Genomic DNA, 71427 nt, shown 5'->3' with positions numbered 1-71427 from the left:
GAATTCCTGGAACTGAGGAATAGATAGTAAAGATTAAACTTTGTACACATCAGTTGACTTTTGAAAAATAAGTGAAAGGGCTTCTTTTTGTTCACCTAATACTCTTTTTTGTATCTGACTTTGTTTAAAGAAGGGACAACACGCAGGCATGGTGGTACGCCTGTGATCCCAGAGGCTTGGGAGGCTGAGGCAGAAGGATGTCAAGTTTGAAGCCAGCCTCAGCAATTTAGCAATTCCCTAAGCAACTTATCAAGACCCTGTCTCAAAATAAAGTAAAAATCAAGGGCTGGGATGTGGCTCAGTGGTAAAGCACCTCTGGGTTTAATCCCTGGTATGAAAAAAGAAAGAAAGAATAGACGAAACAAGATGAACTAAAGACAATTGTCATCCAAATTTTCTTAGTATCTTATTTTCTTGTTCATGTTCCCTAATCCATGTTGGTAGTCATTCTCCCAAGAATACATGTCTACTAATTAAAGTACTAAGATCAAATCCTCTTTATTAAACAATAAATTAATTAATGTGAATGAATACTAAAAAGAACAAAATGTCAACTATAACATGCTCTGGAAGAACAATTTTAAATAATCTTTTATCTTAGATACTGTTGAACAGTGAGACTATCAAGCAGAAATAGTCACTTTCCAAAAAAGGAATAAATAACTAAAGGCCCAATTACAAGAAAAAGATTTTGGCAAATTAAAATCATAGTTAAAAATTCATTTCAAAGGAAAGATTATTTGGGGTGATTAGAAACTTTTACTAGTACATAACTATAGACAGACAGACCATAAACTTATAGAATATGAATATATATACATATCAACTAAAATCTCTCCAGCAGCAGCAAATTAGAACATTATCCCCATGTCAAAATTTCTCTTCTAAATCTAACATATAATGGATGCACAATAAATGTCGACTAAATTAATGGGTGTGTTCAGTAATGGGTTTAATCAGATTAAAAATAACTGAGCCCATCAAACATAGCTCCCTTGTCTAACAAAGCTATAAATTTTAGAACTAGTCAATTATTGATGGATTTGATCTTTGGGGAGGTAAGTGATTTCTAAAGATGTAAAATAAACAATTAAGGTGATAACCAAAATAAGGCACAGACTAGTCCTTGACACATATAAAACTAAAAATAGATTTTAATTGCTTCAGAAGCATCAGGTATCCAAGTAACTTCACTGGTGAATTCTCAAAATATTTAAAGAATTAACAACAATCCTTAACAAACTCTATGAAATAAACTTCAAAAAATTAAAAAGGAGCCAGACATGGTGGCACATGCCTATAATCCTAGTGGCTCGGGAGCTTAAACAGGAGTACTGCGAGTTCAAAGCCAGCTTCAGCAAAAGCAAGGTGCTAAGCAACCCAGTGAAAACCTGTCTCTAAATAAAATACAAAATACAGCTGGTGATGTGACTTGGTGGTTGAGTGCCCATGAGTTCAATCCCTGGTACCAAAAAAACAAATAAAATCAAAAAGGAGAGAACATTTTCCAATTCATTCTGAGTACAGTATTACCTAATACCAAACTAGACAAAGACATTACAAGAAAACTACAGATCAATATCCTTATTATGCAAGGCATGGTGGTGCATGCTTGTAATCCCAGCAGCTTGGGAGGCTGAGGCAGGAGGATCACAAGTTCAAAGCCAGCCTCAGCAACTTAATGAGACCCTGTCTCAAAATAAAAACTAAAAAGGGCTGGGGATGTGACTCAGGGTTCAATCCCTGGTACCAACAATAGTTAAATAAATAAAAATAAAACTTTTAAATCCTTTATTAGGATAGGAACAAAAAGTCCTCAGTAAAATACCAGGGAACATAATCTATAAACATAAAAAATTATTCATTGTGCCAGGTATGGTGGCACATGCCTGTAACTCTAGCAGTTCAGGAGGCTGAGGAGAATCGTAAGTCAAAATTATTCATTGTGCCAGGTATGGTGGCACATGCCTGTAACACATGTTACACATGTAAACTCTAGCAGTTCAGGAGGCTGAGGAGAATCGTAAGTCAAAGCCAGCCTCAGCAAGTTAATGAGGCCCTAAGCAACTTTGTGAAGACCCTGTCTCTAAATATATATATATATATATATATATATATATATATATATATATATATATATATATATAAAACTGGAGATGTGGTCAGTGGTTAAGCGTCCCTGGGTTCAATTCCTGGTACAAAAAAAAAAAAATTCACTGTGATCAAATGGGATTTATCCTATGAGCACAAGATTGGTTCAACACATGAAAATCTATCAACGTAATATGCCACACTGATAGGAGGGGGAAAAGACCATATATAGAGAAAAATGATTTAATAAGATCTAACACTATTTGATGATAACAACACTTAACACACTAGAAATAGTGGAAAATTTCCTCATACTGATAAAGAGTATGTCTGGAAAAATAAAAAGCATAGATAACATTACACTTAACGCTGAAAGACTAAAACTTATCCCCAAGGACGAGATTAAGACAAAGCTGTCCACTCATTACTTCTACTTAACATTGTACAGGAGGCTGTAACCGGAGAAATTAGACAAGAGAAAGAAATAAAAACATTAGGTTAGATGATATATATAATCTTGTGAATAAAAAGGTCATAAAGGACTCATAAACTATTAGATCCAACAAAATATATGCAAGTTTTATATGCTGAAACCATAAAACTCTGATTTTAAAAATTTAAACCAAAATAAATGTGGGATATACCATATTCATAAACTGAAAGACTCAATATTGTTTACATACAATATCTCCCCATTTAATCTACAGATTTAATACAAACCCTTTCAAAATCCCAGCAGAATTTTTTGGTAGAAATTGACAAGTGGATTCTAAAATTTATATAGGAAGGCAAAGAAACTGCAATAACCAAATTAATTTTTTAAAAGAACAAAGTTGGAAACTTACCATCCAATTTTGAGACTTACATAAAGCTGAAATATTCAAAACTTCATGGCATTGAATAAAATATGGACACATAAATCAATGAAACAAAGTATAGAGTCCAGAAATAGATAGATAGATGATAGATAGATAGATAGATAGATAGATAGATAGATACTGTCAATTGATTTTTAACATGGTTGCAATGGAAATTCAATGGAGAAAAAAATAATCTTTTCAACAAACTATGGGAATGGGAATCATTCTATAGTCACGTGCAAAGACATAAACCTCAATGTACACAAACAATGCCAAATGGATAGCACATTCTTGAATTTCTTAGAAAGTTTATACACAGGACAGCAATCTTATTCCTAAGTATTTACCAAACTTCAGCAACCAAGTGTATACACACACACACACACACACACACACACACACACGCGGCTATATGCAAATGTTTATATGATATACTGCCTTACCTTGGATCCATAACAATGGAGTTGGCCATTTATGGACAAAGATCTCTGAAATCATGAGCTCCAAATAAAGTTTTCATCCTCTTAAGTTGTTTTGGTCAGGTACTTTGGTCATAGAGATGCAAAAACTGACTAATACAAAAAATGGTACCAAGAAGTGGGGTTGTTGCTGTGACCAAACTGACCATGTGTTTCAAAAGTCTTTGCAACTGGTTTGCCAAAGATATTTGAAAAAGTTCAGATATGTAGGCAGAAAAAGCTTTAGAATGTTGTCTACTTTTTTGCCCATGTCCTGAGACTTTGTGTAAGGCTGAATTAAAAAGTGATAGAGTAATTAATCTGGCCAAGGAAACTGCATGGCAGCAGAGCCTTCAGTCATTGGCATGGATATTGCTAACAGGTTTAAGCCAGTTTACTGTGACAACAGGAGCAGAAAGCAGAGCTAAAGGATTCTAAAAATTTGCATTTTGTCAAGAAAAGTGTTTGTAAAACTGGGGCCAAGGAAGGTGTGCTTGTTAAAGAGATTATAGTCATAAAAAAGATGCTAAGTACATTGCACAGAGACAATACAAATGGAAGAACAAATTGACTTTTAATAGTTTACCTCAGAAATTTGCAAAACCACACTCACAGGCTCAAGGGTATAGACGGGAAAATTCCTTTGAGAAAAGATCACAGAGGGTGGTGGGTGCACTGCTTGCACAAGGGGGCATAAGAAATTGTTTCACATAACTCAACTACCCAAGGCACTCAGAGACTCTGCATCCCTGATCCCAGGGACCCTAGGTTGTATGAGCTGGCAAAGATCTTAGTATCATCCATGCCAAGTGCTGGTTCTCAGGAATGCAGGATGCTTGAATTAAGGGGTCATAATAGCTTCCATCAAGATTTCAAAGGAAGGCCTAGGAGGTCAGGTAAAGTATAGTAGGGTCGTCTTTCCTGTGGGCTGCCCCTGAGAGGGCAATATGTGAAGCTTTGAAGGTAAAGCCAAAGATAGAACTAGAAAATGGCTCCAGTCCCTTATTTAAGGCAGAGTACATCAAAGTCAGGGATAAGGTTTCAGGGGGAGAGTCTTGCTTCATGATATCTTGCAGTCAACAGGTTGATTGGAATCTTGGCAAGCCACATCCATCTCTGAGAGGCTGTGTGGCTAAGTGGCTCCAGCAGGTCACCCCATCTCCAGTACAGTGCTGAACCTGGCAGAGCTAGGTAGGATATCATGTGTACTGGGCAGTCTCAAACAGGCAGGAGTGCCGCTGGGATTTCCCAGATACCAGACTCTCCTACCAAATGGCTTCCATGCAGATTTGAGTCATGCACATTTCACAGGTGGCTTCTGGCAGTAACTTACTTTTGATTTTTCAAAGGGCTTACAGCAAAAAGTTTGCTTTGGGTCTCAGAGAAAACTTTGGACTTGGACTTTTGGCCAATGCTGGAAATGTAAGACTACTGCACTCTAGGAGATGGACATGAGTTTTGGGGGGCCAGAAGCAGAATATTATAGTGTGTCATAGTTTATATATGAGATGTTTATTATAGTTTATATATGAGATGTCCCCAAAAAGGTACTACATTAATACAGGAATGTTCAGAGATGAATGAGTGGATTGTGACAGCTGTAACCTAGTCAGTCCATCCTAGTTTGAATGGGATGACTGGATGTTAATTCCGGCAGGTGGTGCATAACTAGAGAAGGTAGGCACTCAAGTTCTTCCCTGGAAGGATTCATCTGCCCTCTGTCCCCTTCCTCTTCCCTTCTCTCTGCTTCCTGGATGCCATGAATGGAGCAGTGCTACTCCACCATGCCCTTCTGCCATGTTGTTCTGCCTTATCTATGGCCCAGAGCAATGGAGTTGGCCATCTGTGGACTGAGATCTCTGAAACCATGAATCCAAATACACTTTTCCTCCTCTAACTTCTTTTGGTCAGGTATTTTGGTCACAATGATACAAAATCCACTAGAATAATGACATTCTGACAAAGGAAAAACTATGTGAACAGGAAACAGCCCAATGGTTGCCAGGATGTAGAAGCTAGGGAAGAACTGACTTCAAAAGGATACAAGGGAATTTTGTGAACAATGGAATTATTCTATATCTTCATTGTGTTGATAGTCGTGACTAAATGAATTGTCAAAACTCACAGCACTGGACTGGGACTGTGGCTCAGTGGTAGAGAGCTTGCCTAGCACTTGTGAGGCACTGGGTTCGATCCTCAGCACCACATAAAAATAAATAAAGGTATTGTGTTCATCTACAACTAAATATATATATATATATATATAATTTAAAAAACACTGCGAACTAAAATTTTCACAGTGCAAATTACACCTCAACTGTTTAAGTATATGTATGGCTTTCATATTCCACCATTAACACCTTAAAATACCAGGTTAAAACATTTCTTGGGGGTGGATATAATCAAAATATGTTATTTTCAAGTATAAATATGCTACAATGAAACCTTTTATATGATTAAAATGCACTAAAAAAAACATTTCTACACAGTACTTACATGTGTTGCCATTATCAGCCTGTGTCAGAAGATATTTCTAATTTCTTAGGACAGACTATGGGTTTTTCTGAACCAAGGACTGAAAACTGAGAGAAAAATATTATCAAGCCCACTTTGAAACATTTCTCCTGCTGTGGAGAAAAAAAAAATGTCTGTAAATTGCAAATCACTGTCCTTCTTCATTTCCCTTCACATACAAATTGAGCAGTAAAACCCTTTCTTGTTTTAATTCCAGCAATAGTTCATTTGCTTCTGAAAGAATTCATCATAATCAATCTGAATTATTTTCATGTTTGCTAACAGATTGCAGGATTTGACCAATAGTCATATGGATAATCTGAAATATTTGTTTGTTGATGTTAGTCTAAACATAATCCATTGTGTTCAATAGCAAATTCTTTATGCCTGAAATAAAAATCAGAACCATCTGTTTTAATAGAAACTCTCCTTAGAGAGGATCAAAATTTCATGTCTTAAATGGCATCAAATAAAAACCAACCTGAAGAAATAATCACCAAATGACTGAAGATACAAAATACCTACATGTGAGCCAAACCATGAAGCAGAATAAAATATAAATCTATCACGTACTTATCTCAGAGAATTGCTGAGCATTCAAGCTTTTGCTCTTCTTTTTGCCTAAGTACTAAGTGGGTGGAAATGTTTTCCTTTCATTTACTGGAAACAAAAGTGATGCTGCATCAGCAGATAGGATGCAAAATAAAACATTTTATAAAAACAAGATGATGCCTATTTAAATGTGATCAAAGCAAAATGACAAAGAGGCTTCATTAGAGAATGAATTTTGCAATCAAAAGTTGTATTCAGAAAGATTTAAATGGGGGGATGTCCTGGTGGTGTAGCTCAGTAGTAGTTTCCTACCACATGGAAAGCCCTGGGTTCAAACCCAGCCCCTTGGGAAAAAAAAAAGTGGAAGGAAAAGACCTAAGATCTACTAAAGACAGAGAGAGAACAGGGTCCATGCCAGGATGTAAAGGACCAAGCTGCAAGGGAGAGAGGAGGGCATTGAATATTAAAGAAAGGAGGAAAGATGTCAGCTCAGTCAATCTCTGGATGGAAAAAAAATTATTAAACAGAAAAGAATTAGTGAATTGTAAACAAAAGCAGAAATGTGTTATATTCATAGTTCTAATTTTGGAAACTACTGCTCCGCAAAATACATATTTGCATTGACAGATGATAAATGAAAATTTTTAGTGGAGGGAATTCCCTCCCAATTTGTCATCATGCTAAGAGAAAACATTTCACTAAAAATTTCAAATGTGTGAGCTAGGTATGATGGTGCACTCCTGTAATCCCAGCTATTGGGAGGCTGAGGCAGGAAGATCACAAGTTCAAAGCCAGCATGGGCAACTTAGCAAGACCCTATCTCAAAATAAAAAATAAAAAGATCTGAGGATAGAGTTCAGTGATAGAGAATTCCTGAGTTCAATCCCCAATACTGGAAAAAAATTCAAATTTATGTCCATTTACCCAGGAAGAAGCTAACATTGATAGAATTCTATAGTTATAAGAACCAAAAGAAAAAACAGAAGAGAGCAAAGTGCAGTCCAACTAGGGATTTTTAATCCACAGACATAACCATATCCTTTAACTGCTCTAAATTAATCCCATCTCCAAGCATGTGATGATAATATAATGTCCAGAGAACTGAGAGGTTGTATGAATGAGATGGATAAATCCTTACTGGGGATGTTAGAGAGATTGAGTAGATCAAGAGAGGTGCCGGAAGACTCCAGAGGCATGTTGACATTGTTGTCAGGTTGAAAAGGTGAGGAAGACCTATTCTGGAAACCACAGACAAAAGGTAGTTGGCATTAGTGGGGATTCTGCATGCCTGCAAAGAGACAGTGCGGCAAGTTACTAGGAACACATCACAACAGGGTGACTAGTTTCATGATTTAAACTACAGAGATGAGACCACTAGGTCCGGGATGAATGGCAAATAGTGTTGCTGGACTATAGCAAGACATGTGCCCAGCCCTCCTGATATTCTTCCCCTGACCACTGGCTCAACAAGTATCTATGGACCCCCTGAGATGTGCAGGCCTGGTCCCCTACCTGCTCCTGTGAGGCTGATGCTGTGGTTACATTCTCACCCACAGCCCTTACATTCAAGACAGAAGCACAAGCTGTCAGCAGCATCATGAGTAGATTATAAACTAAATGAACAATCTCTTATATGTGTTGTCAGTCGAACATCCCAGATATGAAAGGAGGTCTCAGGGATCTGATCACAGCCCTGTGTCAAAGTTTGTGGCCATTTCCCTCAAGCAACATAGATGAGAACCCTGGTCACAGTGTTGTATGTGACATAAAATGCACAGGGATAACCAAACGATTGATTAAATTAGTATCCAACAGCCCTTAAAAGCCTGTAGCAGTGGGCATATCTAACATGATACAATTTTTGAAAGAATATATTGAAGGTTCTTTATCTGTTTCAAAAACAGAAAATCACTAGGATCAACAAATAACTTCACTTGTGTGATTCATCTGAAACCAGTACATGGTGCATGTGGCTTTTCAGAAGCCTAAGTCAACTCCATATGAATGGAGAGTGTGAGTCTCCATCTTATCTGAAGATGAATTCAAGATGAAGACAAGGTACAACTGCTGTCCTCGGCACTGGGGGCCATAACTGGGGACAGTGTCCATTTCCAGCTCGCTTGAGAAAGATGCCAGCTAACTAGCTTCTGTTAAGAGGGCTGAGCTATGTGAAGAACTGTGGAAATGGAAGATTCCCTGGGACAGGACAAAGTTCCTCAGATATTCCAAGTCTATCCCATGGAGAAACTATTAGACTTGTTCTGGGTTGGTCCCAAGGAGGAAATTAGGGAGAATGGATGGGAAAAGCTAGAGAAAGGTTTCAGGTGTAGGAAGACCCAACAGGGCTGCCTTAAGAATCAGAGTGAATTGGCAGTCCCTGGGCACATTTCTGCAGAAGCTCCAAAACCACAGAAGTATTTTAGACAGGGGTTGTGGCCAGTTCACAGTCAATAACCCGAAACTCCCATTCAGTGTTGCTTGTTTTGCTCTTTCGACAGACACATCTGTTGAGTCAGCTTTCCACTGCTGGGACAAACACCTGAGAAAACTCAGAGGAGGGAAGATCTTGGGAGTCGCAGTTTCAGGGGTTTTGGTCCACGGTCAGCCAGCTCCATTGCTTTGGGCCTCAGGTGAGGCAGGACATCACGGTGCAGGGAGTGGCAGAGGAGAGCTGCTCGGTTTATGGCAGAGAGGAAAAGGAGGGGGGCAGAGAGACGATACAGACTCCAAGGGTCGCCCGCAAGAACCCACTCCTAGTTTCCACCATCTCCCAGCAGTCCATTCCACTATGACTCACTCAGTGGATGAATCCACCAACCAGGCCAGGGCCCTGGTGATCCCATCACTCCCCAACAGCCCTACCGCTGACCACTGCTGTACGGGGACCAAGATTTCTACATTTGAGTTCTCAGAGGACATTCCAGACCCAAATCATAACAAAATTCTTGGTTAGATGATATTAAAAGCAAAGAAAAACATGTCTTGGCTTTTATCTTGCTATCAAAATTGGGTGTTGGGTACAACCAGTTCTAAAAGCTAGCATTAAATTTTCGGATAAAACAGAAAGGAAAATGAAGGAATGGAAGGGAACAATTGGAAATGTAGCTGATCCACAACAGGCCAGAGGATGGGAGACGACTGAGGGGAAAGCTTCGCTCAGGAAGAAGGGTGTTCCGCCAAAGCTGCCCTCCTTACTCCTCCACGTGGAGTCCCTGGGTCTCTCCCTACCCGCCTTCTGTCAAGTCTATAATTTTTTGGTTCTTTGAGCTGCTGACCTAAATCTCACAAATTGTGTATTTCTCTTATCATTTCATAACAAAGATATAACAGGAAAAAGGAGGAGAAAGACTTAAAGGTTAAAAAAAAAATCACAAACAAGCAACACAGACCCATACAAGTGTTAGAAGTCAATTCTCCATTACTGTGTAAGTTCAACTCCACATAACGAATTTTCCTTGTGCGCCTCAGCTTTCTGATTTCCAGAGTACTACTGACCACATGAGACTTTAGCAGAGTTCAGCCCCACATTATTGCTAAATAGCTGTCACTTTCATATGGGCTTTAAAAAGTTGTATCTCATAAGTGAATCAAAGTTAATTTTGTATCTCATAAGTGAATCAAAGTTAATTTTGTATTTTGATGTGCAACTTTAAAAATTACCTGGAAAGTTATATACATATACTATATATATATGCATATATTTATGTAAAAAAATTATTTTAAAATATACAGTGAAGGGGAAGTCTTACTCTCACCTCAGATCCCAGTCCTCATCCAGCACCACAAAAAAAAAGTGTCTGATGTACTCTGTCACACTGCCTCTCCTTTAACTGCCACATTCCACACACACACACACAAAAAAAAAAAAAAAAAAACACTGCAAAGATGTTTACAGCAAACTCTATCCGACCTCACCACCTAAAGGTAGCCACCAAGTTTGAGATATATGTGGAGTTTAGTGAAACTACTGACATTTGGATTAATCATTATAAAACATAATTTTGCTACCCAATTTTTCACCCTGCAATATGACAGAGAAGAAAATGAATTTGATTCCTCCTTTCCTTCCTTGAATTAAAGCTGATGATCAATGAGCCATTGTTTTATCAATCCTTCCTGGATAATGTTCACACTGTAATATTAAATTAGAAAAATAAGACATCTAATTTCCCTCACCTATAAAAGTTATATGATCTTTTTGTTCATGTTCAATTTGCATCAGTTCATTGAGTCCCAAGTGTGCCAATTCCAATATCATCAGAATGTGTCGTTATTACAGTCTGAAGGTATAAGGTGTTCTGGCTAAAGGAGTTCCCAGATCACCAGAGTTTTCTCTCTAAGAAACTTTGTGGCATTTAGATGCAGCTATCCTTATGTTTATATAAATATCCCTTTTTCTATTGAAATATCTAGTCTTCACTATCTTTGGGTGTTTTTTGTGTTTGTTTTTGGTTTTGGATTTGTTTGTTTTTTGATACTAGGGATTGAACTTACAGGCACTTAATCACTGAGCCAAATACCAAGTCATTTGGGGGGGGGGGGGGGCAGGGGGTTTCTGGGGATTTAACTCAGGGGCACTCGACCACTGAGCCACATCCCCAGCCCTATTTGTTGTATTTCATTTAGAGACAGGGTCTCACTGAGTTGCTTATCACCTTGCCATTGCTGAAACTGGTTTTTTGAACTTGCAATTCTCCTGCTTCAGCCTCCTGAGATGCTGGGATTACAGGCATGAGCCACCATGCCTGGCCCCTGTCCTTTTTTTGTATTTTATTTAGAGAGAGGGTCTCACCAAGTTACTTAAGGTCTTGCTAAGTTGCTGAGGCTGGCTTTGAACTCATGATTCTCCTGCCTCAGCCTTCCCAGCCACCGGGATTACAGGTATACACCACCACACCCAGCAAGTTTCTTGTGTTTAATACCTGATATGACAAATGGTATTTTTACTAGTTGTAAAATTACCTGTTTTGTAAATGGAGTTCTTTGAGGAATAGGTTCATCGGCCTGATTAGATAAGGGAACAGACTAGGATAGGCTAGGCTCAGCAACAGCTCTGCGGCTCGCTCTGGGGTACCCAGGTTCCCTGGTCCATCTGGTCAGTGGAGATGGGGAGCCACTGGCCAGGGGAGCCTCTCAGGACAGAGGCTGGCTCGCTGAACTAAGAGAAGCCTGTTGTTCTCTCAATGTCTTGTGGCTACCACACCTCTCGCCTCAGCCTTGTGTCCTTAGTTTCTACTTCTCTGTTCCCAAACTGTTCCCTAGTTTAAATTCTCGGTATGAAATCCACATAGCTCATCTTATCTCTTCCTGACAGTTACTTTTTTTGGCCAGCTTACAGCCTGCCTTAGGCTCAGAAGCCCAACCCTAGTCAGATGAATTGGGGATGAATGGGGAAGGCACTTTGGTCCTCATAATGTTGTCCCTTGACAGTGTTATAGAGGGCAGTGCCACTTAAAAGAGCATGAGATGCCATTAGTGACATATGCCTACCAGGGGCTTCTAGAATAGTCTCCTGGTCTCAATCAGTACTGAGTAAACACAACTATGTCCATTCTAGCTAAAGTTTCTGGAGTTTTCTAGATTCCAACTTTCCACTGAGGAATCATACTTCACAGCTGGGGTTCTGGTACAATTTATCTTCCTTTGTCAGCCTCCCAGTATTTTGACTTCTTTGTTTTGCAATACGACAGTAAAACACTGCCATAGCCTCCTTATGTTTGTGGGGATGCCAAGTTTGTCAGCAACATGTGAATCACCTCCATCACCAAAGGCTGCTTCAGTGCTACCCAGACCTCGGAGTTCTACACAGACTCAGGCAGCACCGCTAGGGCTGGAAAACCCGTCCTCACTGCAGGTCATCCTGGGACTGCCGACTAGCAGGCAGATCCCTTCTGCAACATCTCCACCAAGTGGCTGTCCAGCCTCTGCTCCCCAGTCTCCAGGGAGGAGCTTGCCAGCTGAAGGCAACACATTCCAATTCTAAATGCCTTACGACTGCACTTCTGGGGCTGGAGTGGTGGCTCGGTGGTAGAAAGCCTGCCTAGCATGTGTGAGGCACTGGGTTCACTTCTCAGCATCGCATATAAATAAATAAAATAAAGGTCCATCAACATCTAAAAAAATAATAAAAAAAAAAGACTGCACTTCCTGTTGAACTTAAACTTTTTGTTCCCTTAGCATCTACCCAGTGACCCTGGTTTGCTCCCCAAAGCCAATCAGAACAGATTCCAGGTAAGCGACTGAACACCATAAAGGTCTTGTGCTCCTGTGTCTGGCTGTGACTGAGCAGGTTGGCAATAATGCCCCTTGGATTTAAAAACAACACATTGAAGACTGTACCACCTACCTGAGGATAATGGGAGGAAACAGTACACGGGGCTCCCTGGCACACAGTAACATCCGTTGCTTTCCTGTCTTCTGCATGGCAACTGCCTCAAACATCCTCTCATCCAGAGCAGACATTTACAGCCTATTTAACTGTGCAGGGGAGGGGGGGTACACACATCCAGAATTCATTTCCATTTACTGATGAAGCTTCTTCTGTTGCACTTTCTATTTCTATTTTTTTTACTTCATCCATCTAATCCATTGTTCATGTGGGGACAGATCACAACAAAGGTATCCTCTGTGTGAGCCAGGAAGGAGCCCCAATGACCCAGGTGACCTCCCCATGGAGGCACAGTTCCAGCTGCCATCCAAAGGTATTGCAGGGGAACTTCTGGAACCCACTCAATGAACTCCCACCATCACTTCTGGGGGAGGTCTACCTTCCTTTCCAGCCAACCCACCAGAGACCACCTCCCCCTTGCACCTTGGCTCCCTCAATCCCCCTTCCTCCTGGGGGCCAAGGGAACATTAGCAGAGCAGGGAGAGCCAGGAGAGTGCCAGGTATGGCTCTTCTCAGTTACCAGTTCCTGCACTTGACAACACTACTGCCAGTGTAATAGTTAATTTGAATTGTCAACTTGATTGAATTAAGAGATGCCAATGATTAAGGGAGTTCTGAATTAGTCAATGAGGGTGTGTCTAGGAATGATTGGCATGTGGGATAACCAACTGAAGTGGAGACTCCCTAAGCATGGGCAACACCATCCAATAGGATAATGGCTTGGATGGAATAAAAGTTAGATAACATGGGCTGGGGCTGTAGCTCAGTGGCAAAGTGCTTGCCTAGCATGAGTGAGGAATTCGGTTCAATCCTCAGCACCACATAAAAATTAATAAAATAAAGGCATTCTGTCCATCTACAACTATAAAAAAAATTTTTAAGAAGTTGGAAGAACAAGGAAGCAGCAGCAGATGCAAGCTCAGTTCTTCTTGAATGGGCTCCTGATTGCTGCTGCAATCAATGATCTGAGGATATCAGACTCGCTTCTTCACTCTTCCAAAGCAGACTCTGCCAATGATTCTCCAGAGAGTTTCCAGAAGCCTTCAGTCTCAGACTAGGGTATAACCGTTGATCCCTCTTGTTCTGGGGCTTCAGCCTCTTGGACTGCGCAGCTACTGGTTCTGCCAGCTCTCCAGCTTGCAGATGGCCATTGTGGACTGTCCAGCTTCTAGCCAACCTAATAAATCCCCTTTTTATAATTAGACTTCCTGTTGATTCTATTCCCCTAGAGAACCCTGACTAATACAGCCAGGCAACACAGACCCAAGGTGATCTATTGCCTTCATTCCCCTAAGGGTCCCATGAAGGCCAGGACCAATGGCTTCACCTAAGATGATGCCTTAAGGTAGAAGGCTCAGGGTCAGTTCACCGGTTCAGCAGCATCATCAGGACCAAATCTTCCTCACTGGCCTTGCCTTTCATCTCCACATTCCCCCTCATGGTTACAGAATGGCAGCGAAAGCTCCAGCTATTCCTGCCTTATAGGGCATGTGCAAAGCCAGGAAGGGTACGAGCCTTGGAGAGGTACTTTAAGTAGACTCCAGTCGTGTACTCTGCAACGACAGAGGCCTTTCCTGGAATGTGCTCAGCCAGGGCGAGGCTAAAAACATGTCAGAGCACAGCTGAGAGGACTTCCAGCCCTCAGAACGCTCCTTTCTTCACAGCCAGGTCTTTGTACCTCCAGCCATCAGGAAAGGTACTGTGGCATACATGTGGTTTAAATGTCAGGAATCTTGCATTTCCTCTATTCTGTCTGGTATGACTTGCCACAGGGCACACCATCTCCCAGCAATGGTGGAAAAACAGGGAATGTGGAAGAGGGTCTCATTTCTTAAATCTTTACTTGGTTTTACCTGTACTTGGTGGAGCTAAACATTTGAGGAATTCTGAATGCCAGGACCTCAGAGTCTGAGGAGGTCCACCTGCCACACTTGGAGGACACAGAGGTCATGTCCTGGGCATCATGCTGCAGGAGAAAGATTTATTCAGATGTGTCAATGGAAATGACCAGTCTGTTCACCAAGGGGCCTGTTGAGGAGAATCACCCCCACATTGTATTCCTATTTTATTTATTTATTTAGCACTGTTGGAGATCAAACCCAGGGCCTCATACATTCATGCATGCTGGGCTAGTACTCGTATCATTGTGCTATCCACATTATTTCTTCTATAACTTTAAATTTTATCATGTTAGCACTGGCCCCTGGTTTCAGCACATACAGACACTTATGAATCCTATTTTTGACAGCCAACATAGCAGCTCTCATTCCCAGTCTTGTGTCATGAGCAAATTATCCTATTATCCTAGTAATGGACAAAAATTCAGATCATCTAGAGAAGGCACAATAACCTCTATAGAAAAATTGTTATTGTACCATTTACTTAACAAGCCACAATTTAAAATTTTTTTAATTTTAAAAAAGCAAGATCTTACAGAATTATAACACTTCTATGAAATGGTCCATTTTGCTCTGAGATTACAGGAACATTTGTGGATAGCTAAAGGAGAGACTCCAGAAACTGCAAATTGTAAGAGTCAGGCACCTCTAGAAATCCACCAGGAATACATCAGAGGAGTGCTGAATACTCCCAACGCTGTTCAAAATCCTGCCTTTGCCCACCATGACTTCACGGGTCCTTCTCCAAGTATACCCAGAAAAATTATAGGACTGGCTAGAGTGGAAGGTGAAAATGAGAGCCAGACACCAAGAATTACCCTCCCACCAAAGCTACATACCTCAGGGAGAATTCCCTCTCATAGGACCCAGGGTTTGGGGAAGGGGGTGAATGCAGTAGTCAACAGATGTCCACCACTCCTACCCCTCATCCCAAACACACACAGAGCTCTCAATACCTTCACAGCTTCTTTATTTCAGAGAATTTTACACACACTACATTTGCTTGCTTGCTTACTTGTCTGTTCCCCGCTTACAGAAGAAGTCCATGAGGCCCAGGTCCAACCCATCTAATCTCCATGGAATTGCAGGATTATCACAGTAGATGCTCAGTTCAAACATGTGGAATGAACGAATGACTACATGAATGTGTCCCCAGACAGCTCTCATTTAAATTAAAATTATCAAATGCTTCTATTTTTATCAGTTGAGTTAAAGATGCAACCATCTTTTTTATCAAATCTCCATTAAGATAGTTTAGCATTTTTGTTATGATGTGTGACTGGGAGTTCAATTCTTTTCTGTGATAAGCACAGATTATTCAAGCCACCATTCAATATTCATTTTTCAGATATATGAAGGTTGTCTACTCAGATTCAAAGGTTTTCTTTAACTTGTCTTTTATCTAAATCAGTCAAGTCTTTTCTCATAAATGAGAATTATTAAATAAATGGCTGCTCTCATAAAATAAAGAAGCAACTAGCAGAAACTATCTGCAACTTCCATGAATAAGCTTTTCCTTAGTGCCTAAGATAATAAATACCATTTGCAAACCAAAACTATGTGCTGTGAGCTTTACAAATCGGTCCCCAGTCCCTGTTCAGTGTGTTGTTATCCCAATGCCACAGGAACCCAGTAAGTGAAGGCTCAGAGACAGCAAGTCACTGTCCCTGGCCTCTTGACAAAGCAGAGCTCTGCACCCAGGTCAGGCCACACCAGTACTCACAATTAGTTATTTTATTACTAAGTCATTACCAGTTACTACAGTGCATCATGAATCCTCTCTGAATGTCATAGTTGATCAAATCTAAAATGCAATCAGTTGAAGTTAATGTATAACTGCATCAAATGTGCAATACTGCCAATTAAAGCTATGGAACACTTTCAATTGGAAAATATGTCAATTCCAGAAATGTTAAAATGTGTACATACATATATACACACCCATTCACACACACATGTACACATTATAGATTCAATGAAATGTAGCAATCTACTAGCCTAATAATCCAATAGCCAAATTATTCCTAAAAAATGTTATAAAATTAATTTTGCCATAAAGTACAAAAAAGAGAAAAATCTTAAGAATGAATTAAGCTACAGGAAACTTGCAAACATTTGTTAATACTCTTTAAGAATTGTTTCTCCTGATCTAAAGCAGTAAACCATATAGTTTATAATGTAAAAAGCTGTTAACATTTTTCCTACCAACAAACATGACCATTGCTTATTAATATTTTCATGCATCCAAGTACACAAAAAGGCAGTAAGTACATTTTTTAGAATATTCCATTAAAAGTGGATTTGAAGTCTACCTGTTTTTCTTAACTTCTATTTGTTTTATGTAAAAGCTAAGGAAAATAATACGAATTTCTCATTCCATACCAAAGAACAATATGCTCTGTTGCTGTAGGTCTCTATAGAATCAAAGACAACCAACGCTTTAAAAAAGCACTCTCAGAAGTCTCCTACTTGAACAACTAGAGAGGCATTGATTCTCATCGATTCTCAAACACATTGTTTTTTCAGGGCCTCTTTTCTCTTCCTCTAAAAGTGCTCACATCATAAACCCACACAGTGTCTATCCCCTCTCCGGTAACATGGTCTGGGATCCAGTGTGGGAAAGGGAATCGGCAAGCAATGACTCTTGCATCATCCTCAAGTTCAAGTTCAAGTTTCTTCTCCAACTGCGGCATCTGTGAAGAATAACAGCCATTATTTCAGTAAGCAGGTAGGCAAAAGAAGTGATTCCAGAACACCCTTTTTTATTCAAGAAGCCCTGAAAACACCTGTTAAAAAAGGTCACTTCAGGTATAAACACATCATCAAACAATCCATTAATACAGAAGACACATTAACCACACTTAAAAGAATATCTTCTAGTATCAATTATAAAATATCCATTTTTGGCAGACATATGTCATAGATTTCCAGTTTCTATCTAAAATTATGTTGTGGCAATAATTAAAACCATTAACAGCTTCAAATTATTTACCTATTTAGACTTTTCTCCAATAAAAAAGGGTTTTATTATTTGCTGAAAGTATCAACATTTTAACTATATCAGCAAAAAAAAAAAAAAAAAAGCTGCTTAGAAATTTATCTGTAGGTCCTAAAAATATAGTAATACCTCATGTCCTAAAAACACTTTTTTTCCTACTTTCTTCATTTAGCTTGCTATTTTAAGATAATTTTAAATTTACAGAAAATTTGCACTGGGCATAGTGGCACACGCCTATAATCCCAGCAGCTTGGGAGGCTGGGACAGGAGGATTTCGAGTTCAAAGCCAGCCTCAGCAAGCTAGCGAGGCTTTGACCAACTTAGCAAGACCTTATCTCTAAACAAAATATTAAAAAGAGCTGGAGATGTGGCTCAGTGGTTAAGTGTCCATGGGATCAATCCCCGGTAGAATGAAGGAAGGAAGGGAGGGATAAAGGAAGGAGGGAAAGGAAGGGAGGAAAGAAAGAAATTTTGCAAGAACAGAACAAGGAAGTCCTGTATTCCCCCCCCCCCCCAGGGCACCAGTTTGAACATTCTGTCACGTGGGCTTCATCATGTTTGCTCTCTTCCTCTATGACATTCTTCCTAAATCATTTGAGAAGAAGCTGCATATAGCACACCCTTTTCCTCCTTAACACTTCAGTGTGTATTTTCTAAGAAAGTTTATCATCTCATACACTCACAGCAGCCACCGCATTCAGAAACCTTAACATCATATTTCCACAATAGTTCCAATAATACTCCAAATTTGTCATTGTCCCAATAGTGTCCTATATCACATTTCCCCAAAGGCAGACTTCAGACCAGACACATGTTGTATTTAGCTCTAATGTCTGTTTGATCTCTTTTAATCTGGACTCGTTCCTATCTCTGTCTTTCATGACAATAAATCAAATGGTCCTCACCTCAGGCTGCTCAAGTTTGTTCCCAATGCCCCAGCTACAGGGATGTGAACTCATCAGGACTCCCCGGATGCTCTTGAGGGTAATGTTAATCACTAGATTAGGATGAAATCTGGGATCTCCACAGTATAGTTACTATTTTCCCTTTTATGACAAGTGAGTAGTATTGACGGGGGAGACGCTGTGAGATGATCCAAACAAACTGTTGCTCATCAAACAACCCCTACCCTCAAAGTAGCACTTGTTGATGATTCTGACCTCACTAGGTTCCATTTTCACAAGTGTTGCAAAGTAGCAACTTGCTAATTCTGTCATTTTTTTCTAAATGTAGAATCAGCTTTCTACTTTAAGAATTTTCCAGACTTCCCCATCTCCCTCTGTCTACAATTATCAGTAACTATGAACACCTATGATCTCATCCCATTCATTGAGTTATAATACATTACTGTCCTTGTTCATTCTAATGCTCAGATTGTCCTAATTTGATCACTGGAAGCCTCCCACAGCTGTTCTCTCTGTCTCTTGGACAAGCTCCCATTAAATATTCTGAGTACTTCCTTATATTCTGGCTCAACAAAATGTTCCAAGCTTTTGTATCTTCTCTTTTCCAGCCCCAGATCAGCCATTTCTCAAAGATTCCCAGTTCCTCTTAGTGAAAAATGATATTTGGAAACCAAGATCTGAGCAACAACTGCTTCCTTTAAAAGTAACCAACTATAGCAAGAAGAACAAATCAATAGTGCTTCCCTGAAGGTTTTATTGCTGATCTACATCTTATAAAAGTGACTTGGAAAAACTCCTGCACAGGACTTATGGCTGGAGTAAGCCAAATCCTAACTTGTCATTAGAACCAATTCCAAGATAATAAAGGATAAGTTCCATTAGGGATGGGAGGTTTCTGTTCTTAAGAGCCAGTAAGGGTTTTGTTTTGTTTTGTTTTTTTAAAAAGTTTCATTTCTTGAAGGGAAAATTAAGTAAGCAAAGAATGAGACAATGTGTGTTTTTCCAAAATATCAGAGGTTTCTTATGGTAATTTTGCTCATCAAAAGGATAATTGCAAACTTATTCATATTACTATTATTCATTTCTCTTTTATAGTTTCTTTTATTTTCAAATGATTGTCATATGCTAAGTCAAGATAAACCTAAAAATGAAAGGAGCTATTTCAATCATAAGAAATTAACTGACTAAATTACACATAAATATGCAATGAATCTGGCTCTTGATATCAAACACAAAGAGAAGCAGTGATGTGTCCTGCCTATAGAATGGAATCCACAATTACTCATACAATTACAGGTTTCAAAGTGACACAAACTCATCTTATTCTAATTACATCTTTAAAACTTTGAACACAAGTTGAACTAGCTCAAAAGCATGAGACAGATCAGCCATGTCCAGCAGCAGCACAGATGTGCTGGACCTATCCCTGCTCTCTGGAGACACACTCCCCTTGCCCACTAGGGTGGGGAGTGCCTCTGCCACCAGGCTTCCCTGGGGGGGTCCCTGGCTGGTGGCCCTAGTATCCCAGACCTCAGATGTTGGAGTACATAGCTCAGGCCACGGTTGGCTCCTCCAGGTCACTTTAGCCTTCCTGGCTTCAGCACCTTCTGCACATTCAAGCCTCACACACCGCTTCCAGCCACTTCTCACCACCCAACCCACCCTGGTCCACACCTGAACCCATGGACACCTTCAAGAGCTCATGACCTAGAGGCCAGCTTCCACTGTGTACAAGTGTACACCACCCCTCCTTTAATTTCAGTTACTGCACAGCACTTATTCCCTTTATGAACGATGTATTTTATGTAAGTGTCTCATTTAATACCTACGCTCCCCACCAGCATAGAACCTCAGGGCAGGGGTGCTCTCTGTTGTTCACTAGATACTCCAAGGGATCAGAACAGAGCTAGGTGCAAAGTGGCCATAACTGATGAACAGAGAGTAGAAGGATAGGCATTCAGTCATGAGCCGCTTTTCTTTATCAGAAAATGATACTTTCATTCATCAATTCATAACAAAACAAATGAGTGGTTCTCTGAAGTTCACAGTTAGTAGCTTTCTGGGGAAAGTACAGATAATGGGTATGTTTACACCATATTCATTCACTCAACAAGTATTTATTGACAATTGCTCTGCCAAGAGATGATGAGCTGGAGGCATGTATCAAGGACAGCTGAGCCACACCCCTGAGGTCACTATACAGTGTATACACACAAACATGTAGAGCCAACAGACAAGGAGGTGCAGGATGCCTCCTCTGAGGACAGGGGAACAAGTGCTACAGAATGGAAGACAGAGTGCTACAGCTCACCTCAGGTGATCAGGACAGCTTTACAGAGGAAAGGACAACTGGCCCATGAGTGGCCAGGAGGTGCTCACTGGGGCCAGGGTGGAAAACATATAAGTGGGAAGGGATGGCCCCAGGATCTGGCAAGAGAAGCCCAGTGAAGTCCAGAGGCTGAAAGGATAGGGGCTGAACAGAGAGCTATGGGAAGCATGGTGCAGGCCAGGCTAGAGGTGAGCAGGGGCCACTCCAGGCCAGCCTAAGGGACACGCACAGCATCCAGGCCTTATCCTGAAAAGCTGCAAGAATTCGGGTTTTACAGAAGGATGTGGCTGATCTGTTCTGGGTTTTGAAAAGACACGCTTGGTGCATACGCTGGTGTTACATGTGATCTCTGCAAACCTAGACTGAGTCAGCAGATCGGAATGAGAATCCTCATCCTATCACGTGAGAAACACACTTGTGGGGAAGTGCCACAACGGCCTGATGTTAGGCATAATCAGTCGCACATCAGGAGCAGGGTCAAGGATCTATACAACCAGGTTTCCTCCCTCTGTACCTCTCCAAGGATTGTCCTCGCTCTCCCGTTAATACCTGTGCATCAGCTGCCACAGGAAATGTTTCATGGTGTGCTAGTTTGGCTGAGCCATCATCTGACCATGACTGGAATAATACCAGTGCTCAGAAAATGGGAATGCCTTTTAACAGAAGGACTCCTAGTCAGGCCCAACCCCAAGAGCCAACCTGGCCTCCAGCTTCCCAGTCAGACATTCCCCTTCCCCCAACTCCTCCACTTAGGCAGGGTTGGTGCAGGCTGAAAAAGTGAGGGTCCCACATGTGAAAATCAACCTTCTGGGCCAACAGAAGCCACCAGCACACGCTGCACCCCAATCAACACACTAACATGGGAAATGCAGGCGAGCTGAATCCTCTCACCACAGGGAAGGTTTCAGGAAGAGTGGAATGCCACAGGCTCCTGGCTAACATTTCCTATGTACTGAAGATGGGGCAATAATTACAAAAGCACTTATTGAAATAATAAGGTGCTTACTGCCTTTGAGTGAAGAGCTCCAAACACTGTTTATAATCAAACATGATAGGAAACCCCAGGAGAGGCTGCACAGGTCACATATGACAGTGGCCTTACCAAAGGCCACTGCTGCCCTCCGCTGGGTCAAGGCTGCATGGCCTTGTAACCCACAGCTCAGCGCATCATCCCACCTCTCTGGACAGCATGGAACGCCCAGCAAATATTAACTTTCTATTTTTACAAAGTGTGGAATTCAACTTAAAGTTACATATCTCCAAAATGCTAATTATTCCATTAAAGAAGGAAAGCCCAAACATCATAATAAGGAGTGAAACACAATCAAAACTCTTCATCAAATATGACCCCAAATAGTTAAATAGTCAGGAATCTGTCCTGCTACCTGGCTTCACTTTCAGAATAAAAGTGCAGAATCCCAAGTTCAGTGTCAATTTTAGGTCTAATGAAAATCACAAACATACAGAATGCAGTCCTTTCAAGGATACGTGACAAAAACATTTCTAAATTGTCTTTTAAAATTAAAGAGCATGATGTTACACTGAAGGTTCTAATCGTTAAGAATAAATTTCTCAAGCACTAAAACATCTTATTTTATATAAATCTGAATAAAATGACAAAAAATCAAATTTCCCTTTTTTTAATTACAAGTGGTATCAGTTATATAGTGCCATTTCTGCAAACATCCAATTCCACCCAGATTATTATGGCTACAATTATAGACTTTGAAAAGTAAAAAGGGATTTCTTTCTCTGGTCTGTAAACCAGCAATTACAGCAGAAGCATCCCAGCCTGACCATCTTCTCCAGGGCTGAAGAGGACATTTTCAAGAGAATTCTATTGTATTTTCACTTTTGAAAGCACAAAATCAAAGTTCAATACTCAGTTCTTCAGCAAATCAGTCAATTGAAGTAAATTGAAACTAGTCAATGCTCATCCACCCTGAAAATTATCTTCCTGCAAAATGGGAGGAATGATCAACTCAAAGAGAACATCCCATTAACTTCCTCAACTGACTTCGGCTTGGTCTAAAGTGAGCAGCCATGAAAATCGTGAACTGCATTCCACACTGGGACCTCATAAGGAAGTTTTCAGACTAGAATTTTAAGACCCTGGAGGATCACTGAGATTTTTATCTCAAACAGAGGTTTAAAAATATGGCTAAATCTTTTATGGTTAAATGTAAGGGCCCTGAACTATTCTATTAAACTGATGAACTGAAATTCAATGTGCCCTAGAAGTCCCTGGAGGCCACCAATCTGCACATGGGTGAGTGGCCACATGCTGGCTCTAGAAAGGCCTGTAGCATCCTCCGCCCAAGAGAGACAGGGGAGAGGGGTTACACTGACCATGGCGGGGTATACTCACCATCTGAGGCACACCGAAAATAATAACGTTTGAGTACTGCGAAAAGGTGACCTAAGTGAAACAGGAAACAATGGGTAGATTAATTCTGAAAAGTCAGACATTAAGCTTGCTTGTTGCATAGAAGGGAGTAGCAATTTGCCAAGCCGTGGGCTTTCACAAGCTCCTGAAGAGTGGCCCACTAAGTACGCACAGTGAGCACCATGCTCCCACTTCCATTCATGCCAGTCCAACTCCTGAGTTCTCCAAATGCTCCCCCATAACTATGGCATCCTCAGGAACTCCATGCAGGGCACGCCCAGGGACTCTAAGGCCAGGGACTCCCAGGGTGGTCAAGCCTGGCACCTGGGCCACACATTCCCACTCCACTCTATCAGACACCAACCAGCTCAACAGAACTCAGGGATTTTATGCTGAGCTATCGTCAGAATTCTAACCCCTCCACCTCTCTAAAATACTATGGAGAAAGTTCAGTACAATGGCTTCTCAACAGCTGAAAACTGGGGGATGTGTGGGAGTGCTTTGCCAGTCAAAATTCTATTGCTCAATAAAAACCTTATTTACTCTATGGAGGGAATGTTTAGTTATATATGGTGTGAAAAACAATGCCAGCAAAACTCTAGTGGATTTTTATAAGCTACTGATGAAGATATTACAATGGGAAACTCTTATTTAAGGCATTTTATGGAGCACTCTTACAGGAAAATTACAGGGCTCTTTCTAGAGTAAAAACAAATTTGGAAGTGCCTCACACTTTATGAGGACAAGAAGTAACCCTGACAGTATGGTTAGTGGAGTCTCTGTTCTCCTCATGGTCTAAGTACACATGTAAACACACACACACACACACACACACAAACGTGCATGAGACAGACATTTATCAAGACAATTTACAGGATTTCCACAAGATGGAAAAATCTCATTATTCCATAATAAACAAAACAGAACATTTTAATTTAGTCAATAAATTCTTGAAATTCACATGACCTATCATATTATAAACTTAAAAGTTTCTGTTCTACTTGTAAAATTTGTTTAAAATACATCTAATTATGCCAAAATATTCATTGGATTTTAACTGTTTTTTTCTTTTAAGACGTCTTCCAGTTGTTAGTCATGTTAATTACAATACAAAAGCTTTTGGTTGGATTTTTCTAGAAGTATCCTCCACCACTTTACATACCTTCCATAAATCTGAAATATAAAATCTGGCAGAGCCGTGCACACCTTCTTGCCAAGCACAGTATCTGGAGTACCAAACCAGCCATGGATTCAGTTCATAACCAACAGCTGAAAATCCTTCCTTCGCAGCTGCTATCACCTGGAAAGAGGCCGAGATTTACTAAAAAGAAGAAAAAGCTATGACATGTGGTCAAATTATATAAATATTTTCTACTTAAGACTTAAAATTCTAAAACACTCCATCGAAAAGCTTTCTCCTTAATAAAAACACTATGTAAAAATGTGTCTCCAGAGTTATGAAACCTGTGGATTTGGTGATGGCCAACCCAGCTAAACTCAAGTTTTCTGGCTTTCATCAAATATTTTAATATCAGAACAGACACTGAGGTTTGCTTCAGAAAACTGTGTAATTAATTCTGGTCTAACCAACCCCAACAAGCAGCTGCTGAGAACCTACCACCTCTTTCATTCCATCAGCGGGCTACACAGCAGCGTTAAGTGAACAAGCCTGGGAGGATAGTTTCATGAACAAGTAATAACAATAAAATGACCTGCTGGTGAAGAATCTGCAATCAGTTACACATTTTCTTAGCATTTAACGATCATACAATTTAAATTAAAACCAGGGGAAAAAACCAGGTGCTGTGACACACACCTGTAATCTTGGGAGGCTGAGGCAGGAAGATTGCAAGTTCAATGCCAGCCTCAGAAATTTAGTGAGGCCCTAAGCAACTTAACAAGACTCTGTCTCAAAATAAAAAATTTTAAAAAGGACTGGGGATGTGGCTCAGTGGTTAAGCATCCCTAAGTTCAATCCCTGGTACCAAAAAATAAAAAATAATAAAAACAGGGGAAAATAAAATGAGTGAGTTTAAATAAAAAGTCAACTATAGAATCCTACTGGTCTCCCAAAGGCGGTAAGTATGGTGGAGGTCCTGGGATCTCTCTACCCAATATGCCTGACCCCACTCTTAAAGGGAGCACCCTTACCGAGCTGTCTCATAAGGGAACTTCCCAAGTAACTACAGTGCCACAAGGCAACCACTTTCTTAGAAACCAGAAAGGTGCCCTTCATGTAGGTGAAGGATTCAATATGGACACAAACATTTCCTCCTAGTCAATACTCGTCTCCCAATTTCTTAAACACTAGTGGTTGCCAGAAGTTGAGGGAAGGAAATGAATAGGGAACTAGTGTTTAATATTCAGAGGTTCAGTTCTGTGAGACGAAGAGTGCTGCAGAGGGGCGTGGTAATGGCTGAACAAGGAGAATACTCTTGTGCCACTGGGTATACGTTTTTCAATGCTTAAGACGGTAAACATATTTTATCACACTTTCTAATTTTTTTAATTTAAAAAATAAAAAACAAGAGTGACTTCCTAAAGCCTTCCCAATACTCCCAGGTCATGATCACAGAACAACAGGATTTGGGTCCACTGGGCTGGTGAGATGTGTGTAGCCCTGCTGGTCTCCACACTACCTGCTTCTAGCACACCTCTCTGGCTCAGTCTTTCTCTCCAGCGCATCATCAGGATGAAGCCTAAGGACAGTGCCACCTTACACACTGAAGGCTCATTTGCCAGTCAGTGGCCCTGTCTTTACTTACAGGTTCCACTGGGGTCAAGTTGAGCTGAAGTTGATAAAACCTGATCTTTAGCTAAGTGAGGTTCTCACTGGCTCCTCCTTATTTTAACTCCATGTTACCCCACAGGAACTCAGATTTAAATATGAATAAATGCTGAGAAACACATCAGCAAACATCTGAGCAGCAAATAAGTATGAATTGTGAAATTCCATGATCAAACATGTTTCGTCTAATTATGCCACCTTTACTGGCCAAAGAATTCTAACAATTTGATAAATTGTTCTTTTCTACCTGGCATGGTTACAGAGTTCTTCCTCCTTTAAGAAAAAAATAAATCTGAGAAAAATTTCAAACACATGCTAGTGGTCTAACAGTTTAGTCAAACAAACAAAAAATGAAACAACTACTCTCTCAACCTGACAGATCTGGCAAGTCTTTGCATAGGCCTCACAAGAAACATAAAGAGAAATTTTAACTATCCTCGTTCCAAACTTAAAATACTGTGGCATAACTCACAATGCGTCCATCACCACTACCAATGTCTACCAGGGGTCCTCTTCTGCATCTCAACATCTTCACGACATTTTCAATCTGCTTTGAAGTTGCAGGCACAAAAGGTAAACAAATTTTCCGCAGGGCTGGTGTGATAAACGGTGTAGCCACAGCATACACAGCCACCAGTGCTCCACCTACAATCCCAGTAAGGAGGAACCCCCACGGGCTTCTCTTCACACTGCTGGCTTCTGAACTTGTGGGCAGAATGTGTCCCAACTGCCTTTCTTCTTTCAGTGCTTCTGGAAGTGTACCTACAGAGAGAAAGCAAAAAACCAAATCTGAAATCCAGGACTATACTGTTTTCTGATTTTTTTTTTTTTTTTTTTTTTTTTTTTAGTATCAGGAATTGAACCAAGGTTTACTAAGCTACATCCCTAACTCTTTTTATTCTTTATTTTGAGACAGGGTCTTGCTAACTTGCCTTGAACTAGGGATCCTCCTGCTTCAGCCTCCAGAGTCACTGAGATTACAAGTGTGTGCCACTGTGCCTGGCCTGTAATTCTTACTGACAAATAAACTAATGCTTTTTAAGAAAAGACAATTTGTCTGAACATAATCTAAATTACAAGGTTAAGATTCCACAATGAGTTCTAGATTTCATTGACAAAATTTAAGTGATTTGGAGAAAATTATTCAATAGAAATGGAGGACTAAAATCTTTTCTTCTCAACATATTGGTTTACTGATGTCTAGGAGTCACCTGAGAAAACAGTGTATTCAAACTCTGTATAGTAATTTATTAGTTCAATATCCATTTCAATATCCATTAGTACATGCTTTTTATGTTCTGAACAAAGAAAGTCTCATAAACAAATACACATGAAAATGTCTAAACACTACCTAATTCAAGAAGGACAATTGGCGGGGCATCTATAATACATTTCACAAATGCAATTTTGAAGTAACAGAAGAGACAAATATCAGATTTTACCAAACTCTTAAGTATAGTAATAAATTTTTTAAAAAGCAGATCCAAAAAGAACAAACTAAGAGTCATTTCAATATTATCAGAGTCTAAAACAAACACCCTCCCATCACTGATCACAGAGATGAGTGTCACCTTAAAAATCCTCGAGTTTTGTCCTTTAATGCTCTTACCAGGATGTAAAAGTGATATGGTTTTAAAAATGGTAAATGAGGAGCACAGCACAGGAGGGAGGAGTGTGTCTCCTCTGGAGCCCACTGACCCTGTGACACCAGCTGTCAATTTACTTCGACCCTGAATCCCTCCTTTCTCATTGCTGAATCTCTGTTTCCTCAACTGTAGGGTGGGGGCCCTAGGTGACTGCAAGGATAAAATGAATGGAGGCAGGTAAAGCACACGGGACAGGGCTGGGCACACAGATAGCAGCCCACTGCATCACCAATCACCACCCTGCTGGAGACACCAAAGCCCACGGCGAACCAGACCATCTCTGCCCTCAAGTAGCTCCCCACGTTGCTCATGGCTATGGCCTAAAACACAAAAATCCAGAGGAAACAGGAAAAGGCAAGAGGGAGAACATCAGATCCTTGCCATTTACAGATGTGACTGTTCACAGCTTCATTATCAGTAAGCCGATCAAAAGGCCCACTGCTTAATTTGATAACTGCCCTAAGAAATCACCACACACTGAGTGGCTTGAAACAGCACACATTCATTTCCATGCAGTGCTGGAGCTCAGATGTCTATAAGGGGACAGCAGGGCTGTGTTCCTCCTGGAGCCTGAAGGGTAGGATGGGTTCCCTCGGGTTTTCCAGCTTCCAGAGGCTGCCCATATTCCTTGGCTCTTGACCCCACATCACTCCAATCTGTTTCCATCTTGGAATCTTCTTATCTCACCTTCCTGTCTCCCTCTTTCTTTACAGGGATCCCAGTAAAAACATTGGGCCCACCTAGATAACCCAAGATAATCTCCATCTAGAGATCCTTTATCACACCTGCACAGGTTAAAGTGATTACAGTGTAAACATTGTTGGAGGAACCATTATTCTATCCACTGCATCACGACACCATGTCACCATGAACTGGGACGATGTACTCTGACCCCAAATGTTGGCATACACAGCAGTGGGTTACACTTCAGGGAAGTTGGCCAACCACCAGGATTCCCAGCTCAGCATGGCTTTATTCTTCTTCACTTCCGAGGCCCCCTGAGGGGGAGGGAGTTTCAAAACTGGTTTCATAGTGAAAAACTAACTCAAGGGAAAAAAACAAGTCTCCTACTAGCACTAGTGATAGAGGTAAAATAAAATTAAGCTTGAGAAGGTGGCAAGTGTTTGATAGAAAGCAAATTCTTTAAATGATTTCAGATAAATTGTGGCATTGAATGGAAGAACTTGCCCACTATACTTGTGCATTTGTTTACCTAGAGAGGTCAAGGTATGTTTGTCCTGCCCTTTATAGAGTCATGCTGTGGGCACTCCAACTGCATAGTACAGTGGCTCAGAGGATCTGAGTCACACAATTTAGAGTCTCAGAACTTAAGTAGGGTAACATAAAGTAAACTGCTACTACAGCATGGTTTGCTTGCCAGTAAAATTGAGAAATAATTGTTATTCTTTTACCCCAATTCAAAATTGAGAAAGACAAGACTTATCAATAATACCATCCCCATAGGGTTAGTGGAACAGCTAAATAAATAATACAGACGAAGACTTAGCACAGGCCTAAGAGACTGAGTAATGACTGTTAAACTGCTATTTTTATTCTCAAGACTATAACTTGGGGAAGGGAGCTCAATTTCTTAATAGCTTTACTGACATATACATAGAATTTGCCCACTTAACATTACAATTCCATATTCTATTTTGTATATTCATTGATAATGTGCAACCACCACCAATTTTTTAATATTTTCTTATTACAAGAAGTCTCTTATCCTGCAGCTACCATCCACCCCCACCACCCACCTCCCATCCTGCCCTAAGCTACCATTAATCCATTTCTGTCTCTAGAGTCCCCTATTATGAACTTAGTGGAGTGGAATCAAATCATACAGTGTCTTCAGTGACTACTTTCACTTAGCATAATGTCCTCAAGATTCACCCATGCTGGCTCTTGTATCAGTACGTCATTCCTTTTTATGGCTAATATTCAACCACATGACTATACCACATTTTGTTTACCCATCTGTAGTAAACACACACAAGTCAGTCAATCAAAATTCTACTTAACCTGTATAAACATAAACCTTTCCATGCAACCAGCAAAAGATACAATAAAGAGCTCCTGGTCTTCGGGACCTCCCAGTGGCCTGTGAGTATTAGTGTTGAGGTAGACAGGTGAGGGGGTGAAAAGCACTGTAACATGCAGGAAATGCTGTGGAAATACAGGGTAGCAGGAGGGAAGACTGATCCCAGTTATGAGACCAGTAAGGTATTGGCAGAGAAACAGAATTTGAGCTGGTGGGCAAATGAAACATACCTTGAAACCAAGGCGTGGAAGGTGGGGAAGTCCTGGCTGAGCAGAGTGGAAGATTAATACAGGTGTTTGAATACAAGGATATGTTTATTTTATTACATGTGGACTAGATTGAAGTTTTTTGAGCAAAGCCACTACAATATTTGGGTTTTAATGGATTTTTAATCCTTTTTAAAGGACCATGTTCAGATTCACAGGACTATTTACTAAAATGTAAATTCCAAGAGACTTCTGTCAGATATGCTGTTCTGAAACATCAAGCCATCGTATTAAAGAAGAGCTATGGTGAGGACTTAAGAGAACTTTCTTAAAAACAGAAGACTGCACAAGGTTAACTTCTGTTCTGTCTCCAGGACCTGTCTACTCAGTGACTTCTGATACTGGTTGAAAAACACAATTTTCAAGGACAAATTCCGATTAGCTAAAGACAGAGACAGGGACTAAGATGTTCAAAAAGTTCAAGGAAAAAGGCCAGGAAGATCCTGCTTGTTTGGAATTGTGACCAGCCACATGTTTGAAATAGGGTTTGTATTTGAAGGTCACAAGACTTAGGGCTGCTCATTGTGTAACCGCACATGCACACTAGTATAACTAAGGCTTATGTTCCTTTAGAGGCTTTTCTTGTATTGGTCCAATGTCATTTGTGTCCTTTTTGCTGCGTATCAGCTATTGATTAGGAAAAATCCTCCAAACACGCCTGTGTTTCAACAGGAAATAAATTACACAAAGGATGCTATTAGACATTTTCTATTCTTCACAACTATCTAATGAGCAAAATGAATTGCAGGCTTCACCAGTGTGAACAAGGAAGCACCAACTCGGCAGAAATGAGACCCTACTACAAAATCTAAAATGCCCTTGATGTATCACCCTAAGTCTAGACAAAAGGTGGGCCAAGCATTAAAAGAGGTTAATGGACCACCAACCATTCCAAATGTTATAATATATGCATTTATTTCAACGTTCAAGACCTAATAAAAATTGGTAGTAATTAACAGGAGCAAACCCTTGTCCTATAGAAGATGGGGTGAAGAAAACTGGAAAACCCACAACAAATAAATCTACCTATAGGTTGCGATTTAGGGACATGGTACCATCTATTTAAGATTAACAAGAAATATATTTCTGAAGGCAGCAGGACCCTGAGCAACAGGCTGTTTAACTTTGCCTCATAACTAGCTTCTAACCTTGTGCGGGTTACTAGATTATATGTGCAAAATGTGTATTTATTTAGCAAACACTTAAACACCGCGTGCAAAGGACTAGACACTTCTCCCTGTACCCCTACGAAAGGTAGATATGAGTGTCATTACAGCCATTTTCGCAGACAGGGAAACTGAGGTACAAAGGCACCAAACGGGCGGTGCAAAGACGCAGCTCGTAAGCGGCATGGCTGTGACCGCGCTCAGGGCTGAGGCACGTGCCCCACGGCGCTCGCAAGAGCCCCCGGCACACAGCGCCGGCCGACCACTGGGGCCCAAGACCCCAGCACGGGGACAGGACAGGGAACCCGACTTTTGCAGCCCTCGAGTTCCACCGAGCCGCCAGCCCCACACCAAAAAGGAAGTACTGCGCCGCTCCGGCCTCACCTCCTCCCTCCATCGCGAGACTTCCTGCGGGGCGCAGGGAGAGGAAGTGGATCCTACCATGTCCTCCCAGTCGGGTGGGAAGAACTCAGAAAATGATTTAAATAAATGAGTTTCTCGTTGGGACCCACCGCTCGGAAACTCTATATCGTAAATCTTTAAAGAAGTGACTAAATTTGGCCTACTCTTGGCTCGTGTTTCTAAAAGTCCCCGTCAGTCTCTTCGCACTGCCCCCCCTCAACTTTCCTGGATGATAGAAGTTCCCAAAGGCCACTGATTCCAGAAGTTACTGTCTGGCGTAAAACTAGTCTCGGTTGAAAAATAAATCTCCAGCGGCCGCTCTACGCATGCGCGAGCTGTTGAGCCCTCCCGCGAGAGGAAGGCGCGTTCTCAGTTCCGGAGCGGTCTCCATCGGCAGTGGGAAAGTAACTCCTGTGGCTGAATCATGGCGTCCGTGGGGACCCTCGCATTCGATGAATATGGGCGCCCCTTCCTCATCATCAAGGATCAGGACCGCAAGTCTCGGCTTATGGGACTTGAGGCCCTCAAGGTAACGGCTCGGGACACGCATGCGGTGGAATAAGGGAGGGCGGCCGGAGCTGTGGCTCTGCGCCTGCGCAGGCTTAGGCGCGGTGGTGCCATGTGCCGGCCGGGAAAGTGGAGACCCTCTTCTTCAGGCAGCCGTTCTCGGCCCCGGCCTCGCACCCCGCTTCCTGCGCTCAGGAAAGGCTGCCCGACAACGCCGTTGCCTTCGTGGGGGCTGGGGCGGGCCGCCAGCGCCCCCGGAGCTGGGCGGCGGCCCCAGGTCAGCCCGCGCGGGGAGCAGAAGCGCTTTTCGGCCGGCTCTGCAGCCCCCAGAGCTCGCTGGACTGCTGGGCGGGGCCACCCGTCTGGTTAAGGCTGTGTGTCCAGCTCTCAGCTGGTGTACCCGCAACAGCCCGAAAGAAACAAGCTCGTTTTCTTTGTCACTCGGAAAGGTTTAGTCGCAGTATTTCACTTTTGAGTGCTTTTATGTGTGCGGCGTCGTGGAAACTTGAAAGAGCGAAGAATGGACAGATATCTATAATTCAGGATGGTGTGTGATTAGAAGGGAGCCCTGCAGACATTTGATAACGGCATGGCATTTGATCAGGAATTGGATGATACACCGTAGAAGGCAACGTTTTGAGCTAGACTGAACAGAATAAGGCAGAATAAAGAAGTTTTAAGGAAATCAGGGCAAGAGTCCAAGTTAGAAAGGATCATCTGAATACAGATGGTAGCAGAAAAAATGTATAGGAAGGGACATTTTGGGGTGGGGCCCTTTAGGCGTTTTATGTGGGTAAAGCATGGCACCAGGTTCACATAGTGTCTTGTCGTTTAAATAACACAGTTCTGACTGTTGGACTTAAGTTACACAGCCTCTCTGGACTAGTTTCCCAGCCGGGCTAATTACTGCCTGAGGACTTGACAGGTATTGAAATAGTGTTATGAAGCCTCAGTGCTTGATCCATGCTGGGTACAGAGTTTATTTTCTTTCTTTAAAAAAAAAAAAAAAATTTAAAGGTACTCATATTACATACTCAGTTCCACTTTTCACCTAAAGGAAATTACAGATAAAGTAACATCCAACTCACCATAAATTTAACAATACAATTAAAGGTACAGATTATTTTGTATCAACCATTTTGTGCTAACTATATGGAGTTTTTTGTGTAGTCTTCACCCTATGGGATAGGTACTGTTTTACAGAACTGGAAATTTAGGACCAGAGAAATTGCCCATGTACATAGCTATTAAAGAGCACCACTTTCACCCTTGGTATTGTTGACATTTGGGTGTAGGTCATTCTTTGGTGTAGAGCCCTACACTGTGTAGGGAGACCTAGCAGTTTGCCTGATCTCAACTCACTACATGGCAGTAATATCTATCCAGATTTTGTTGGGGGCAGCTGGGCTTGTTTCTGTTATTGCAGTACTGAGGTTTGAACCCAGGGCCTTGCACACATGCTAGGCAAGCACTGTACCACTAAGCCCTCGTTTTTTTGTTTTGAGACAGGATCTCACCAAGTTGCCCAGTCTAGCCTTGAACTTGCAAACCTCCTGCCTCTTGTCTCAGTAGCTATGATAACAGTTGTGCACCACTATATCCAGCCCCCTCGCCAATGTTGATGGCCTAAAACATATTCAGATATTGTCAGGTGTATCCTGGGAGATAAAACTGCTCCCAGTTAAGAACCACTTCCCTATGATGGTTATCTTTTTTAAATTTCTCTATAAAGACATACCTTTCAAAATGTATTTTAAGGGCTTCCAGTGTTTTCACAGACTGAATTAACTTTATATCTTTTGTAACATGCCAGGTTGACCGAAAAGGTTTTACTGAACATGTGCATTTGAACTGCTTTAAAGAGTAGCGGGGATTTTGATGGGAGGAGGGCTTTCTATGCATGGGCACCTTAGAGGTTGAAAATGTGTTTAGAGAACAAGCAGAGATCATTTTCACAGAAGGAAGTTGAGTTTCAGATTGTGAAGGGCTTTGAAGAACAAACTGAAACTTTTAACTTGCATGTTGAGGCACTGGAAGTTATTTAAAGTTTTGGAAGTATTAAGTAGCTGTTTGGGGAAAATTAATTTAGTTGGGTATGGAATGAACTAAGGGCTAGAAGGCGATATGAGACTTTGAAATTCTGTAGGGAGCTTTGAATCTGAGTTAGGTTGTTAAAGCAAGAAAACAAAAAAAGAAAGGAAACAGCCTTTGGAGGAAATGTGAGCCTAATTAAGTGTAGGTATAGGGAGGGGTATTTACAAGCTTTGGTTATCTTAGGGTTCTCATGTCATTGGCATAAGTTTTATTTGCAGAGGGGTGGGAGTCAGCTAGGAAGATTGTTTGCTGTAACTAACACCTCTGAGTTCCAAGGATTTCTCTGCAAATTAATAAACCTGTCCAGATGTTACAGCAAGGCATGTTATTTATTTTCTTAAAATGTAGAAACAAAAACCTAGGGCTTATTTAAACCAGTAACATTAAATCTTTTAAGAATTTAGAAGCTCTGATTCTGCACACTTTGAGGCTCTTCAGTTTGAGGGTGTGTACCGTGAATCCTCTGATCTCATACAACATCTAGTTGACTTAAAAGAGAGAACCAAAATGGGAAAGAATAAAGGAAATGTCATTAGCCATAACATTTTCATGGGTAAAGGTTACAAACTCTTTTTCCCTTGTTATTTAAATCCTTAAAGTTAATTAGTATTTTGTTGAAATTCTTTGGTTGTATAACACGTTGCTGTATAACAATTTGCCTTAAAAATGCAGGGTAGTTGGCTTAGGAAGGAATTGTATTCTAAAGGTGCACAACCTAAAACAAAGCATGCTAAGTTCTTAGTTCAGCCACCAAAATCCTGTTTAGTCTACAATGTAACTGAACCATGGTGCCTTAAGGTTTATATTTTTCTCTCTGGAAACAGAACTGGAAGGATAAGGAAGAAGAAAGTTTAAACAGGTTAAAATAGAGCAGCCTACCCAATTATGTGCCTCCACAGAATCACTATTACCAAGTTCTTAACCACTATTCAGAACTTTTTTTCTTTGAATTATCTTTCTTAAAACCTTTGACAGGCAAGGGTAACTCCTCTGTTTGGGTTATATGTTATATGTAGAATCCACAGGAATATTTTCACAGTAGACCACAGTATGAAAGTTCAATATGTTGCATGTCTGTGGTTGGACTACAGCCCCTGGCTGGTGAGAGAATTGACTCATTGACATGTCGAGGGTTAAATGGGATAACAGAAAGCAGTCAAATTCTGTTTCTACTTTCTTTGCCTACTAAAGCCAGTAATCATAATTGTTAACACACTTAGTATTAGACCTGTCAATAGCCTCTTAAGTGTAGAAGCTGCCAGAAGACAGACAGGCAGAGATGAGTGTTTTTTGAAATCATCACCTCTGCTTCTAACTATTGAAATGGTTTGTAACTGGGTATCTTTTCTGTTTTATTTAGTCCCATATAATGGCTGCAAAGGCTGTAGCAAATACAATGAGAACATCTCTTGGACCAAATGGTAAGAGTCTTAACAAATCTGTATTCTTTAGCAAAAGTTTTAAATGAAAGTCAATGTAATATCTTTAGAAAACTGTAGTACAGTGTCTCATACCCTACACAGCCCAAATGTTTTAGTGTATTCCAGATTTCTTAAACATGGTTCTGTTAATTGTGTGTGCAGTTGTACATCACACTTTTTTTTCACTTATTATCACTTCTTAGCATTTTCCAAATTATATCTGTTATCTTTTGAAATTCATATATTTAGTGGTGGTCCATAATTTTTTTTCTATTTCTCTGGTTTTAGCCACTTAGATCTGTTTTTCAGTGTGATGTTGCTTTAGGTTAGCCAGTCTAAAAATGTCTTCATACAGTATTTTTATGTATGTTGAATTATTTGTTTTCTAATAAATTGTATAAATAAAAAGAGCTCTGAGTTGGTATTGGGTTCCCCCTTCTCCAAAAAAAAAAAAAAGGCCTTCTAAGCATTATTTTCTTTCTAGGACTGGATAAGATGATGGTAGATAAGGATGGCGATGTGACTGTAACTAATGATGGGGCCACCATTTTAAGTATGATGGATGTTGATCATCAGATTGCCAAGTTGATGGTTGAACTATCCAAATCCCAGGATGATGAAATTGGAGATGGAACCACAGGAGTGGTTGGTAAGAAAAGATAGCTTATCCTTTCTCATCTAAGAGGTTTGAAATCAATCACAGGGCTAACATGCCTACTGAAAATACTTGCTCTGGATCAAGTCATGGGCAAACAGTGGAATCTAAGCTGAGCATGCCACAGGTGTCCCATGCTTTTTAAAATTTAGTGTCACTGTGGGCTGGAGTTGTGGCTCAGTGGTAGAGTGCTTGCCTGGTATGCATGAGGCCCTGGATTCAGTCCTCAGCACCACGTATAAATAAATAAAACGAGAGATCCATTGACAACTAAAAAAAAAACTGAGTGTCACAAAAGAACAGAAAGAGTAGGAGGGCACTCAAGAATGTGAAAGAACAGCCAGCTGTAGTGTGTGGTTCTTTATTGTGGCTGGCTTTTTTTTTTTTTTTTTTTTTTTTTTTTTTTTTTTGAGGTGTAAAGGATATTTAGGACAAGCAGGGGGGATTTAATTATAGATCATATAATACATAATGGTATTGTGTCAGGATTTGTGTTTTGTTTTTGTTGCTTGTTGTTTTGCTTTGCTTAGTACCTGGCCATTGCTGAGGCTGGCTTTGAACTCCTGCCTCACTCCCAAGCTGCTGGGATTACAGGCGCCCAGCTCTCTGTTGTGTTATTTTTGTTTGCTTGTGTATTTTTTGTTGTTTTGTACTGGGGATTGAACCCAGGGGTGCTTAAGCACTGAGCCACATCCCCAGCCTTTTTTTAATATTTTTAGAGACAGGGTCTCTTTAAGTTGTTGTAGCGGGCTTTGAACTCTCTATCCTCCTGCCTCACCCTTGTAGCCTCTGGGATATAGGCGTGCACCACCACCACGCCTGCAGGATTAAGTTTCTTGACGGTTACATTGGAGTTTTATAGGAAAATGTCTTGGTTCTTGGCCAGATGCTAAAATATAGAATTGTGGCATCATGATTTCTGCAACTAATTTTCAAGGACTTGGACATGAAAAGAGGGTGTATGCATATCAAAATGTTAAGTGAACAGGTGTTCACTTTACTGTTCTTGCATTTGTTTTTCCCCTGACAGTTTAGACATTTATAGTTTTTTAAAGAGTTGGAAAAGATTGAAGAGATTAAAAATCTTTCAGGTTGCTTTTTCTGCAACTAATTTTAATTCAACAAGTATTAATTCAACACATCTGTTGGATGCCATTATGTGCCGACATGGCTCGGTGTCCTTGGAGATCAGCAGATTTAGGATCAACAAAACAAAATTCATCTGTGTGGACCCAAAATGGGAGGATTGGTAGAGGGAGAGAATAAATAATTAACAGATTTGTGAATCCTCTTAACACCAGGATAATTTTACTGAACAGAAGTCCCCTGGTCCAGGAAACATAAAAGTGTTATCTCCTTATGAAAATAAAAACGTTCTTGCATTTTGTTCTTTATTTGCATTCTTCACATCACTGAGGATTGAACATTGCTCTGTAAGGAGAGACATGCATGCTATAACTTCGCTAGGACCAAAACAAGGCCTCCCTTTCAAAAATAGCCCAGCTTCTAAGATCATATCCACCTTAATTCTGGGACTATCTTTGATAATTTTACTATACTAAAAGTTTTAACGTTTTTCCCAGTCTGACTGTCACTGTCCTGTTTGCAGTCCTGGCTGGTGCGTTGCTGGAAGAAGCCGAGCAGTTGCTAGACCGAGGCATTCACCCCATCAGGATTGCTGACGGCTACGAGCAGGCTGCCCGCATTGCTATTGAGCACCTGGACAAGATCAGTGATCGTGTCCTTGTTGACATAAAGAACCCTGAACCACTGATTCAGACTGCTAAAACCACTCTGGGCTCTAAAGTGTGCGTGTTATGTTGGTAGAATGTTTCCCTGTTTCTAAAGGCAAGAGTATGATGGCCAGTTTGTTACTGATTTGATAAAGTTTTCTGTTTAGTTTTGCTTTTATTTAGTGTGGATATAGACATAGGCATCTTGTGTTGTAATTAGAAGCTAAGTTTCCCAGTTCAGTTGCTAAATTTTGACAATGTTTGTGAAATATATAGTCCTTTTAATATAGCAGGATAGGCTGATTTGAAATCAACCAAAAAGGGTCTTACATAACACTTCTATTTCTATCATTTCTTTGTTAGGAAACTGGAGAAAAGGAGTTTCTAGTTTTCATTTAGCAAGCAAGCAAATTTACTGGTCCAGAGTTTTAATTTAGTAAGGAGGATCAGTCGTGAAATTGACTCACCAGGTGTTTGCATAATGCCTTCTATTTGACAGGCTTACTGCTAAGTATTGTAAGCACAAACACACAGTTTTTTGAACAATAACAGAAACGTGGTTGATTGCCATAATGTAGCATAAAAATCTAGTGTAAGGTCCTTTATTACACTTTTTATTTAACTCATAACAATGCAAGAGGCGGCTATACTTTAATATGTGAGAAAACAATATGTTTCAATTTTCTGTGTGTGTGGTAGTTTAAGCAAAAAGGAAGTGGTCTCGGGAAATGCAGGGGTCAGGGGAAATGCAGCCACTGTCTGCTGCCTTCTCTCCAGGGAAGACATCCTGGCAACTGAGAATAGCTTCTTGACAAGGTGCTGGCTGCCTTGGGTGGCCCACTCCATGGCCTATCATGATTTTCTCATGAAAGGAAGACAGTTGTGTGACCTGAACTATATAAACCTTACTTAATTGTTGCTTTATAAGTTGAACTTGTTCTGTTTGAAAGTTCTGTTTATAACTCAAGTATGTATGGTTTTTTACTACAAATGCTTAAATGGACTGATGGTAGCCAAATATAAAGCAGAATATTGTAAGTTACCTACTTAGGATACTAACATTTTCAGTTTCATGGTTCTCTTATGACTTGGATTTCAGACACTATTTGAAGTATTGAATTTCCCTTGTGGTTTTTTCTAGACTCTTTAAGTATTTCACAGCTTTCAAAAAGATGACATCCCCCATCTGTAACTGATGCTGTAGAGGGAATTCTCATAAAAGTAGACTGCCCCATCTAGGCTTTTCACTTCTCAGTAGGTGCCCGACTCTCAGAGATAAGATTTATTGCTTTTTCTGGGTGATTTATCTTTCCCATTCTACTTTGAACTTCTAAAGTAGCCATACATTTTGTAAAAGTAGTGCACTCTTTGAAAAGTCTCAGTGCCATACTACAGTGGTCTTTTATGTGCATTCGTAGTGGAAGGAAATAGTAAATTTTAGTGAAAATAAAGATGCACATTTTCCCCCATGCAAATTTATGGTCCCCTTTGGAATCTATGAATCCCAGGCTGAGAACCTGCCCCAGATGGAAATGAGGTTATGATGGCATTCCTTTCTAGAAAACTCTAAACAACATAAGTTTTGAAATCATTGTGAAAAAGTTCTGTTTTCTTCAGTGTTAACAGCTGTCATCGACAAATGGCTGAGATTGCTGTGAATGCTGTCCTCACCGTGGCCGATATGGATCGGAGAGATGTTGACTTTGAGCTCATCAAAGTAGAAGGCAAAGTGGGTGGGAGGCTGGAGGACACCAAACTTATTAAGGGTGTGATCGTGGACAAGGATTTCAGTCACCCCCAGATGCCAAAAGTAAGTCATTGCTTTTAAAGCTTCACACCATGTTTTAACTCTTAAATCTGCCAATTTAAATGTTTTTATTTTTCCCCATAGAAAGTGGAAAATGCTAAAATTGCAATTCTCACATGTCCATTTGAACCACCTAAACCAAAGACAAAGCACAAGCTGGATGTAACCTCTGTGGAAGATTTTAAAGCCCTTCAAAAATATGAAAAGGAGAAGTTTGAAGAGATGATTCAACAAGTAAGTCTTATATAAACTGTTATGAAATTTAAACTCTCAAAGGATGGAATTAATTAAGTATGGTTAATAAAATACATGTGGAATTGACCTGAATCATCCTTTGATATATTGATATAATCAAGGTAATTGTCCGTTACTTTGATACTCCATTATGTGATTACAAATAATGTATAACATAGTATTTGTTCAGTTTTACTTCATAAAAATAATAAACACAGAAAAAAGCCAAATGTCATATAGAAAGACATAAAATGAAATGGTTAGTGTGCTTTGAAGAGTAAGCACCATTACCTAGAGCTGTACTTTTGATTGTGCTATTTTCTCTCCTGGAACATTTGATGTGATTTTTAGATGAAAGTTGCTCAGTCAGGTCAGTATGAGTTTGTAAATATCTTAATGTTTTCCCCTGGCCCCTGATAATGAAGTGTGCATGTTACCTGTCAGCAGTTTTTGCTGACAACATTGATAAACTCCAGGGTGGGCAGGGGAATGCTGGGTGAGGTGTGCTGGAAAAGACAAAAACCAAGATAGATGATTTGGTCATTTGCAGGCTGCTAAGATGAATAGAATGGTGTTAGGGCTAGAGACTAAAATGTTAAAGAATGAGAGTGACCTAAGAGGAACATTATAGGCTACTGTGAGAAGCAAAAGGGACTCTCTTCCCATTTTGAGCACATCTTAAGGAAAAATAGCCTCCTCTTAAAAGAAGAATGCGGGGCATTTTAAAACAGTCTGTTTACAGCAGATGTGACAGAAACATTGCATACGTAGTCTACTCTTGATGACCCAACTTCCACAGAGGGAGGGAAAAGAGATGGATAACCAGGGAGTGGTGGGTGGTCTGAGAGGCTTTGGTCAAAATGGGACCCTGGAGGAATGGTTTGTTGTGTCCTTTCCTTCTTGAGAAAAGGCACTCAGGTGTTTATTTACATGCTTTCTAGAGCAGAATTGCCTGTTTGGGCCCTAAATTTTCTGTTGATCCTCAGATTGTCCGCTCAAATGAGACAAACAAAGAATATAGATGAGTGTGTGTTGTAACATTTGGGTCTTGTCCAGGTACACAAATGAAACCACTTCATGGGTATTTATGCCAGGGTAGAGCTGTTAACCTTTGGGAGAGGTTAATATTGGTCTTTTGGCAAGTCTTGTTTTGCTTCACTCTTAACAGTGGGATGCTGCATAAATTATAGATTGTGGTTTCAAAGCATAGTATGAAAAATGAGGTGATTACTATAGATACTTGTAGTGACATATTCATGTAGTTCCTTATTTTCTGTGTTACTTGTTGTTTTTGGTTTTGTAATACCTACTTTTTACTAGTATAACTGGTATTTCTTTTTCTAGATTAAAGAAACTGGTGCTAACCTAGCCATTTGCCAGTGGGGCTTTGATGATGAAGCAAATCATTTACTTCTTCAGAATAACCTGCCTGCGGTTCGCTGGGTAGGAGGACCTGAAATTGAGGTAGGAAATCCCATGCCAAGAGCTTACCCTGTACATAGGGGTTGAGCTTGCAATGTATTTAGAGGCTGTTTTGGTAGGAGTTGCCTTAAATAACCACATTATGCCAAGGATCCACCAATTAGAAGAGAATGAGCTGGGGGAAAGGAAAGTGCTAGAATCCTTTTTGATTGGATAATGGTTCTGTGTATTTCTTGTGTTTCATGCCATATTGAAATGCTTTTCCCTGGTTATTTCACTTGCTTCTCATTGACTTTCCGAGGCAGTAAGACTGGGCTCATCCCTTTCTGTGTTAGCCTGATACCAACAGCTGTCCCAAGCACTGTTGTGGACAGCAGATATGCACTATCTCTGTGGTTTCCTCCACTGCAGTACATATTCCCGGAAGAAAGACAGGAACCCTGCCTGGGTTGTTATAGCCACGTAGCAGCAAAACCAGACCAAGAATCCCAGGTCTTCAGAACCTGTTCATTCTAGCAAAGCACTTTGCATTGAACTTGAAATTATTTGTCCAGAGAGGTGCAGCAATTCTAGTGAAGAAGGTGGTTCTAGATTACATTTAGCTCTTTTTTGGTCCAGTTTGCCAACATTGACCTGTGTTGTCTTTGCCTCCCTGGTGCACCCCAATTAGCTGATTGCCATTGCAACAGGAGGACGGATTGTCCCTCGATTCTCAGAACTCACAGTTGAGAAGTTGGGCTTCGCTGGTCTGGTACAGGAGATCTCATTTGGCACGACTAAAGACAAAATGCTGGTCATTGAGCAGTGTAAGAATTCCAGAGCCGTAACCATCTTCATTAGAGGAGGAAATAAGATGGTAAGAGTCAGGTTGTTTGTCCTGGATTTCCTGATTTTGGTACATGGTTTGGCTTTTTTGCCTTGTTTTTTCCAACTGTAATACCATTACCATTAATCATGATGCTCAGTTACAGTGTAAAATTACTAACGATAGTGTTAACAAGGCCTTTTTGCTGTCCCTTTGGTGGGAACAAGAAACCTATATAAATAACCATTAACAATCTCTGTTCTTCAAGAATAAATTTTTAGCACATTATAATAAATGCAGATCAATGTTTTACCTCATAAAAGAGTATCTGAATATGGTAACATACCCTCACCATGTGTTTTAACCTGGATGGCTCTAATAAGGAACTGTTAAGACATATTTCAGTACCCAGCAAACTCTTAAGCAAAACTAGATATTTGGCTCTACATGAATAGACCTTGATCCCATTAATTGACACAGAACTTTTCCCTAGATCATTGAAGAAGCAAAACGGTCTCTCCATGATGCTTTGTGTGTCATCCGGAACCTCATCCGTGATAACCGTGTGGTGTATGGAGGAGGTGCTGCTGAAATATCTTGTGCTTTGGCAGTTAGCCAAGAAGCAGATAAGGTAAAAGACACAAAAGATTTAAACTAGAGGTTTGTGGTATGCGTAAGAGTAAGGCTGTGGAACAGAAGCATCGTGAGCTTCATGAGTGTTTAACCTTAGTTCATTCACATGACTTACTTACAAGCTCCAACTCACATCACCATAACACTAGCATTACTTGGCCATTTTCGATCATTACAAATCAGTATTTCTAACTTAAAAATAAAACAGTGAGACCTGCTTCGTTGTAAAAACATTTCTCGGACAAGTGTTTTATAATCCTCACTCTTATTCTGTAAAACCTTCTGTTCTGGTCAGTGAAAAAAAATCAAGACAACTTATTCAACTCTTTAAAAGTAGTCTTTTCAAAGTATATAATAATATAATTGTTTGCAGATTACTGCTGGATGGTATTGGTTGGGTCTGGTTTTTTCCAAATGCGCTTACTATACCCTTGTGCCCTTCCAGTGTCCAACCTTGGAGCAGTATGCCATGAGAGCTTTTGCAGATGCATTGGAGGTCATCCCCATGGCCCTTTCTGAAAACAGTGGCATGAATCCCATCCAGACCATGACTGAAGTCCGAGCTAGACAAGTAAAGGAGAAGAACCCTGCTCTTGGAATTGACTGTTTGCACAAGGGTACAAATGGTGAGGAACTGTCATGATTCTTTGTGTGGAGCTTTAAGTTGAAGAATAATGTTACTGTTCAGTATGTTATATACGCTATGAGATTTATCATCTTTTTAAATACTTAAACACGCTTTGGCTATTAGTCCTGGATTTTAGAATGTTTTAAACTGTAAGAGTTGGTTAGCCCTAGCAACGTGAAACTCATTACAGTAACCATAAGATACGATATGGAATTTCTAAGGATGGCATATCTTAATCTCTGCTTTTAAAAAATAATTGCCTTCCTTTTTAACACAAATGTCTTATCAGTGAGTTCTGGATGTCATAAAACGGCTCTGAAATGGACTTCTAGTTCACAGCTTACTGTGTGGTTATATGCCCTTAGACAAGTGAATGTTTTGTAAACCAGTGCACGGGAACTTCTCTTGCTGTTGAACAGGTGGAGAACTTTAGCTTGTTGCATCATTGGTCTCATGATTTCTGTCTGATCAGGCCATAACTGGATTCTTGCAATCAGTCCCAACCACATAATGTGACAGTTCTTACATAGAAGTATAGGTATATTTCTGTTTTTCAGGCTCAACATGCCAGGGATTTTAGTAACAATAACTCCTTGGCAGACAAGTATTTAATGTTTTTAACTTGAAGGACTGTGTGTATTAATATTAAGCATTTCTAGGAAACATTCAGATACCTTCAAGATAGTACTAAGTTGAGTTGTGGATGCTTTGTAGGATGCAGTGTTGCTGATGATTTCTTTTCAGTAAGTTACTGAGAATCCTGTCCCCTTGCAACTGTTAACCAGATTCAAATTCCAGAATGTCCTTGGGAGTAATGAAATTCATCTGAAAATTAACTGAGATTAATAACCACTTGGGCACCACAGTTTGATTTGGATTTTTTTGTTCTTGTTTTGTTCCATTTGGTTGAGTTTGATTTTGAGATGAGGTCTCGCTGTGTACAGCCCACTAGGCCTCAAACTTTTGAAGTCAGGGGATCCTCCTATTTCAGCCTCCCACTAGCTGAGACTACAAATGTACAGCACCACACCAGCTGTATTTAAGTTTCACTGTGATTTCATAAATCACAGTATTTTGCATTAGGTTGAGCATTAAAGGTACCAGGTACCTTGACAGGTATTTCACTGCTTATTGGTTGGCTATGTATGCTGTTTTGGGGTAATTGATTTACTTTATTTTTCAGATATGCAACAACAACATGTCATAGAAACCTTGATTGGCAAAAAGCAACAGATATCTCTTGCAACACAGATGGTTAGAATGATTTTGAAGATTGATGACATCCGTAAGCCTGGAGAATCTGAAGAATAAAAATTTAGAAAGTTTAGAATAAAATGTAGTAGCAAGATTTACTACTGTGATTAAATAAATGGGTGTCTTGTGATGCAGCTACAGTTATTTATTATCACTTCCCTTTTTCAGATACTGTAGATGCTATAATAAAAATAGTTGTTTGGTAACCATGGTTTCACTTGTTCAGAGCTGTGTAATTGTAGGGATACTGTCTCACAAGCTTTTGTATTCATTAAAGAGATCTCTTTAAACATAATCTTAATCTTCTTCAAGAAACATTTAGTGTACCATTAATTAAAAGCTGCCTTAATTGAAGGGGTTTGAGTATATTTTTTTCCCCAGAGAAGCTGTAGAAACTATTTCAACAAGTTTAAACATTGCATTTGTTCATGGGATACATTACAGCATTAAGACGAGTGTGGGCTTGATCTGATTCCTCATCGTAGATGAGTATTCCAGCATCTAAAGTCCTGTTAACTGGGTTACAGTAGCACAAGTGGGTACTTTTTCATGGTGCTGATAAGACCAGTGGTAAAGGATTTAATGCTCTTGTTGTCCCCTTTGCTTGATTTTGGTCCTGGTCACAGTCCATCATGCAAAATCAGAACCAGTGTGGGCAGTTGTACCACCAGCAGAGGCTTAGAAGACAGTTCAGATTTTAAAAAGAGCAAAATTAATTGAGATTAGGACTCTTTGGCTCTAGTGGGCCTTGCAATTGCCAGGTATAATAGACTGGTATTAATTCTACTTTGTAAAAACAGCCACAGCCCTTCATAAGGACTAGGCCTTGATCTGAGAATTTCACCTGGGTTGTCTCAGCTCTCAACCCAGTCTTTGGTGTTCTGCATCTCATTGCAAATAAGAGAGGCAATCTGTTTAAAGTTCCCATCTTATCCCCTATTTTGTTCCTACTTGTATTTGGTTCCCAATGTTTTCTAAAAGGCTTCTGTTCACAGAGTCATTATGGTAAGAGTTTACTTATATGCCACCAGTGGGAGAGAATATGCTGAACTAAATCCCATAGAATTAAACTGGACTCCTAAATGGCCTAAGTAACATTCAGGTTTGTGAGCCCAGACACTAGCTATTGGGTGTTCATGTTCTCTCTATTAAGGACTTTTAGTACTTGGCTAAATAATCTGTGGATTTAGGAATAAGTGTTAGCATTCATAAGTTTGGTGTGTAGAACTGCAGTTGGATATAAAGCATTATTAAAATTTGCACCACACATTCTGGGTACACACTGGAATGCAAATCAAATCAGACCTGCCTAGCAATCAAATTTTTGTATACTAATCATGGAGACTCAACTACCTGCCCACATCTCACCAGGTACCTTGACAGGTATTAACAAACCAGCACATCTCAGGTCTTGGGAGACTGGATGAATGAGAAAGGTGTCCTAAGCACCCTGTGTGTAAGGCTGTAACTAAGTGTCTGCAAACAGTCTGTGCTCTGACTTTAATGCTCAACCTAATGCAAAATGTTTTCTCATCCCCATTTGGTAAGATGTAAAACAGGCCCAGAAAAGTCAAGTGTAGTGAACTTAGGATTTTATGTTGTCTCCACATCTGCTCCGTGTAGATTCAATAATAGGCCAGAAGCCAGGCTGAGTTGCTTTTGACAATTTCTAGTGCTTCATCCCCTGGTTCCTCAGTGGTCATGCTGGATCTCACACAACCAGCTCCCTATGGGACAGCTAGAAACCTATGTGACTCACCTCACTGACGCCTACACCCCATGTGAACTGCACATCTGCCAGTAAGCTGTCAGTCAAAATTCGACCCCACATAACTCAAGCCTGTTTGCTCTAAATCCACCAGTTAGAATTCCCTGTGAGAAGCTGCTTGGGTAACACTGGAACCCCGTGAAGGCTTCAACCCACAGGCTCCTCACCGGCTCTTGTGATCTGCACTGGTTGGCTGGGCATACATGTCCTGAACGGCTCCCCACTGCCTTCGGCTCTGCGAGACATGCTACCCCTGTTTCCAGGATCTGTTGGTAATGCTGCTTCTGGTATCCAGTGCTTTATTGAACAGTTCATTGCCTCTATCATCTACTGACTGAGCCTAACTGCCCTCCGGATCAGCACTCTCCTTCCTAGAGGAACACCATCTCAGTAGTAAGCAGCAGGACACTGTCATGTGAGAGCCCAAGAACACAGGTCAGACAGGTATGCATGAGGTCATCCAGCAAGGGCACAGGAACCTATCTGTAGTCCCTACTGCTACAGGCTGAGACAAGATGATCACTTGAGCCCAGGAGTTCAAGGCCAGCCTGGGCAACATAGGAAAACCCCGTTCCCACCCCACCCCCCAAAAAAAGTGTCCTGTGAAAGGCACACTGAAAACATCTGTGACCAAGACCTCTGGAGCTGGGTAGAGTTTATTGCCACTTCCATGAAAGAGACCCAAGACCAAATTAGAAAACAACCCAACATGTCATTTGCCCTAAGTCGTAAAAGTCCTGAGGAGGAGCAAGTACACACTAGGGACTTCACTCTCCACCATCACAGTAAGCCCCAGCCCCAGGGTCAGGAAACCACTGCCTAGAAAACTGCAGGATGGTTACTCTACTCCATCATTCTGTTTAGAAATAAACTAGGCACAGAGAATCAAGAGTCTAAAGCCAGCCTCTGCAACCCAGAGACATCAAAGTCAGTTTATTAACTTGATATAGTTCGATCCATGGGAACATTTTAATTATAACACTTCTCATTACAACATAAATGTGACAAATTCAGTTCTCTTAAGACAAAGTCCAAGTGTATCTTACTCTGCCCCAGCTCACAGTTAAGTTTCTTCACATCTTAGTCATTTTAAAGGATGTGTTCAGTTAAAGACCAGAGAGGCCACACTTGTGCTCCTAGCTGGTTCCCTGGAGAGCCCAAGTGTTTTCTAATAGCTAGGGTATTGATCATTCAGATTCTCCAGGTACAGAACTTTTTTTTATTTCTTTTTTTTATTTCATTTTTATTTTTTATTTAAACATGTTAAAATTATTTTCATGTATTAACATTTTCCACTGAATGCATTTTAGATTATATAAAATAAATGTTGGAATCCTGAAATTATTTAAAATATTAAAAAATTATTTAAATAATCCTGAAATTATTTAAAAATCAAATGGTAAGTATTGGAAGGCAACCGTTTGGATGAATCTTGTTTTGAGAGTGTACCTGTTCACTACTAAATGTACTTGTTCAGCCACTCGATTAAATTCCTTCTCGCCTCATCAATGTAAGGCTTGTCAGCAGGTAGACAATCTTCTCTCTTGCGATGCACAAAACCATGGGTTTGCCCAGAAAATGTTTTAATTTGATATTCAACCTTGCAGTGTTCTTTCAACTTCTGCGTCAGCAAAGAGACCTAGTATGCAAAACATTTTTGTGATGCCGTGATTTTAACTTGTTAGCAACATTTTTCATTCTCTAAATCTTCAGTGAGTGTTCATAAAAGAGATTTAACATCAATTCTTTAAATTGTAAACGAGTTCCACAGCTATTCCAAATTTTAACTATAATTTATAATTAACACAATTCTTGCTGCTGGCAAAGATTTTGGAGCAATATAAATATGATACAACAGCTATTACAGGCTTATATGGAATCATGTCCAAATAAACACATCATGAATTGAAAATGTGGGAGGCTAGGGGTAGAGTACAATGGTGAAGTATTTGCTTGGCTGTGCAATCCTCCTGCCTTAGCCCTCCTTAGCCACTGGGATTTCAGGTGAGCATCACCACACCTGGCATGATTCTACTCTTTTTTTTTTTTTTTTTTTTTTGGTGTTAGGGATTGAACCCAGGGCCTTGTGCATGTGAGGCAAGCACTCTACCAACTGAGCTATATCCCCAGACCCACTACTCTTAATCTCTGGTAAAACTCATCTTTTAAAAATGTCCATGTTGGAAAACATCTGGAACAGCAATTAATGAATGCTTTGAGACTTCTCCCTCAAAATGTCAAGACCTGCTCTTAAACACACAAGTGAGAAGAGGAAAGGTGCCAACTTACTTGCTCCAGGGGAATCACAGCATCATTTTCAGCAAAAATGAACAACGTGGGGTTCTTTAAACTGTAAATATCTTCAGAATCCTTGACGATACCTGAAAGATGGATTCAGGGGCATGAGACTATGATTTCCACAGTCACGCCACAGAAAACTGCCTCAATTTGGTTTGATTATTCAAAGTAAAAATGTATTTGGGGGGGCTTTGTGTATTTTTTTAGCAGTTCCACAGTAGTGGCCTGGCCTACACAATTACTGTAACAGGGGGACTCTTCCAGCCAGACCTGGCCCTCCGGCTCACTCACTAGAAGTGAAGCCATCAAGGTGTGGAATCAGGCCTTGCAGGCTGCTCCGTGAAGACGCAGAGGGTCTAACGAGTATCCCTCCTGGGATGTGCCTTCACTTGCACAGAAGTGAGAGCTGCCAAACCACTGTTCTGGAACTTTCCCTCTGCCCACCCAAGTCCCACAGGTTCTGACTTCAATGCACTGGGTGGTTTGGAATGGGCCTTTACGCTCAGACAAGCCCACAGCCTGCGACTGCCTGGTCCTAGCAAGTCATTCTCTAAAAAATTAGTTTTCCTCCTTGACTCAGAAAGTTAGAGACTGATCAGTCAGAAGCATGCTCTGCCCAGCCCAGGGGTTCTAGACAACCCTCAGGAACACCCGCTTCTATGGAGAAAGAAGTCAACCTAAGTAATCATTTTAAAAGAGAAAAAAATAATCTTTTTCAAATTCCTGACAGCAGCACAGCAAAGCTATGTGGCTGGACAGCAGCTGAATGTCCCCTGGACTCGCCCCCACCAGGCTCAGCAGCTCACGTACCTCACAGCAGCAGCCAGGAGGTGGCGCCAGTGAGGCGTCCACACAAGCACCTTCTGCTAATTCACACAAAGGCACCTTTGGGCCTAACAAGAGGTGGCCCGGTGCTCTAGCCCAGCTGGTCATTTACTGAGTCTGCTTTATTTCATAGAAGTTAATATTTAAAGAGTTTTTTTAAATGCCAAATGTAGGTGAAAATACTACAGTGAGGAACCATTAAGCCAAATAAGAATCATTGGTACAGGTATTACTTCATGACACTCTGATGTAAAGAACTTGGTGACACACTAGTATAATTTGATGACTTTACTAGTCAAATTTCCTTGTGTCTTTATATTTTTTTTCCAAAATATTTTAGTCTCAATGCTTTTTTGGGTAGGAGTAGGGGACAGGTACTAGGAATTGAACTCAGAGGTGCTTGACCACTGAGTTACATATCCAATCCTTTTTTTATTTTCGTTTTGAAACACAGTCTCATCGAGTTGTTGAGGGTCCCAGGAAGTAGCTCAAGCTAGCCTTGAATTTTCTTTTTTTCTCTCTCTCTCCTTTCTTTTTCTTTTTCTTTTTTTCTTCTTTTAGTACTAGGAATTGAACTCAGGTACACTGAGGCACATCCCCAGCCATTTTTATTTTTTGATTTTTGAGACAGGGTCTCAAAAAGTTGCTCAGGGCCTTGCGGAGTTGCTGAGGCTGGCTTTGAACTTGTGATCTTCCTATCTCAGCCGCTGGGATTACAGGTGTGTACCACCACATCCCACTTGGCTTAACTTTCTATCAGTCTCCCAAGTCACTGGGATCCCAAGCATGCACCACACACCCGGTCCGTTCGGAGTGCTTCTGTAGCACATACTTGGCATGTAGTGTCTAAATACAGACACAGTGCTTTCATTTCCTTGCTATGATAACTCTGGTTTGTTTTGACTAAAATGTAGAAGCTGCTGGGTCAAATGGCGGTTCCATTCCCAATTTTCTTAGGAATCTCCACACTGCTTTCCATAGTGGTTGCACCAATTTGCAGTCCCACCAGCAATGTATGAGTGTACCTTTTCTCCACACCCTCACCAACATTTATTGTTGCCTGTATTCTTGATGATTGCCACTCTGACAGGAGTTGAAATCTTAGAGTAGTTTTGATTTGCATTTCTCTAATTGCTAGAGACGTTGAACACTTTTTCATATATTTGTTGATCAATTGTACTCCTTCTTCTGTGAAGTGTCTGTTCAGTTCCTTAGCTCATTAAAATCAGCATACCATAGTGACACAGCAACATCAATGTTTATAGCAGCTCAATTCACAATAGCTAAACTATGGAACCAAGCTAGGTGTCCCTCAACAGATGAATGGATAAAGAAAATGTGGTATATATACTCAATGAAATATTACTCAGCTTTAAAGAAGAGTAAAATTATGCATTTGCCAGTAAATGGTTGGAGCTAGAGAATATCATGCTAAGCGAAATAAACCAATCCCACAAAACCAAAGGCTGCATGTTTTCTCTAATATGCAGATGCTAATTCACTATAAGGAAGGGGGCACTAGGGAAGAATAGCATTACCTTAGGTTAGGTAGAGGGAAGTGATGGGAGGGGAGAGGAGGGGATGTGGGAATAGGAAAGATAGTAGAATGAAACAGACATTATTACTGTATATGTGACTACATGACAATATGATTCTGCAACATGTACACTCAGAAAAATGAGAAATTATATCCCATATGTATGATATATCAAAGTACATGAATGCATTCTACTGTCATATATAAATAATTAAAACAAATTTTAAAAATTATTTAAAATGTAGAAGCTACTATTTGCATTTTAGAGTGGATTTTCTTTTTCTTTCCATCTGTGTGTATGTGTGTGTGAGTGCATATTGGTTGAAAGCAATTCGTATCTTGGAAAAATGTTTTCACAGATGTTGCTAATAAATATATTGCTTAAGTCGGGCAAGATTGTATGCACCTGTAGTACCAGTGTATCAGGAAACACTTGGGCCTAAGAGTTCAAGACCAGCCTGGTCAACATAGAGAGACCCTTTTAAAAAAAAAAAAAATTAGCTATGTATTAAGTCACACACCTGTCATCCCAGCAATGTGGGAGACTGAGACAGGGGATCACAAGTTCAAGGCCAACCTCAGCAACTTAGTGAGATCCTGTCTCAAAATAAAAAATAAAAAGGGATGGGATATAGCTCAGTGTAAAGAGCCACTGGGTTCAACCCCCAGAACCATAAAATAATTAATTATAATTTTAAAATATACATGTACATATACTCATATATATCTACATAGCTTGTTAATGATCATCACAGAAAGAAATGCGAGGTGAGGAAATGGAGACCTCATTTAGAGGTTGGGGTGCACACTGCTCACTCGCCAGGATACCCTGTGGTTACCATATTACAAACCTACAATCTCCAATATTATTTTCAAATTTTTAAAGGTTTTCTTTTTTTTTTTTTTTTTTTTTTTTTTTTTGAAGCAAGGTCTTGCCATGTTACCTAGCTAATCTATATTTATTTATATATCTATATACAGATAGATATAGAGATATAGGTATATAGTGGGTAGACACAACACTTTGTTTTTATATTTTTGCATGCTTGCTGAGGATCGAACCTAGTGCCTCCCACGTGCCAAGAAAGCGCTGCATCCCCGGCCCCTGCCCCAGCCCCTGTCCAGCCCCTGCCCCTGCCCCAGCCCCTGCCCAGCCCCTGTCCCTGCCCAGCCCCTGCCCTGCCCCTGCCCTGCCCCTGCCCAACCCCTGCCCATCTTCACTCCTGAACTTGAGCGCTCCTCCCACCTCAGGCCGCGGTCAGCACCGGGCACCGCCTGCCCATCTCAAAGCCCATGTCTTCACGGGCCTGGCCTCCCACCATGGGTTCTGGGCTGCACCCGGGGAGAGGCCTGTGGCGACCGGGGCTCACCCAGCGCCCTGAGGGCACAGGAGCGCGCCCACCCTCCCCGGGACGCACGAGGCGGACTCACCGTAGACGGACACCCCCGCCCTGAGTTCCGGGTACGTCATCATCACGTGGTGCACGGCGATGCCACCCCAGCAGAAGCCCACGACGCCGATCTTCCGGGCGTGGCACTGCTGCTTCAGGTACCGCAGGACAGCGTCGAACTCTCTGGAACACAGAGAAGCTGTCAGGTCCGGGCTACCCTGGGAGCCTGGCAGGGCCGAGCGGGCGTGAGCGGGCAGCTTCGGCCACTGTCGTCTGAAGTCGCCCAGGGTCCCCGCTCCCGAGCTCCAGCCTCAGCCCCCTCCAGCGTGCACCTCCCCCGGCGCCCCCCAGCCCAGCCAGGCCTGTGCACTGTCCCCCAGACACACGGCGCCCTTCCCGGCCTCGGGAGAGAAGCTGCTGTGTCCCCCCATCTCCACTCAGGGAGGTGCTGGTCTGACTGAGCCGGTCCCACGGGCTCTCTGATCCGACACAGGCCCACCGCTCTGCATCGCCCCTCGCCTCCTCTGCCCAAAGAGCCGAGCTCAATTTGGAAAGCCACCAGGGCTATTAGAATAGTGGCCCTGTCTTGCAATGGTTCATTTACCAAGTGCAGCTCGGGGTACAAGGCCAGCCCAGAAAGTTCTATCGGATCTGATGGGAAGAAGTGCTATATATTTATGATTTTTTAAAAAAACAAAAGAACAAAGCAGCTCTGTCACCTCATTCTTTAAAACACAACGTATATTTGAGCCCATTTAAAGGAACGCGTGACAGCCTGCTGTGGGCATTCAGTTATCTTCATGACATGACAAGAGCAGTCCTGAAGTAATTCTGCAAAATAAAATGTAACAAGAACAGTTTGGGCCCTTCAGGTTTTTTACTTTCTTGAATGCTTTCATTTTAGGAATAAATGCCTTCATTTGGAGGGATGAGAAGAAGGAAGGCATTTCTATAAATATTCTTCTGCTTGGGTGCACACTGGATGCTTTTTGCTGCTTCAGAATCCAGCTGTGGATGAAGTACCCCTCCATCCACACACATTAGAGGGCTCTGCCCTCGGTTCCAGGAGTAGAATAGGTGGCCGCTGCCTGGCAAACCACAGCAGAGCAATCTCCTGGCCACAATGATTACTTGGAGGAAGACCTTCTGATCCAGTCATAACCAAAGAGACAAAATGAGATTTGCTGGGTAGTTGGGAGAGAAGCAATGGAAGGTTAGAGCTGCTGCAGCCACTTTGCCACCCAGAGGCAAGAGCTACCTGAGAATGAAGCCGATACCTACCTTTTCTCAGTTCTATAAGACAGTAACTCTCATGACTGCTTAAGCATTCAGGATGGGTTTGTTATGGATATAAACAAACACCTGATGGGACACAAAGCTTCTGCCCACCCCTTCCAATCCTCCCTCTGAGAAGGAAGCCCCTGCACCTGCTGGGGTGGCCGGAGTTCTTGTCGGCTTTACCTCCAGCTCACACACTGCAGCAGATCCAACCTTCTGCCTTTATGCTGTAGGACGGACCCTCTGGGCCAGTCCACTGAGGCCTCTCCAGGTGAAGCCAGGCCCCTCCCACCTCCAGCTGCCCCCGAGCTGCCGTGCCTGCGGTGACTTACCTGTTGATCTTCCTGGCATTTCTTGTTTTCAGCCACTCAGGGAAGGTGGCCCAGTCACCAGTGGGGCTCCACGGCTCTTGCCCCACAAAGAAGTCGGGAACGATGGTTCTGTGAAATGTGGACGTCAGTCAGCCCTGGGTTCACAGTGGCCTGGACGCAGCGTTTGTTTACTTTTCTTTAGCCACTTGCTCAGGTGGCAGCTCTGGTCACAGAGAAGGGAAACTGCTGGCCACAAAGGCCAACTTTGATTGCAGCAAAAAAGGCAACTGGTGCCAAGTCCCAGTGTCTCAGATTTCACAACTGCAGGCACTTGGCCTCCACTCGGGGAGCCACCCGCCCTGGGCAGGACAGGGCCACTGGGCACTCCCCTGGGACACTCCAGCACTAGACACGAGGGCCTGTGGCTGGCAGCTGGAGGGCCCCTCCTGTCCCCACCCCCAGGGCTGCACCTCTCTGCAGGACCAGGAGCCCCCTGGACTCTCCCACTGGCCTGGGACACATGGTCCGAATGGCCAGTCACTATGAGCAAGCAACTTCCCAGGCCTCCACCCAGGCTCCAACAGGACACAGTTTCCTGCCCAGAGAGTAAGGTCCACCGAGGGTTCTAGAAGAGGCCAGACAGGGAGAACAAGCCAGGTTCCAGAGTCCAGGTCATTCCTCCCCATCAAGCCAGGAGGGACAAGCCCTTCCCAAAGTCGGGAGGTGGCCATGGTGGAGGAGCCCAGCCTCTCCTGCAGAGGAGGCGCAGCCCCAAAACCTGGCTCAGGAAAGTCCCACTTGGGTGTGACCCACCCACTATGGTGTGACCCCAAGTCACTGGGCCACTCTTAGCCTCTCTCTCTTGATGGACCAATGGACGGCACCCTGCGCCGCAGCCTCCGAGGACAGACTTGAGGGTGGAGGGAGTGGTGTAAATGCGAAGGTGCCTTGCAAGTCACAGACAGACAGCCTTGCTGCTCCGACTCCAGCTAAGGACACCCACAGGACTCCAGGAGCCCCGAGCCCACTCAGCCCCGGTCAGCTGGCTGCTTGCTCAGGGTGCCCGGGGGCATCCGCATGCCTGCAAACCTCCATCTATGCCCTGGTTTCCTGATTTGCTAATGGCCAGGGGACAGTCCTCCTCAAAGGGCTGCTGGCAGGACTGGGGGCCCCGCTCCCCGTCACGCCTTTGGCACTTCTGCCTAAGCCAGAGGCATCAGGGCTGGCCGCTTATCGTCGGTCTTGCCCTAAAAATTGAGGTTGCTTCATCCTCCAGGGAGCCTGGGGACATGAACGGTGACATCTTTTCACGCCACGGCAGCTGTGGTTCCTTTAAGTCAGTTTCTCTACTGAGGAGAACAAGGTAGGTTCCCGTCAGCTCTGCAGCCTCTCCTTTAGAGAAAACAAAGCCATCTCATGGTGTCCCCAGCTCAGGGCCACTGGGCTTTCCGCTCTCTGAAGCGGGAGGAGAAGGATGGTTCTACTCATCTGCATACTTTCCTGAAGCTTCTACCAAGGGTGGCCATGGCGTAAACGCAGAGTGATGAGCCAAGTCTCACTGTGCTCTTTCTGGAACCCAGTCTAATTCAGATACAGCCAGGAGGGGACATGCTTGGATCAGGATGAGCCAGGGGTACCTCCTGTCCACATGAAATCTGACCCAAGGCTGACATGCTTCAGGGGCCAAAAAAATGGGTCCATTTCAGAGCTGGGGATGTGTGCAAAGGTGTCCTGTCCTGTGTGTGGTGAGAGGACCCTGTCCCAGAGTCTATAGGGCCAAGAACCCCCAGGAGGACCTAAGGCCCAGGGACTGGGGTGTCTTCCACGAGGCAGCCATTCAGGACCCCTTGGCAGCTCCCCTCCCCTCCACCACAGGGAGGGGAGGAAGCAGAGAGAGGAGAAGGCTTTCGCTTTTGTTTCTCTTTCTGAAGAACAAAATGGACCACAGAAATTTACACGAATTAAGCAAAGGAACAGGATTTTGTACTCACGTGTATCCGTTTCCTGCAATCAGGTCAGCCATGTACCTGGTGTTGGGCAGCTGCCACCCGAATATGTCTTGAATGACAATCACGGCTTTGCCTGCATCCACTGGGGATCTGGTGACATAAGCCTTGATGTGTTCGACTTGGACTTCCTGCCCCATGCCTCCATACTCTAGTCTGTGACCAATGTCACAGGGGCAGGGATGAGCTTCGTTAGCCATCGGAGACCTCAAAGTCAGCTACAGAGAAAATACACAGTGTAGGCTGGATGGTTCAAATCTAAAGATCACAAATAGTAAACGATAATCAAGAGTATTGGAAACAACCAGGCATGGTGGCACACCCCGTAATCCCAGAGGATGGGGAGGCTGAGGCAGAAGGATTGCAAATTCAATACCAGCCTCAACAGCTTAGTAAGGCTCTAACGCAATTTAGCAAGACTCTGTCTCTAAATAAAATAATAAAAAGGGCTAGGGATGTGACTCAGTGGTAAAGGGCACCTGGGTCCAATACCTGGTACCAAAAAAAAAAAAAAAATACTGGAAAACATCATTTTAAATCCATCTGTGGTATTTACTGTAAAAGAAATTGATGCTGCTGGGTGTAGCGGCACACCCCTGAATTCCCTGTAGCTCAGGAGGCTGAGACAGGAGGATCACGGGTTCAAAGCCAGCCTCAACAACAGCAAGGCGCTCAGCAATTCAGTGAGACTCTGTCTCTAAATAAAATACAAAAACAAGGGCTGGGGATGTGGCTCAGTGGTTGAAAAAAAAGAAAGAAATTGATGGTAGTTCTGGCTCTGGCAACATAGAGGATGAGGGCCCAGGGGGAGCCATCCCCATTGCAGACAGTACAAATGCCAGATTGAATATGAACACTAATAACAATAAAAATGGCAGACCTCACAGGAAAAGGGTCCCCAGGGGCCAGGGCTGGAGAGGAAACTGAAAGTCACACAGCAGTTGGTAAAGCAGCACAGTGATCGCAGGCACAGAGCCAGACAATCAGGGGCTTAGGACTGGTGTCCGGTGAGGCCTAGGACCACCCCAGATGGGAATTGGTAACCAGGACACACCTCTGCAAGGTCAAGCCCTGGAAGTTCACAGGGCGGGGGGTTTCAAAACAAGAAAAGCTCTATCAACCAGGATCAGAAAGGCGGACGAGAAGCTCATCTCACCTTCAGCTCTGAGTGAAAGGGGACAAGCACCCCCACACTAGACGGGACTTGCAAAGCAGGCGTACTTAGCAGCCTGAGAGACGAAGGTGACAGTGGCCCTGGGCCAGGAAGCCACTGGAGAACCTGGCAGAAGCACACCAGACCCACTTCACCGCAAGACGGCCACGGTCCAGGCCGAAGAGCACTGTCCTGTCCAAGAGGGGAGCTCCTAAATCCTACCCACAGAAGCCATCCAAAGAAACGAAGACCAGATAGAACAGCCCAGTGAGAGGGGGTTTGAAAGGAGAGCAGACCCACAAAGCTTAAAGAACAAAACAGAAAACTTGCTCACCGCCGCAGTATGGAATTATGTAGCTGAAAGAATCCAAATAAATGTAAACATGTCAACTCACTCATTAAGACAGATTCTCATGCTGGATTTTTTTTTAAATTTAGTGTTCCATCAGAAAGAGGGAGCTAGGAACACTTAACCCAAAGATATAGGTAGGCCCGTCACTAACAATTAGCCAGCAAAGCCTCTCCAAGCAGATGTGAACACTTAGCAAACTACCTGCATACTAACCACCGAGCCACACCCCCAGACCTTTTTTGTATTTTATTTAGAGACAGGGTCTCACTGAGTTGCTTAGGACCTCACTAAGTTGCTGAGGCTGGCTTTGAACTCATAATCCTCCTATCTCAGCCTCCCGAGCCATTGGGATTATAGGGGTGTACCATGGGACCTGGCCAAAATGCAAGTTTCAACAATGATTTTACATAAAAAAATGTTCTACATGTATAAGGAAATCATAATAGGAAGTCAAAAGGCCTAGAACTGAATTACAAAGAAAATACTACATAGCAAAAAATGATAAAAATTAATACTTAGAGAAATCTTTACAATGTAGATTGCATATATTAGACAAGAGGAAAAAATGAAAATAGACTAAGCATCAAGAAGTCAAGAAGTGGTGCATGCCTGTAATTCCAGTGGCTAGGGAGCCTGAGGCAGGAGGATCATGAGTCTAAAGCCAGTCTCAGCAACTTAGCAAGGCCCTAAACAACACAGCAAGACTCTGTCTCCAAAAAAAAAAAAAAGTGCCCCTGGGTTCAATCCCCAATCCCCTCCCCACCAAAAAAAATGAGTTAAGGAAAATAACTGAATAAACCCTGTCTTAGTGTATTCATCTCGTAACAAAATACAACTACGTGACTCATAAACTGAGGTGTGGTTCTCCTAGTTCTGGAGGCTGAGAAGCCAAGAACAAGATGAAGGCAGGCTCAGAGTCTGGTGGGGGGCACTTTTTGTCTCACAGTGGGTGCCTTCTCCTGTGTCCTCACACCACGGAGGGAGGAGACAGCTCCCTGGGACCTCTTTTATGAGGGCGCCAATCCCTGTCATGAGCTCTCCACCCTCACGACCTCTGCACCTCCCAGAGGCCTCACCTCCCAATATCATCATCACCTGGGGACGAGGGTCCACACATGAACTGGGGGGACACCAGCATTCAGGCCACAGCAAGCCCGACACAGAGAAAACAAGGACAAGAAGACATGCATTGGGGAAAATCCAAAAAGATTAAAATTGGCTTCCTTGAAGAGTCATGAACTAGGCACAGCTCCAGCCCAACGGGTTAACCAAAAGGAAACAATGAAAAACACGTGTCAACCAGAAACCAAGTCCCCAAGGAAAGGCATCTGAAGATGCTCCGTTTAGCTGGGACACCCCAGCTCAGGGGTAGAGCACAGGCCAAGCAAGGCATGGCCCTGGGTTCCTTTTATTTACTTAAGTCAATGAATACATAAGATTTTTCTCCTGTGGGGGCTGGGGCTGTAGCTCAGTAGTAGAGCGCTGGCCTAGCCTGTGTGAGGCCCTGGGTTTGATTCTAAGCACCACACACAAATAAATAAAGTTCTATCAACTACTAAAAAAATAAAATAAAATAAAAAGGATTTGTCTCAGGAAAAAAAAAAATTACTGTGAACAACTTTAGGCTAATAAATTTGAAAACACAAAATTGACTAATTGGTAGCATAGCAAATATGGGAATATTCCTCACCTGTTTTATATGCCTAGCACCAAAACTCAAAATGTAAAAAGAAAAAAAGGCAGTGAGACAGTTCTAGATTAAGAGATACAAAAGAAAAACAAATTCCCCTAGGTCGTGGTTCAGAATTGAGAACCTCTAGAAGAGACACACAAAGACAAGCAGGAAAGTGAATATGGATGACAGCGCTCATCACTTTATACTATGCAGTAGTACCCATTTTATTCTTATTTGTTTGTTTGTTTTGTACTAGGGATTGAACCCCGGGGCTTAACCACTGAGCTACATCCCAGCCCTTGTTTGTATTTTACTTAGAGACAGGGTCTCACTGAGTTGCTCAGAGCCTTGCTGAATTGCTGAGGCTGGCCTTGAGCTCTCAATCCTCCTGCCTTGGCCTCCTGAGCCAGGTGCCCATCTTGGTGTCAGTTTTATAAGGTGTGATTAAGGTGCGGTGACCGTGGTTATATACAGGAATGTTCCCTCCTTAAGAAAATGTTTGCTCTTAGAACTAAGAAGCAGAGTCACGCTCAGGGTGAGAGTGGGACTGGACCTGGAGAAGGGAGAGGCAGGGATCCAAGGCCCAGAGAGAGGACGGCCAGGCCACATTCCCCAGCCAGGGCCGCCGTGGGGTCAGACTCTGCGGGTTCTGAGAGTCCTTCCAGGAAGCCGGAGGGCACTGTGGATCCACAGTGGGAGGGTGGACTGGCCAAGGCCATGGCGCACAGCTGGGAAAACAAATCACAAAGGATCCCAGCCAACCGCAGCCAGCAAACCTGTCGGAGGTCAGAAACCTAAGCAGGAAAGAATTGAACTGTTGGGAGGAGATGTAGGAGAACTCCTCCTTGTTCAACCGTGAAGTAGGCCCAATTTCTTAAAGGAGCCCAAAATAGCATATGCCATAAAGGAAAGGATCATTTCTTTTAAGTAAGATATTGTAGAAAATTGAATACTGATGACTACAGAAGGACCCTGGGAACTATCGCCAGCCGTGGCAGAGAGGAGGCTGGCGTGAGCTACGCTGCAGGGTCCTTGTCTGCTGTAGATACATCATCGTGATGGACGGACGGGCAGCTGTCTGGGATCTGCCTCACAGTGGGGTGGAGGCGGGGTGGTGATGCCCGAGTGCTGACAGAGAGGGACAGGCCACTGAGGCCAGGAGCACCCCCGCCCCCAACTTGGAATCTTCCATCATAAAAAAAAAAAAAAAAACTTGTGAATTTTCATCTTGATAACTAAGACAATGAGGTTAATAAGACAATAACAGTTACAACAAGATAAAGACTTCTTAAACAAATTGGAAAAACACTATAGACTAGGATAAAATATCGCTTTTAAAAAATAGGAGACTTAGGGCTGGGGTTGTAGCTCAGTGGTAGGGCACTTGTCTAGTCTGTGTGAGGCACTGAGTCCAATTCTCAGCACTGCACATCAATAGTAAAAATAAAGGTCCATCAACAACTAAAAATATTTTTTTTAAAAAAAGGAGACTTAGAATAGAGACAAAATACACAAGGTATCTTTAGCAAGGCATGGTGGCACATGCTTGTAATCCCAGCCATGTGGGAGGCTAAGACAGGAGGATGGAGGCCAGCCTCAGCAACTTAGCAAGGTCCTAAGCAACTTAATGAGACACTGCCTCAAAATAAAAAATAAAAAAGGGCTGGGGATGTGGTTCAGTGGTTAAGCACCCTGGGCTCAGTCCCCAATACCAAAATAAAAGGAAAAAGAAAGAGGTAATCTGGACACAGAATCACACTGGAGAGAAGGCCACTTTAAGACGGCGATAAGAGTGGAGAGAGGTGTCTACCACTCAAGAAATACCAAGGACTGCTGCGTTGAAACTGAGAGAGGCAAGGAAGTGCTCTCCCCCATGGATGTCAGAGACAGCATGGCCCTGCTGGCATGGACTTCCAGCCTCCAGAACTGAGAGAATGCACTTCTATCCTCTGTTTTGAGGAAATTTGTTACAGCTGCCCAGGAAATAAATCACATGTCAGAATGAATGAACTGCATTTATATTTACCAATATGGTGTCTCAAAAACAAGGCTATGTAAGAAGATAACAGGTATTTTGATGCTAAGTAAATGTTAATGACAAAACAATGTATATATTATTAATAAATATACTGTAATAAAAATGTCATGCACAGGAAAGAAACCAAGTGGTTACCAGGTGGGAATTATACTTGCTACATTGTATCTCCTTTAAAAACTTTGACTTGAAGTCCACAAGACAAGATGGTATCTTTTAAATCTGGGTGAAATGAAAATGGGTGGCTGTTTTATTATTCCCTGCATTCATTTTCCTGAACATTCTCAGTGTTTCATAATTACAAATGGGATACTTTTTTTTGTACCAGGAATTAAAGGGGCACTTAACCACTGAGCCACATTCCCAGTCCATTTTATTTTTTTTACTTTGAGATGAGATTTCACAAAGTCCTTCTGGACCTTGCTGAGTTGCTGAGGCTGTCTTTGAACTTGCGATCCTCCTACCTCAGCCTCTCAAGCTGCTGGGATTCAAGGTGTGCACCTCCGGCTGTGATAACTAGATTTTACAAGAAAATAAATTAATAAGCAGTTATTCAACCAAGGAAAAATTGCCTCTTGTTTTCTTGGTTTTGTTTTTCACAAGCTCCTATGGAACTATTATTAGGAAGAGATGTCACAACAGTTGAGCATCGATAGCAGCCCAGTGCACATGGACTGAGTTCTCACCTGAGCTATCCTGTGAGGACCTGGGACCACGGGAAACACTGGCTGTTCCAAAGCAGCCTCTGATATGAATCGTTTGCTGATCTTCAATTGTTGTCCACATTCCAGAAGAAATTCTTATAGCCAAAGAGTGGCCTTCTAGATGGGTATTTCAAGTTTACTATTTCTCAGAAGGGGCAGCAGCCAGGAGAGGGCTAGGTGTGCCAACTGTGGCAGGCTGGACTCTGGCCCAGACCTTTCACAGCTGCTAGCCCGAGCCCATGTGTTGGGGCCAAGTCCTGTAGCAGAGTTGCTGTGGACTGGCCTGCCTGGAGTCCCAGCAAGTCCCAGGGAACATGCCCTTGACTCTCCGCTAATTGTATGATAAGTACATTTTTCTGTATATGCCTTCCAGGATTTTTGCCTCCCCCCCATGATTAATTTCTGAAAAGATAATTTCCAGAAAAAAGTGAAACCATCACTCTCATACAGATAGTCAAGCTGGGTGCGGTAGTGGATACCTGTAATCCCAGTAGCTTAGGAGGCTGAGGCAAAAGGATCATGAGTTCAAAGCCAGCCTCAGCTACTTAATGAGGCCCTCAGCAACTCAGAGAGACTCTGTCTCTAAATAAAATACAAAAAACAAAAAAGAGGACTGGGGATGTGGCTCAGTGGTTGAGCACTACTGGGTTCAATCCCTAATGCAAAAAAAAAAAAAAAAATCAAGATCACGAATTTATATGCAAATAGAGACAAAACAGACTTCCGGAGGAGGAAGTCAATCAATTCTCTACAAGTCAAGACAGATTTTACAAAATCTATCAGTCTATCAGTTACACATGACCTAGAAAGAGTTGTGAAATGATCTGAGTACAATGAGCAGGTCTAGAATCAGACAGCCCAGGAGGGTAAGCATAAATGGTGATACTTTTCCACTGAAGCAGTTTCTCCTAGATGTTACAGGGTCCTTCGTAGGAGTGATATGGCCGGTACAGGGCCAGGACTGTAGCCCTGACATGCGCAGTGGGGCCCTCAGTGTGACAGTCCTCAAGTACGACAAGGAAGACATCTCTACTGCTTGCAGGTGTGTTTGGGGCCACACCCTAACCACCCTGAGATCAGCTCTGTGGTCTCCAATGGCAAAGCCTACAGGAGTCAGGGCACTCTTGGTAGCACCAGGGATGGCTAGGACATGCCCATACAGAGGACACCTTATTGCACATTCTTTGGCAAGCTCCCCATGGCTGGCTGCAGAAAACACATGATTTTACCATAAACATTCATGCAAGATGCCGCATAGATGTGAATGATCACAGGCCCACTCACCCACAGAGCGGTTCCTGTGGCCCCTTCATCTCTGCCTCACACAGTTCCCTCTACAAAAGTACAAGTCAAAATCCACGGGGATCTCTGTTGAGGGTGTGATCTGCAAAAGCCTGGGCTCCAGGTTCCTCCTCTTCCTCCCCCACCTTCTCCTCCTCCTCCTCCTCCTCCTCCTCCTCCTCCTGTACCTCCCTGGGGCATCCCTGATCCACATACATTTGCACTTCTTGACTTCTTTCTTGAACTAGTTAAGACATCTACCTGTTTCCCTCTTTAGTGAATAATGAATAAAATACAATCTTCACCTGTGCTGCCTTTTATAGCTGTATGGAAAAGTCATAGATTTTATATTTTGCTGAAAATTATCTTTCAACAGTGTAACCAAACACCCAGTGGAAATCAGAAACGGGTAGTAAAGAATGGTCAGCATGTGCTTTTCCTGCCATGGTACCCCAAGGATTTAAATAACTCAGAAGTCAAACTTCCTCACATAATGAACAACAGAAATAGAGAACAAAAGATTTTTTTTGGTGGGATGGTGGTTACTGGGGACTGAACTCAGGGACACTTGACCACTGAGCCATATTCCCAACCCTATTTTGTATTTTATTTAGAGACAAGGTTTCATTGAGTTGCTTAGCACCTTTCTTTTTCTGAGGCTGGCTTTGAACTTGCAATCCTCCTGCGTCAGTCCCCTGAGCCACTGGGATTACAGGCATGTGCCACTGCGCCTGGCTAGAAAACGGATATTTTTACCAACAAAAATGAGACTGTAACAAGCAAAGAACTCAAGAAATAAAGTGCTGGGCATTTTAGAAATTGAGAAACAGAAGCCAAGTATGCTGCAACAGGGAAGCAGGATTCACGGGGACATGGGAAGATAATACAGAAAGGCAGAGTCCAACAGGGAAGGGCTGGTGTCTTACTAGTTAGTTGAACATTGTAGGAACTTGCAGGGCAACTGATTTCTAATCTTTCAGGGGCAGGGCAGGGCAGGGCCAATACTTACCCTTAGGTGACTGTATGAAAGTCAACTCCTCCGGGTATTGACTTTTTCAGTAATCGCTCTTGTATTTTGCTTAGGGTATGTAATTTCCATAGCATGGATTAGAAAGCTACAGGGGCTGAGAACACACCGGCCTCAGACCTGCCTTTTCTCTCACTGTTCCCAGGCCTAGACAGGCTTCCCCAGTTATGCGCAGGGCTCATTTCTGACCACCTTATTTTACATGGGCTCTGAAAACAACAGGTGGCCGTTTCCATCAGCAAGTGGACATAGATGGCAGTACCCAATGTTAGCACGGCCTGGGTCTCACCCAGGGTGTGCACTGTACTGTCTTTTCTGTCCAGACCTATCCAGTATCCACGATGTCATCCTCTTAATGTGACCGCACCTCCTCCTTTGTGCACACGTTAAGGAAACATGGATAGTGAGTTCATGCAAATATGCTCTTTCTCCAGTTGTATATTCATAAAAACCATAGGACCAAAATGTCCAACTTCAGGGAAATAGCTGCAAAAACAGTATTCAGCGGCACAGAGGAGCAACTACTGACGCTGTCTTCAATGGCAATAACCAACTGTTGGTAAACAGTGTGATTTCCCTGAGTAGGGCCAGCCACCTATGGGAAATGTGTCGCCGGTGACGGCGGGTTTAGGGCACTGCTTCTTTGGAGGGACAACGTGCCACTTTAAGGAGAACCCGCTTATGAAATGCACTTTGGTAAGGTCCCCACCTGCGCCCCGCGAAGCCCTCTGCCACAATGCAAACCCACCGCGAGTCCAGCGGATTCTGTCCCCGGGGATTCTGTCCCCAGCGACGCGCACCTACCTGGCGGCGCGGCCTGAGAACTGCCCTGCACCCGGGAGACCGCAGCAGGAGCCGGAGCCCAGGGAGCCGAGGCCGGGAGAGCCAGCGCCGGGACGGGGAGGAGCCTCGGCCCCGCGGGAGGCCGACGCGGTGACGGAGGGGGCCGGCCTCCCGGAGGGGCCGAGGCTCGACCCGGATTCGTGGGCTCCTGGGACAGCCCGAGCCAAGGGAGGGGACAGGCGGGAGGCCGGGGCACCCGAGCGGGTGGCGGGAGGCGGGGGAAGAGCGTTCTGCAGGCAGGGGGAGGGGCGCGGGCAGCGACACGGGGCGTGGGGGGCGACGAGGTGTCCCCAGGGCGGGAGGCGGGGTGGCCCGGGAATTGGGAAGTGTGTCCCCAGAGCAGGTGGGAGGGAGGAGGCCGGGAGGCCCGGAGGAGGGAGACTGACAGCCAGGGACGTTTAGGTAGTGCCCAGCTCCTGAGACCTGTAACTTCTCGGTTGTAACTCAAAATTAGGCTATTTGAAAAAATTAACAGGAGCCTGGCGCAGTGGTGCACTCGTGTAATCCCAGCTGCTCCGGAGGCTGAGGCAAGAGGATTGCAAGTTTAAAGCCAGCCTCAGCGATTTAGGGAGGCCCTAACCAATTTAGCGGCACCCTGTCTTTAAAAATAAATAAATAAATAGATAGATAGATGAAAAAAAAGAGCTGGAAATGTGCCCCTGTGTCCCTGTGTTCAATCCCTGGCACATACTTGGGTGTCAACATAATTCATATACAAACAAAGATATGAAAAAATTGTGGTATATATGTGTATTAAGAATTGTAATGCAAAAAAAGGAACATGTATAAAGGCATAAATTGGCGTGAACATACTTTATATACAGAGATACGAAAAATTGTGCTCTATATGTGTAATAAGAATTGTAATGCATTCCACTGCTATCGTGTATTTAAAAAAACAATAAAATCAATAAAAGATTTTTTAAAAAGAAAGAAAAAGAAAAGAGAAAGAGAAGAAAAGTAAGTTAACAGTGCAAAAAAAATGAGGAGCAACTTCCCCGTGCCACAAGAATTTCACCCAAAATCTTGTGGTCCTAGGTGGTGAAGCCATATTACTTTAGCTATGCTTAACAGGAAGAGCTGTGGATCCAGGCTGAGACCTTTCCCTGGGGACTCTTGTCCTGAGAGGGGTGGCAAGCAGGTTAATAACAGCAGGGACCAGGGGTAAGGTGTGTGATACTTAATCACATTTCCATAGGGTACTTTTCACAGAAAGCTGGAATCATGACCCTTATCATCTCCTGTGTACCTCCTGGAAGGGCGGAATTGCTTCTCTGTTGATTAAGTGCAAGCTGCAAAGTTGCACAATCCTTGGAAGAGAACAGCACAGCAGGTGTTGTTCTAGGCAAGCACAGTTTTCTACTAAAACCAAACTATTTCTATGACTGTTTTTAAACATCTTTTGTTGTTGCTGTTGTTATTGTTGTTTTAGTACTAGGGATTAAATCCAGGGACAGTTTACCACAGAGCCATATCCTCAGCCCTTTTTACTTTTGAGACAGGGTTTCACTGAGTTTCTTAGGGCCTTGCTAAATTGCTGAGGCTGGCCTTGAACTTGCAATCCTTCTGCCTCAGTCCCACAAACCCCTGGGATTACAGGAGAGTATCATAGTGCCCAGTGATCTTTCAGCATCTTTAAAGCTACATTTATGTGGAAAGAATAGATATGACTAGTTACATATCATTTTTCTGTATTTGCTAAATTTAGCTCCCTAAGCATCATTACTAACTTCTTATTTAATAACACTGTTATTAATAGAAGGGAGTTTATATTCACCAGGCTCTGCCTTGCTGCAGTTTGCTAACCTAGTATTAAATTTATGCATGTACTTTTTTAAAAGGTCAGGACTGCTTGAGAAGGAGATCCCGGCTGAGTAGGGTGTGACCAGAGGAGAAACTGTCACCTATAACTGGGCCACTGAATCTGGTTGATGAAAGTCTGGTTTTCACAAGTTATATAGCCTGAGGTTTCTCAAAACAGGGGCTGTTTAGTATTTGCCTTCATGAGTAGATGCCTCCTATTTCCATTCTTTTCATTACCCCCAAAGACATGTAGCTTCTCTTTAGCCTATTTCCTTAAAAATGAGGCAATTACTGGATTAGGCTTGAGCATGCATCAGAATCCCTGTAGGGTTTGTTAAACCCGAGGGTACTGAACCTAACCACAGAGACTCTCATTCAGGAAGCCCAGGGACCTGGGAAACTGAACCCCTAGGAGATCTGTCCACATGTGTATGTATAGGTGTATGCATACACACACAGACTGTTTACTACAGGGAATCCGTTTACATAACTTAGAGGCTGGTTAGACAGTCTCCCTAAGCCTCTGTATCCAGTGTTGAAGGTCAAAGTTCCCAGGTAGGTGAACAATCAGGAAAGATCGTGAGCCAGCTGGAACCTCATGAGCAAGCCTTGGAAATTTCCAGAAACAGATCCATCTGTGTCTATCCCTGTGGCCTCTGATCTTGACAATGAGAGTGTCCTGCAAAATTCCAAAGCTCTCCCTCATGGAGCCAAACTCCCACACCTGGCCCAGGAGTCAGAGAAGCGGAAGGAAGCACCAGGGGCAAGTAAAGCAATTGCTGGCCCAGCTAACTGCTGGGTGAGTCAGCAGATCAGGAACCACACAGCCAGAGTGGCTTCTAGCTCCCTTCCACCTCTCCCAGGAACACCTCTCCAGGGCTGGGATGTGGCTCAGTGATACAGCACTTGCCTATTGCACACCAGGCCCTGGGTTCAATTCCTGGCTCTGTCAGTTAACATAAACTAGAAACACACCAGAAAGGGGGATTCTGGGAAATTTAGCTCCACCTGGATTGGTGCAGAGGACAGACATTATCAAGCCTCATATCACGATGAACATACTTCCTGTCCTTCTCACTGCAAACGTGTTGGTATGGACTGGATGTTTGTGTTCTCCCGAAATTCATATGTTGAAATCCTAAGTCCCAATGTGACCATATTAGAAGATGGAGCCTTTGGAGATGCTAAAGTCAGGAGGGTAGAGGCTCAGTGAACAGGATTAATAAGAAGAGAATCAGCTTGCCTAGCACTCACAAGGCCCTGGGTATAATTTCCAGCACCACAAAAACAAACAAAAAGGAGAGAAGGGGCAGGAGAATGTGCTGCTTCATCATTAAACCAGAAGGCACATGCCAAGAACCCGCTCCTGCAGGTACCCTGACATCTCAGACTTCCAGCTGTGAGAAACTCTGTTAAGACACCAGGCCATAGTGTTTTGTTGTAGTGACCCAAACTTCTAAGACAGCCATCCTGCTGACAGCAAAAGCAGGGTCCTTCTCCCAAATGCCGACCCAATAACAAGACAAGGTTTTGAGAAAGAGAGGGAAGTTTTACTGCCTTACTAGCAAAGGAGAATACACAATGGACTCCTGCCCCAGAAGCTAATTCTGCCAGGGGAAACAGGGGGGCTTTTGAACAGAGGACTCAAGGCTGCACTCCAGCTGTGCCATGACAGGAGTCAGACTTCATCTGTAGCCTTGAGAGAGAACTGTTTCTAGATCCACAGGTATCAGCCTCCAAGTCTGGGGTCCTCCATTCCTCTGGCCTGTGAACTAAAGGATAGATAATGAAGCCTAGGATGGGAAGAAGGTCAATCTTGCTTCCCTGAGATAGAGGGAGAAGAGGAAGGGGATGGGGGGAGTCAGTTTTAAAATAAGCCTCAATGACAGAGCAGCAAGGTTTGTATTCAAAGCATGAAGTCTGCCCTAGAGATGTCCCAGTTGACCTTCAAACATATGGCATCACATCCCAATCCGAACCGTCTGTGGTTCAGTTATTTACTGCCTTGGGATTTCTCCAAGAAAATGGATAGGGTTTGGTTTTATTTGTTTTTTACATCTTAATAATTAAAAAAGTCCCCAAAGTGTCATCACCCAGAGCAAATTGAGGACCAGTCCTGAATACAAACTCTTTTTTTTTAATACCTTTGTTTTATTTATTTTTATGTGGTGCTGAGGATCGAACCCAGGGCCTTGCATGCACTAGGCGAGCGCTCTACCACTGAGCCACAACCCCAGCCCTGAACACAAACACTTGCCATCCTAAAAAAAAGTATGCCAACTGCTAACAATGCCCAAAATGTCAGATTAACCAAATTTAGGTACAGATGCCACTGGAAAATTCATCACGTTAGTGAATATTGAACATTAAAACTTTCATTCTTTTAGGAACTTTCAGTGTTGGTGAGCCCTAAGATTTCACAATGGTTTACTCTTCCCAAGTTGTTTTTACTTTTTATTATGAAAGAAGAAACGAAATTCCAGGAACAGAATGAGTCCAAGCTGAATTAACAAAGAGGGCAAGGGCAAAGTTAAACAGAAGTGCTGACTCTGCTCAGGGTCCTGCGATTAGCACTGACCTTGACAAGCAAGGTCAGCACAAGAATTTTGTGAAACTGCTTCTCCAAGGAAACTTTGGAACAAAATCAGAAGCAGCCTGGTGTTTCAGAACATGTCAAAATAATACCTGAGGGAGAACACTCTCCTCCTCATCTGTGGCCATTTCCTGGCCACACTGTGACTCAGCCCTACCCCTGGGTGCAGCTGCAGGGAGCCAGCTGGGAAAGCCCTGAGCCCATGTGCAGGGCAGACCTTGCTGGTGACAACAGGGCAAAGTCTCAGTGCAGAAGAAGGAAGATGGTTTCTAGAAGATTCTCAGGCAGTAAGCCATTTTGTTATCCCAAAAGAAATCCTATATTCACCTCTTTTTATTTTTTTACTTTTTATTATGAAAATGTACAAATATATGAAAAACTAAAAAGAGTGTAATCCACTTCAATCTACCCCAGACCTAGATATAATCATTGTTAATATTTTACTAAATCTGCTTCATCCATTTTTTTTCTCTGAAGTATGGTTATTATAAATGTGACATTTTACCCCTTTTAGTAATTCTGCTGTAATCAGCCTCCAAGAGAAACCATAATACTCCTGCCTTGGGGAGTTCATAGCCCAGTCTAGTTCTCTCCTGTCGCTTGGTCTATGGGGGCAGTAGAATGCAGAAGGAGTGATGGTATGGCTCTTCTGACATTCTGTTACGAAACACTGCCTCTTCCCTCTGAATTCATCTGTTTTCTGTTGCTACAGCAAATTATCTGAGGCTGGGTATTTCATAAAGAAATCTGTCGTATCTGTCTCACAACTCTTGTGTCTGGAGGGCCCAAACAACAATTAGCCAGGGTCTGGCGAGGATCTTTTGCCTGCACCACGACTTGGCAGAGAAACAGAGAACTGGCCGGATGCAGAAAGGGATTGAGCACATGGCTGGCCTTGCTTCAACCAACTCTTGAGGGAGTACTTGGGTCTCTCTCTTTGACAAAGTCAGCTGCCATGCCTTGTTTACCCCATGGAGAGGCCCATGTGGCAGAAAAAGCCTCTGACCCACATCCCTGTGACTGGGCTGACTCAGACACAAGTTCTCTAGTCCCAGTAAGTGTTGAATGCATGAAACCCCAGCTCACTTTTTTTTTTTTTTTTTTTTTTTTTTTGTACTGGAGATTGAACCCAGCAGGGTGCTTTACCACTGAGCGACATTCCCAGTCTATATGTATATATAAAGAGAGATAGAGAGAGATTGAGGCTGGCTTCAAACTTGCAATCCTACTGCCTCAGCCTCCTAAATCCTTGGGATTACAGGTGTGTGCCACCACAGCCATCCCAGCTGACATCATGATGGTAACACCCTGAGAGATGCCAACTCAGCACCATCCGGCCAAGTCACTCTGATTCCTGACCATCACAAATATGCAAGACAGGTTTGTTGTTTTAAGCTGCTAAATCTGGGGCTAAATTGTTACACGGTGTTTGTTAATGGATGCAGATGTTGATACCTGGAAGTGGGGACTGCTGTGACAAACCCCTCCAGTGTGGGGATGGCTTTGGAACTGGGCAGTGGACTTTGCTGAGAATGTCCACAAAAGCCTGAAGTGGTCTGGATAAGGTATAAGGAAAAGGCCCAAGTCTTATCGGTTATAAGTCAGTGCTTGCAGGGAAGCAAAGTGGGTGGTATTAGAAATGAGAAGGGAGCCCTGTTATACCGCA

At 42.5% G+C, this 71427-nt stretch overlaps 3 protein-coding genes across 4 annotated transcripts; 1 reads left to right on the top strand and 2 right to left on the bottom strand.

The window, feature by feature from the left end:
* Positions 1-15714: 15714 nt before the first annotated feature.
* On the bottom strand, positions 15715-31744 carry Atpsckmt (ATP synthase c subunit lysine N-methyltransferase). Of its 2 annotated transcripts, none has more exons than XM_071611893.1 (5): positions 31671-31744; positions 26640-26929; positions 24542-24679; positions 23362-23412; positions 15715-17454 (listed from the first exon to the last, which is right to left on the bottom strand). In XM_071611893.1, the coding sequence occupies exons 1-5, from the start codon at positions 31681-31683 to the stop codon at positions 17284-17286; spliced, it is 663 nt and encodes a 220-aa protein (XP_071467994.1). In that variant the 5' UTR covers positions 31684-31744; the 3' UTR covers positions 15715-17283. The 2 variants fall into 2 exon arrangements, with proteins under 2 accessions (XP_071467994.1, XP_071467995.1); XM_071611894.1 differs by having other exon boundaries at positions 17336-17454; positions 24586-24679.
* Positions 31745-32046: 302 nt separating this feature from the next.
* On the top strand, positions 32047-45087 carry Cct5 (chaperonin containing TCP1 subunit 5). Its single transcript, XM_027943886.3, has 11 exons — positions 32047-32217; positions 35650-35710; positions 36195-36359; positions 37975-38173; positions 39716-39908; positions 39990-40139; positions 41484-41603; positions 42232-42417; positions 42860-42997; positions 43445-43625; positions 44811-45087. Exons 1-11 carry the CDS (start codon positions 32113-32115, stop codon positions 44936-44938), a joined length of 1626 nt encoding a protein of 541 aa, XP_027799687.3. The 5' UTR covers positions 32047-32112; the 3' UTR covers positions 44939-45087.
* A 2454-nt stretch (positions 45088-47541) lies between these two features.
* On the bottom strand, positions 47542-65448 carry Cmbl (carboxymethylenebutenolidase homolog). The gene is made up of 6 exons (XM_027943901.3): positions 65327-65448; positions 56281-56513; positions 54311-54418; positions 52741-52883; positions 48939-49030; positions 47542-48288 (listed from the first exon to the last, which is right to left on the bottom strand). The coding sequence occupies exons 2-6, from the start codon at positions 56493-56495 to the stop codon at positions 48109-48111; spliced, it is 738 nt and encodes a 245-aa protein (XP_027799702.1). The 5' UTR covers positions 56496-56513; positions 65327-65448; the 3' UTR covers positions 47542-48108.
* Positions 65449-71427: the final 5979 nt, after the last annotated feature.

The sequence above is a fragment of the Marmota flaviventris genome, chromosome 5, assembly GCF_047511675.1.
Source record: "Marmota flaviventris isolate mMarFla1 chromosome 5, mMarFla1.hap1, whole genome shotgun sequence".
Classification (NCBI taxonomy): Eukaryota; Metazoa; Chordata; class Mammalia; order Rodentia; family Sciuridae; genus Marmota; species Marmota flaviventris.
The sequence above is the reverse complement of the archived record's forward strand: the minus strand, read 5'-3'. Positions and strand labels throughout refer to the sequence as shown.

Excerpts from the sequence above, each read along its gene's own strand:
- Cct5 (XM_027943886.3), top strand. The coding sequence starts at position 32,113 with ATGGCGTCCGTGGGGACCCTCGCATTCGATGAATATGGGCGCCCCTTC. Across the intron at positions 35,711-36,194 it reads AACATCTCTTGGACCAAATG|GACTGGATAAGATGATGGTA; the intron begins GTAAGAGTCTTA and ends TTTTCTTTCTAG. Across the intron at positions 42,998-43,444 it reads TTAGCCAAGAAGCAGATAAG|TGTCCAACCTTGGAGCAGTA; the intron begins GTAAAAGACACA and ends GTGCCCTTCCAG.
- Atpsckmt (XM_071611893.1), bottom strand. Across the intron at positions 24,680-26,639 it reads GTAGTGGTGATGGACGCATT|GTGATAGCAGCTGCGAAGGA; the intron begins GTGAGTTATGCC and ends GCCTCTTTCCAG. Across the intron at positions 23,413-24,541 it reads ATATTTCAGATTTATGGAAG|GTCACCTTTTCGCAGTACTC; the intron begins GTATGTAAAGTG and ends TGTTTCACTTAG.
- Cmbl (XM_027943901.3), bottom strand. The coding sequence starts at position 56,495 with ATGGCTAACGAAGCTCATCCCTGCCCCTGTGACATTGGTCACAGACTA. Across the intron at positions 52,884-54,310 it reads AATGCCAGGAAGATCAACAG|AGAGTTCGACGCTGTCCTGC; the intron begins GTAAGTCACCGC and ends TCTGTGTTCCAG. Across the intron at positions 48,289-48,938 it reads CTGTGATTCCCCTGGAGCAA|GTCTCTTTGCTGACGCAGAA; the intron begins GTAAGTTGGCAC and ends TTTGCATACTAG.